Here is a 72,089-nt window from a genome sequence, read left to right as displayed (position 1 = left end):
CATGATGTACTCTGCATAGAAGTTAAATAAGCAGGGTGACAATATACAGCCTTGACGTACTCCTTTTCCTATTTGGAACCAGTCTGTTGTTCCATGTCCAGTTCTAACTGTTGCTTCCTGACCTGCATTCAGGTTTCTCAAGAGGCAGGTCAGGTGGTCTGGTATTCCCATCTCTCTCAGAATTTTCCACAGTTTCTTGTGATCCACACAGTCAAAGGCTTTGGCATAGCCAATAAAGCAGAAGCAGATGTTTTTCTGGTATTCTCTTGCTTTTTCCATGATCCAGCGGATGTTGGCAATTTGATCTCTGGTTCCTCTGCCTTTTCTAGAACCAGCTTAAACATCTGGAAGTTCACGGTTCACATATTGCTAAAGCCTGCCTTGGAGAATTTTGAACATTACTTTACTAGCATGTGAGATGAGTGCAATTATGCAGCAGTTTGAGCATTCTTTGGCATTGCCTTTCTTTGGGCTTGGAATGAAAACTGACCTTTTCCAGTCCTGTGGCCACTGTTGAGTTTTCCAAATTTGCTGGCATATTGAGTGCAGCACTTTCACAGCATCATCTTTCAGGATTTGAAATAGCTCAACTGGAATTCCATCACCTCTACTAGCTTTGTTCATACTGATGCTTTTTAAGGCCCATTTGACTTCACATTCCAGGATGTCTGGCTCTAGGTGAGGGATCACACCATCGTGATTATCTGGGTCGTGAAGATCTTTTTTTACAGGTCTTCTGTGTATTCTTGCCACCTCTTCTTAATATTTTTTGCTTCTGTTAGGTCCATACAATTTCTCTCCTTTATTGAGCCCATCTTTGCATGAAATGTTCCCTTGGTATCTTTATCTCAATAAAGAGGTAGACATATTTAAAAAAAAAAAGAACCAATTAAAAATTCTGCAGTTGGAAAATACTACTGCATAACAGAAATGAAAAATTCACTAGAGGGGCTCTAGAATAGATTTGAGCAGGCAAATTTAAGGTTTTCAAACTTGGAAATAGTTCCATTGAGTTATCCAGTCTGAAGAAGAGAAATAAAAAAGAATGAAGAAAGATGAAAAGATTCTTAGAGACCTCTGGACCACATCAGCAATTCAACAATAGTCAGAAATTTAACCCAGTTTCATTAATGTAAAACAACAAGACAGATTAACAAGGAAACAGAAGACTTCAACAACACTATAAACCAACTAGATCTAACAGACATCTACAGAATACTCCACTCAGCGACGTTAGACTACACATCATTCTCAAGTGTACATGGAACATTCTCCAGGATAGACCATATGTCAGACCATAAAATCAGTTCATTTCAGTTCAGTCGTTCAGTTGTGTCCGACTCTTTGCACCCCATGAACTGCAGCACACCAGGCCTCCCTGTCCATCACTGACTCCCACAGTTTACCCAAACTAATGTCCATTGAGTCAGTGATGCCATCTAACCATCTCATCCTCTGTCATCCCCTTCTCCTCCTGCCTTCAATCTTTCCCATAAAATAAGTCTTAATAAATTTAAATAGATAGAAATCATATAAAGTATTTTCCCTGACTAAAACAAACTGAAATTAGAAATCATTAACAGAAGGAAATTTGGGGAATTCACAAATATTTGGAAATTAAACAACACACCCCTAAATAGTCACCCGCTCAAGGAAATGTCACAAGGGAAATTAAAAAATACAGCTGACCCTAGAACAACACAGGATTAGGGGCACAGATCTTCCATGGAGTCAAAAATCTGTGTATAACTTTACAGTCAACCCTCCATATCCTAAGTTCTGCATTCATGGTTTCAGCAAACTGTAGATTGTACAGTCCTGTAGTATATATTTGTTGAAAAAATCCATATATAAGTGAACCTGTGCAGTTCAAACTGCGTGGTTAAGGGGTTAGCTGCACTTTGATGAAAATGAAAACACGGCATACCAAACCTCTTGGGATGCAATGAAAGCAGTCCTCAAATGCAAGTGTAGAGTTTAAATTGTTATATTTAAAAGAATAAAGTTTTCTTGACAACAACCTAACCTCCCATATTGAAAAACTAGTAAAAGAGAGCAATCTAAACCCAAAACAAACATAAAGATAGAAATAATAAAGCTTGAAAGTGAAAGTCACTCAGTTTTGTCCCAACTCTTTGCAACCCCATGGCCTGCCAGGCTCCTCTGTCATTGGAATTCTCCAGGCCAGAATACTGGAGTGGGTAGCCATTCCCTTCTCCAGCAGATCTTCCCAGCCCAGGGATTGAGCCCGGGTCTCCTGCATTGCATGTGGATTCTTTACCATCTGAGCCACCTGGTGAGCCCAAAAATACTAGAGTGGGTTGTCTATCTCTTTTGAACTGGGGTCTCCAGGTGGATTCTTTACCAGTTGAGCTACCAGGGAAGCCCCTGGTAAAATAATAAAGCTTAGACCTGAAATAAATGAAATAGAGAATAGAAAAATAATAGAGATATTCAATGAAACTAAAAGTTGGTTCTTTGAAAAGATCAACAAAATTGACAAAATATTAGCTAGACTGACCAAGAAAATATGAGGACACTCAAATTACTAAAATCAAGAATGAAAGACAGACAACACTAGTGCCTCACAGAAATAAAAAATGATTATAAAAATTGTTCTATGAATAATCATATGCCAAAAAATTAGGCACCTAGATAAGATGCACAAATTCCTAGAGAGACGCATATTATCAAACTGACTGAAGAAGAAATAGAAATTTTGAATAAACCTGTAACAAGTAAAGAGATTGAATTAATAATCAAAAACTTCCAACAAAGAAAATCCCAGAACCACATGGTTTTAGCAGTGAATTCTACCAAATATGTAAAGAAGAATTAACATCAGTCCTTTACAAACTGTTGCAAAAAATACAAGACGAAGGCATACTTTCCAACTCATTCTATGAAGCCATTGTTAACCTAATACCAAAACCAGACAAAGATTTTAAGAAAACTAAAGATCAGTATCCCTTAAGATCTTAGACACAAAAGTTCTCAATAAATACCAGAAAATTGAATCTTGCCACATGGAAGAAGGCTTATACACTATGACAGAATATGTTTTGGTTCAATGTAGAAAAATCAGTGTAACACATTATATTAATAGAATGAAGCACGGTACCATATGATCATATGATCATCTCAATAGATACCAGAACAAGCATCTCACAAATGTCAACACCCTTTCATAATAAAAAACACTAAAAAAAAAGTATAAATAGAAGAGAACTTCCTCAGTCTGATAAAAGGGCATCTACAAACCCCCCTCAGAAGACATACTCAATGGTGAAAGACTGAAAGCTTTTCTCCCTAAGATCAGGAACAAGACAAGGGTGTCTGCTGTCAACACTTCTAATCCACATGGTACTGGAGGTTCCAGCCAGCACAATTAAAAAAAAAAAAAAAGACACACAGATTGGGAAGGAAAAGGTGAAAATCTATGTCTATTTCTAGATGATATTATTTTGCATACAGTAAATCCTAAAACACAGACAAAATGTTAGCACTAATAAAATTTCAACAAGATTACAGGACACAAGATTTAAAAATCAGTTGTATTTCTACACACTAGTAATGGACAACTGAAAAATAAAATTAAGGAAACAATTCCATTTATGGTAGCATCAAAAAATACTTAGGACTGAATTTAACAAAAGAAGTGTGAGACTTCCTTACACAACAAAACTCAAAATGGATTAAAAACCTAAATGTAAGGCAGGATGCTATAAAACTCTTAGGGGAACATTTAGGCAGAACACTCTTTGACATAAACTGCAGCAAGGTCTTTTTTGACACACCTCTTATAGAGTAATGAATATTTTAAAAAAAGAACTAATTAAAAGCTTTTGTGCAGGAAATGAAACCATAAACAAGACAAGAAGACAACCCACAGAATAGGAGAAAATATCTGCAAATGAATCATCTGGCAAGGGACTAATCTCCAAAATATACAAACAGCACATGCATCTCAATGTAAAAAAAAAAACAAAAACAAAAACAAAAAAAAAACAGCCCAATTAAAAAACAGGCAGAAGACCTAAATAGATATTTATTTCTCCAAAGAAAACATACAGATGGCTAACAAACAAATGAAAAAAATGCTCAACATCACTAATTATTCAGTTCAGTTTAGTTCAGTCGCTCAGTCCTGTCTGACTCTTTGTGACCCCATGAACTGCAGCACGCCAGGCCTCCCTGTCCATCACCAACTCCTGGAGTTAACCTAAACTCATGTCCATTGAGTTGGTGATGCCATCCAACCATCTCATCCTCTGTCATCCCTTTCTCCTCTGGCCTTCAATCTTTCCCAGCATCAGGGTCTTTTCCAATGAGTCAGCTCTTCACATCAGGTGGCCAAAGTATTGGAGCTTCAGCTTCAACATCAGTCCTTCCAATGAATACCCAGGACTGAGCTCCTTTAGGATGGACTGGTTGGATCTCCTTGCATTCCAATGGACTCGCAAGAGTCTTCTCCAACACCACAGTTCAAAAGCATCAATTTTTCTGCAATCAGCTTTCTTCATAGTCCAAATCTCACATCCATATATGACTACTGGGAAAACCATAACTCTGACTTGACGGACTTCTGTTGACAAAGTAATGTCTCTGCTTTTTAATATGCTGTCAAAGTTGGTCATAACTTTCCTTTCAAGGAGTAAGTCTCTTTTAATTTCATGGCTGCAGTCACCATCTCCAGTGATTTTGGAGCCCCCCAAAATAAAGTCAGCCACTGTTTCCACATTTTCCCCATCTACTTACCATGAAGTGATGGGACCAGATGCCATGATCTTAGTTTTCTGAATGTTGAGCTTTAAGCCAACTTTTTCACTCTCCTCTTTCAATTTCATCAAGAGGCTATTTAGTTCTTCACTTTCGCCATAGGGTGCTGTCATCTGCATATCTGGGGATATTGATATTTCTCCCAGCTATCTTGATTCCAGCTTGTGCTTCATCCAGCCCAGCATTTCTCATGATGTACTCTGCATATAAGTTAAATAAGCAGGGTGACAATATACAGCCTTGGCATAATCCTTTTCCTATTTGGAACCAATCAGTTGTTCCACGTCCAGTTCTAACTGTTGCTTCCTGACCTGCATACAGGTTTCTCAAGAGGCAGGTCAGGCGGTCTGGTATTCCCATCTCTCTCAGAATTTTCCACAGTTTCTTGTGATCCACACAGTCAAAGGCTTTGGCATAGCCAATAAAGCAGAAGTAGATGTTTTTCCCGGAACTCTCTTGCTTTTCCGATGATCCACAACAAATTGCGGATGTTGGCAATTTATCTCTGGTTCTTCTGCCTTTCTAAAATCAGCTTGAACATCTGGAAGTTCATGGTTCACACATTGCTGAAGCCTGGCTTGGAGAATTTTGAGCATTACTTTGCTAGCGTGTGAGATGAATGCAGTTGTGTGATAGTTTGAGCATTCTTTGGCATTGCCTTTCTTTGGGATCGGAATGAAAACTGACCTTTTCCAGTCCTGTGGCCACTGCAGGTACAGGAGCAGCGGCTGCGCGGCACAGGTGTGGCCAAGAGGAGCTACCCCACGTCCAAGATCAGGGGCAGTGGCCATGAGGAGATACCCCCATATCCAAGGTAAGGAGCAGCAGCTGCACTTTGCTGGAGCAGCCAGGAAGAGATACTCCGATCCAAAGTAAGAGAAACCCCAGTATGACGGTAGGCGCTGAGAGAGGGCATCAGAGGGCAGACAGACTGAAACCACAATCACAGACAACTAGCCAATCTGATCACACGGATCACAGCCTTGTCTAACCCAATGAAACTAAGCCATGAGGTCTGACAAAATGTGGTCCACTGGAGAAGGCAACAGCAAACCACTTCAGTATTCTTGCCTTGAGAACCCCATGAATAGTATGAAAAGGCAAAATGATAGGATACTGAAAGAGAAACTCCCCAGGTCAGTAGGTGCCCAAGATGCTACTGGAGATCAGTGGAGAAATAACTCCAGAAAGAATGAAGCGATGGAGCCAAAGCAAAAACAACACCCCGTTGTGTGTGTGACTGGTGATAGAAACAAGGTCCGATGCTGTAAACAGCAATATTGCATAGGAACCTGGAATGTTAAGTCCATGAATCAAGGCAAATTGGAAGTGGTCAAACAAGAGATGGCAAGGGTGAATGTTGGCATTCTAGGAATCAGCAAACTAAGATGGACTGGAATGGGTGAATTTAACTCAGATGACCATTATATCTACTACTGTGGGCAGGAATCCCTTAGAAGAAATTGAGTGGCCATCGTGGTCAACAAGAGAGTCTGAAATGCAGTATTGGATGCATTCTCAAAAACGACAGAATGATCTCTGTTCATTTCCAAGGCAAACCATTCAATATCATGGTAATCCAATTCTATGTCCCAACCAGTGATGCTGAAGAAGCTGAAGTTGAATGGTTCTATGAAGACCTACAAGACCTTTTAGAACTAACACCCAAAAAAGATGCCACTTTCATTATAGGGGACTAGAATGCAAAAGTAAGAAGTCAAGAAACACCTGGAGTAACAGGCAAATTTGGCCTTGGAGTACAGAATGAAGCAGGACAAAGGCTAATAGTTTTGGCAAGAGAACGCACTGGTGATAGCAAACACCCTCTTCCAACAACGCAAGAGACGACTCTAGACATAGACATCACCAGATGGTCAATACCGAAATCAGATTGAATATATTCTTTGTAGTCAAAGATGGAGAAACTCTATACAGTCAGCAAAAACAAGACTGGGAGCCGACTGTGCCTCAGATCATGAACTCCTTATTGCCAGATTTCAGACTTAAACTGAAGAAAGTATGGAAGATCACTAGACCATTCAGGTATGACCTAAATCAAATCCCTTACGATTATACACTGTAAGTGACAAATAGATTCAAGGGATTAGATCTGATAGACAGAGTGCCTGAAGAACTATGGACGGAGGTTCATGACATTGTACAGGAGACAGCGATCAAGACCATCCGCAAGCAAAAGAAACGCAAAAAGGCTAAATGGCTGTCTGAGGAGGACTTACAAATAGCTGTGAAAAGAAGAGAAGTGAAAGGCAAAGGAGAAAAGGAAAGATATAGCCATTTGAATTCAGAGATCCAAAGAATAGCAAGGAGAGATAAGAAAGCCTTCCTCAGTGCAAAGAAATGGGGGAAAATAATAGAATTGGAAAGACTAGAGATCCCTTCAAGAAAATTAGAGATACCAAGGGAACATTTCATGCAATGATGGGCGCAATAAAGGACAGAAATGGTATGGGCCTAACAGAAGCAGAAGATATTAAGGAGAGGTGGCAAGAATACACAGAAGAACTGTACAAAAAGATCTTCATGACCCAGATAATCACGATGGTGTGATCACTGTCAAGTGGGTTTTAGGAAGCATCACTACGAACAAAGCTAGTGGAGGTGATGGAATTCCAATTGAGCTCTTTCAAATCCTAAAAGATGATGTTGTGAAAGTGCTGCACTCAATATGCCAGCAAATTTGGAAGACTCAACAGTGGCCACAGGACTGGAAAAGGTCCGTTTTCATTCCAATCCCAAAGAAAGGCAATGCCAAAGAATGCTCAAACTGCTGCACAATTGCACTCATCTCACACGCTAGTAAAGTAATGCTCAAAATTCTCCAAGCCAGGCTTCAGCAGGACGTGAACCATGAACTTCCAGATGTTCAAGTTGGTTTTAGAAAAGGCAGAGGAACCAGAGATCAAATTACCAACATCCGCTGGATCATAAAAAAAGTGAGAGAGTTCCAAAAAAAATCTACGTCTGCTTTATTGACTACACCAAAGCCTTTGACTACGTGGCTCACAACAAGCTGTGGAAAATTCTTAAAGAGATAGGAATACCAGACCACCTGACCTGCCTCCTGAGAAATCTGTGTGCACATCAAGACGCAACAGTTAGAACTAGACATGGAACAACAGACTGGTTCCAAATAGGAAAAGGAGTATGCCAAGGCTGTATATTATCACCCTGCTTATTTAACTTCTATGCAGAGTACATCATGAGTAATGCTGGGCTGGATGAAACACAGCTGGAATCAAGATAGCTGGGAGAAATATCAATATCCCCAGATATGCAGATGACAGCACCCTTATTGCAAAAGTGAAGAACTAAAGAGCCTGTCGATGAAAGCGAAAGAGGAGAGTGAAAAAGTTGGCTTAAAGCTCAACATTCAGAAAACTAAGATCATGGCATCTGGTCCCATCACTTCATGGGAAATAGATGGGGAAACAGTGACAGACTTTATTTTGGGAGGGGGCTCCAAAATCACTGGAGATGGTGACTGCAGCCATGAAATTAAAAGACACTTGCTCCTTGGAAGGAAAGTTATGACCAACCTAGACAGAATATTAAAAAGCAGAGACATTACTTTGTCAACAAATGTCCGTCTAGTCAAAGCTATGGTTTTTCTAGTAGACATGTATGGATGTGAGAATATGAAAAAAGCTGAACACTGAAAAATTGTGGTGTTGAAGAAGGCTCTTGAGAGTCCCTTGGACTACAAGGAGATCCAACCAGTCCATCCTATAGGAAATCAGTCCTGGGTGTTCACTGGAAGAACTGATGCTGAAGCTGAAACTCCAATACTTTGGCCACCTGATGTGAAGAGCTGACTCATTGGAAAAGACCCTGATGCTGGGAAAGATTGAGGGCAGGAGGAGAAGGGGATGACAGAAGATGAGATGGTTGGATGGCATCACCAATTCAATGGAGTTGAGTTTGAGTAAGCTCCTGGAGTTGTGATGGACAGGGAGGCCTGGCATGCTGCAGTCCATGGAGTTGCAAAGAGTCATACATGACTAAGCGACTGAACTGAACTGAATGTTTTAACCAAAATGACATATTACTAGATATACTTTTTTGAAGTCTTTTTTTTTCCAGTCGTCTTGACCTTTGTGTAAGTTTCATTTAATCTAGTACCCAATACAAATTCCAATTTCCCCATTTGTTTAAAAAATGTTCTTTACAATTGGTTCATCTGAATCAGTATCCAATCCAGGACCCTAGAGTACCTCTTGATTTTATGTCTCTTAAGTGTCTTTGAACACAGCACAGTCACTTTTTCCATGACACTGACTACTGAAGAGGCCAGATCAGTTGTCTTGTGGAACATCCTACCATCAGGATTTGTTTGGTTACTCCCTCGTGGTATTGTTCAACTTGTGCCTCCATCTCCTGTTTTCCATGCAAAATAAAACATATCTAAAGTATTTACTCAAGTGAGGTATATTTGAATAGAATGCATCATTGGTTATACTGTGTACTCAATATTAAGTCATATTATAGGACACATAGCACGTGGATGACCATCTCTTAGGAACACTAGGGCTGAGGCCAGGATGAGAGTGATGACAGTCTAACACCTTTGCTGTACCCGTTTTTCACCTTACCACTGGAAATCTCCTTGTAGTGTGTTGCTTTGGTGCTATACAGGTATCAGCTCTTCAGCATGATTCACCAGTCTTTTAAAATCAATTGACGCACCTTGCCTGAAAGAGTATTTTCATTCGAATTTCCCAACTATTGCTTTCCTTATTGTGTAATTCCTTCCGCATTTATTTGCTGGCACTCTTCTGTTATCGCTTTGCCTCATCGGCTAGGGCTCTTTGCTTACCCTGAAACAGTTCCTGCTGAAAAGGAAGGATAAACGCTTGAAAGTGAAAGTGTTAGTTGCTCAGCTATGTCTGACTCTTTGTGACCCCGTGGACTGTAGCCCACCAGGCTCCTCTGTCCATGAAATTCCCCAGGCAAGAATACTGGAGTGGGTTGTCATTTCCTCCTCTAGGGAATCTTCCTGACCCAGGGATTGAACCTAAGTCTTCTGCATTACATGCGGATTCCTTACCATTTGAGCCACCCGGGAAGCCCTTAGTTACAAATTTTGCCTTAGAGTTCACCAACCCCATCTTCCTTTCCTCTACTTTCTATACAGCTTCTTTTCAGCCTGAATATGTATTCAAGGTCTCTCTCCAGCCTAGTGTAGATCCGTTTGGCATTTCCTCTCAGCAACTCCATTAATTTCGCCCTTAACTTTCTAGAACTCAAAACACCCCCATGGAACACCCATTAGTTGTGGCCTTAGGCCTATAGAAATTGTCCAAGCATTCATTTCAACAAGAATAACAACCAGATAGAAGCTGGGATCCATTTGTATCTTCCATGCTAATTGTGCCTGAGTTTTATAGGGTAAGTCCTCGCCAGACTCACAGCAATTCTAACCATGTTCTGTTGAAATTATTTTGCCTAATCTCAGGCCTTTGGAAATGATTATTAAGATAAATAAACACACTGGCAAGGAATCATGGTATGGAAAGATGAGAACTGTATCATCAGCAGAGGCCAAATGTTTGAAGAGGAGAGAAAGTCCTGATGAAAGACCCTGAGCAGCAGCTTAAGCTGTGGTTCCAAAAGCCCCTTTCTTCTACAGGGAAGTTGTAAGTCTGAACAAGAAGGGCTCAAACCTGGAGAAGCAGTGGCTGACTTGTGATACTTTGTCCTCAGCTCATGCCAAGGCAGGATGCAAGCAAAGGGGAACAGGACCTCGCAGGCAGTCTCACAAGAGCTTGGAGAATGAGAACCTCTGCAGCCCCCAGGGTGTATGAACTGACTGATGTATAAACCAGAACACCAATGCAATGCGTTCATATACAAAGAGGACGCTCCTTGCCAAAGAGACCAGATGTTCATGCTGACTGGTCAGCGCATTCTCTCCTGTTGGAAAATCTACATGGAAAGCCAAATTATAATCAAGAGGTTGTTTGTGAGCATGAAATCAGAACAAAGGGAGGGAATTGGACGAGCTCTGTGGCATCCATAGGGATATAGAGTGGACTGCATATTTGTGTCAAATGGTCAGAAAACAACTCTTTCCCTTGACAGGGCTGGAGACATCATGACAAATGTTTGTTCCTTGGCTCCACTTTTCAGCACTCCCTACAGACCCCCTTCTGCTCACATATTCCTTTTTCAGCTGTTGAGGCCGTTGGTGAGGTTGCAGCTTTGCTCCACATCCCATCACGCCTTGATTAAATTTCCAGGACCTGCTGCGTCCTGTTTCTTAGGATGACATTTGCAGACATTTATTCACATTCATTTTGCGTGGATTTCACTAGTTCAACAATCAAATGCTAATATTATTTATCATTTTGGACGATACTTTACAACTGTGCCCTATATACGGATATATTAGACAGCAGAAAAAAAGGTTAAAAATGACCAGTGTGATAAAGGGGAAATTTTCCTATGGTTTGATCTCCCATGTGCCTTCATGAGCACTGTCAGAGAACTTCATTCCTTTGACAAATATTTATTGTGTGCCTACTATATGCCAGGCACCGTATCAGGCACTGGAAATATAAAGAACTATATTCCTGCCTTCAAGGAGCTGATAAGGTAGTGAAGGAGGCAGGCATGGAATCACCCATCACAGCACAGCATGGTAGACACACTGTGTCTACCGTGGAAGAGTTCCATGGAAGCATTTTGAAAAACCACTTTCCAGGGATTTCCTGGTGGTCTAGTGGTTAAGACTCCACGCTTCCAAAGCAGGGTGCCCAGGTTCAATCCCAGGTCAGGGATCTAGATCCTACATGCTACAACTAAGAGTTCCCATGTTACAACTAAAACAAAGAAAAATTATCCCACATGCTGCCACAATGATCCTGCATGTCACAACTAAGACCTGGCAGAGCCAAACAAATAAATTACAAAAGCACTTCCCAGTGTCTGAGATGAGGGTAGAAGTTAGCCAGGGAAGGCTGCCAGGAAGAGATGAATTTTATCCTAAAGGGAGAGTGAAGAGTGAAAATAGGATTTTCCAAACAGAAAGAATAGCCAGCACAAAGACTCAGGGGCAAGAGGCAACATGGCCCACTTGAAGCCATTCTATATGGTAAGAGATTGGGCTGAAATGGTAGGCAGAGAACAGAATTTCAAAGGTCTTATGTGTCATCTAAAGAATAAGATCTGGTCATAAGACTCTGGAAAATCACTGAAGTCTACTTGGTGTAAAATTAATATAGCCAGTCCAACCTGTTGTTTTATTTTCATTGTGATAAAGTATATATAACAGAAAGCTTACCATTTAAAACTTTTTAAAGTATATATTATATATATATATATATATTTAGCATATTTTGTTTATTCATCAGTTGATAGAGACTTGGGTTGTTTCTACCTTTTGGCTAAAGTGAATAATGCCAATATGAACATTGGTATACAAGTATCTGTTTAGGTCCCGTTTTCAACTCTTTCAGGTATATGCCTAGGAGTGGAATTGCTGAGTCATATGGTAATTCTATGTCTATGTTTTTGAAGAACCATCAACTATTTTTTCATAGACTTCCCCAGTGGCTTGGTGGTAAAGAATCCATCTGCAATGCAGGAGAAACAAGAGACGTGGGTTTGATCTCTGGGGTTGGGAAGATTCCCCTGGAGGAGGAAATGGCATCCCATTCCATTATTCTTGCCAGGGAAGATTCCATGGACAGGATTCTGGAGTGTTACAATCTATAGGGTCGCAAAAAGCTGGACACAACTGAACCACTGAATCCACACAAAGTATTTTTACATAGGAGATGCATCATTTTATCTTCCCACTAGCAATGCATAAGCATTCCAATCCACATCCTCACCAACACCTGTTTTCCATTTTTTAAATAATCTTAGCCTGGAAGGCTGCAGTCCATGGAGTCGCTGAGGGTCGGACACGACTGAGCGACTTCACTTTCACTTTCCACTTTCATGCATTGGAGAAGGAAATGGCAACCCACTCCAGTGTTCTTGCCTGGAGAATCCCAGGGACGGGGGAGCCTGGTAGGCTGCTGTCTATGGGGTCGCACAGAGTCAGACATGACTGAAGCGACTTAGCAGCAGCAGCAGCAGCCATCCTACTGGTTATCAAGCGGTACCTTATTTTAGTTTTAATTTACTTTTCTCTAATGACTAATGATGTTGAATATCTTTTCATTTTCTTACTGGTCATTTGAGTATTTTCTTTGCAGAAATGTTTATTTAAGTCTTTGCCCTTTCTAAATTTTGGTTGTTTCTTTCTTTTGTTGTTGCTGGTATTGATTTTTAAGAGTTCCTCATATATTCCAGATATTAATCTGTTATCAGATTCATGATTCTGATTACGCAACAATTTTTTTCCTGCGAATATTTTCTTCCTTTCTGTAGGTTATCTTTTCATTCCGTCTACAGTGTCCTTTAAAGTATAAATGTTTTATTCTCGATGAAGATCAATTAAGTATTTTTTCTTTTGTTGCCTGAGCTCTTGGCTCAGAAATCATCACCAAGTCCAATGTTATAAAGATTTCTCCCTATGTTTTCTAACAGTTTTATAGTTATGGCTCTTGTATTTAAATCTTTGATACATTTTGAGATAATTTTTGTATATGGTATAAGGTTTAACTTTGTTATTTTACATGCAAAATCCAGTTTTCCCAGCACCATTTAGAAATATTATATTAGAATATAGTTGATTTACAATGTTGGGTTAATTTTAGGTGTGCAGCAAAGTGATTCAGTTATAAATATATACATATCTATTCCTTTTCAGATTCTTTTCCCGTACAGGTTATTACAGAGTATTGAGTAGAGTTCCCTGCGCTACAAAGTAGATCCTTATGGGCTACATATATCTACTATATATATATATATATAATATATATCTCTTCTTTATATATAGTAATGTGTATGTTAACCCCATCCTCCTAATTTATCCCTCCCCACTACGGCACCATTTGTTGAACAGACTTTCCTTTCCCTAGTCCAGCTTTCCTTTGATCAGTGTTTACATGGTATAGTTTTTTCTATCCATTTACATTTAACCAATGAGTAGTTTTATATTTAAAGTATATTTCTTGTAGATAACAAATAGATGGTTTTCTTTAGTCAATATAACAGTCTTTACCATTTATTGATAATTGGGGTGTTTATAGCAGGGGTTTGTTTGCAAATGTTTTCGGCAAAGGGCCAGATAGTAAGTATTTTAGGTTTGAAAGTGATCCAGTCTCTGTTGCAAATGCTTGACTCTGCCATTATAGTGAGAAGGAAGCCAGGGGTAATGCATAAATTCATGGGCATGACTGTGTTCCAATGAAACTTATTTTACAAAAACAGGCAGCAGGCTAGGCTTGAGCAGAGGGCCATATTTACTGACTCCTGGTGTAGAATTATTTATATTTGTTTTAACTATTGGTATGCTTGGATTGGGCTTCCTGGATGGCTCAGTGGTAAAATAATACATCTGCAATGCAGGAGTCGCAGGAGACACAGGTTGGATCCCTGGATCGGGAAGATCCCCTGGATAAGGAAATGCCAACACATCCCAGTATTCTTGCCTAGGGAAGCCCATGGACAGAGGAGCGTGGTGGGCTTCAGTCCATAGGGTCACAGAGAGTTGGACATGACTGAAGCAACTTAACATGCATGCACACACACATGCTTGGATTGAAACCTAGTATCTTGCTCTTTGTATCCTATTTGTTCCATTTATTATTTGTTCTTTTTTTTCTGCCTTCTTTGGAGTAGCAGTATTTTTATTAATCCATTTAATCTCCATTATTGGCTTGTTATTTATGACTTTTTAAGTGCTTGCAATATACATCCTAAACTTATTATAGTCTGCCTTGAAATAACATACCACTCCACGTTTAGTTTAAGATCATTACAACAGCACATCGCAATTTCCTCTCCTAACTTTTGTGCCATTGTTATTATATATTTTAATTCCGTATGTTATAATTCCCATAATACCTTGTTACTATTTGTACTTTGTAAATTTTCTTTCAAATAGAATAAATATTTAAAAACATCTTTTATATTTATCCTCATTTTGTCATTTCCATTACTCTTCACTTATGTACGTCCAAATTTCCACTAGTATCATACTCTTTCTGCCAAAGAACTTTCTTTAACTTTTTGTGTAACACAGGTTTATTAGCAATAGGTTCGTTCAATTTTTGGTGTCTGCAAAAGTCTTTATCATCTTCATTTTCAGTAGATATTTATACTGAGCATAGAATTCTAGGTTGACTTTTTCCTTTCTGTGCTTAAAAATGTCTTCTGTTCTGTATAGTTACTGACAAGGAGTTTGCTGTATTATCTTTCCTCCTCTGTGTATAATTTTCCCCCCTTGGTTGCCTTTGAGATTTTCTTCCAAAAAAGAGAAATTTTTAGTTGTTAGCAAATTGACTGTGAGCATAAAGGCATTTTTCAGAGATATCATGGTTTCGATTCCAGACCACCACAATCAACTAGTCACATGCATTTTCTGGTTTCCCAGTGCATAAAAAAGTTATGCTTACACTATCCTGTAGACTGCTAACTGTACAACAGCAGTATGTCTAAAACCTATATATATGTGTACCTTAATTTTAAAATCCTGTATTGCTAAAAAAGGCTAACCATCATCTGAGCTTTTTACAAGTTGTAGTAGTAATATCGAAGATCAATGATCACAGATCATCATTAACAAATATAATTTGTTTGAAACAAGTTTGAAATATTGTGAGAATTGACAAAATGTGACACAGAAACATGAAGTAAATAAATGCTGTTGGAAAAATTGAAAATACACTTGTTCAATGTAAGGCTGCCGCAAAACTTTAGTTTGTAAAAATTGCAGTATTAGTAAAGCACATACAAAATGACATATGATCGTATCGGTAGATTTGACTTTGCTTTGGTTTGGTTGTATTTATGGGCCTCTTGGATCTGTGGTTTGTTGTATTTCATTAATTTTGGAAAATTCTTGGCCATTATATCTTTAAATATTTCTATTGCTCCATTCTCTACCTTCTCCTTGATATTGTCCCACAGTTTCATAGTTTTTTCTTTTTCTTTTTTTTTTTTTTGCCATTTTGGCCATTTTTTTGTGGGATTAGTTTCCTAACCAGGGACTGAACCCAGGCACTGGCAGTGAGAGCATTAAGTCCTAATCACTGGACTGCCAGGGGATTTCCTGTCCTACAGTTTTAAAATTCTCACTTCTGTACCCTCTTCCCCCACTTTCTTCTCCTTGTGTTTCATTTTGGATAATTTCTAATGTACTGTCTTCTAGTTATCTAGTCTGCTGATGATTCTATTACAAGAATTCTTGATCTTTGCTATTGTATTTTTTTATCTCTCACATTTACTTTTTAGAGTTTCCATCTAGCTACAAAATTTCCCATATGTTCATTCATGTTTTCTGCCTTTTCCACTAGATCTTTAATGTATTAGTCATAGACATTTAGAAGTTTCTATCTGATAGGCCCTTATTGCTGAGATCTGGTTCTGTTGATAGCTTTATCTCTTGATGATAAACCTTCTGCTCTTTCTCGCTCTCATTTTTTCCTTTTTGTATTGTCATAATTTGTTGTCAAATGCTGGACGTTATGTGCAGAAGCCAACGAAGATGGAAGCAAATAGTGTTTATGCCTGGAAAGAGTCATGTTTCTTCTGTTAGGCATTTATTATGGGGCTTGAGTTGAGCTGGGAAAGATTGAGGGCAGGGGGAGAAGGGGATGACAGAGGATAAGATGGTTAGATGGCATCACCAACTCAATGGACATGGGTTTGGGTGGACTCCGGGAGTTGGTGAGGCCTGGCATGCTGCGGTTCATGGGGTTGCAAAGAGTCGGACACTAATGAGAGACTGAACTAAACTGAGTTGATGTAGGCAGTAGTTGCTGCTGCTCCTGCTAAGTCATGTCAGTGGTGTCCGACTCTTAGCAACCCCACGGACTGCAGTCTCCCAGGCTCTTCTGTCCATGGGATTTTCTAGGCAAGAGTACTGGAGTGGGTCGCCTGTGCCCTCTCTGAGGCAGTAGTTGAGCTGGTTTGAATTTAGTTGTCACTATCATTACCCTTGGTGTCGCAGCAAGTGCCATTACCTTGTGCTTAGTGTGGAGTATGGATTGCTGGAGGATTTTCTCTCACAGTCTTGTCTCTACCTCAGCAACAGGCTGCTTGTTACCAGACCGTGTTGGAAGCAGGTGGTGGTCCCTGATTCTCCTGGTCCAGTCTCAGATAAGGCCTGTGCATCTGCGCCTGGGGAGTGGGACCTTCTTAATGTTCCTACCCTCCTTCCCCACACCTCCCATGATAGCCAAGCTCTGCCTTGTGTCTTTGGTGGGGTTTGAGCAGGAGAGAGGCATGTGTTTCTCTCCCAGTGGGTGTATACCTCTGTTTTATGTTGGTGTAGGTTCTTGGACCTGAGGTTTCCATGATTTCTCCCACCCTCCCTGGACTGCCCCAGGAACAAACAGCTTCTGTTTCTATACTTCCTCCTGAAGCAACAGATGGCCGCTCAGCTCCTGTGAATGAGAAATGATTTCCTGCCATCCCCCATCTGCAGATGGTCTTTGCTTCAACCCCTCTCCTGATGACTCTGGGGGCAGGAGGGTCTACTGCCTCTCCTCTTGTGGCTTAAAGCTTTTTTGCTTTAATAAAGAAGGGTCAGATGATACAGACCCTGGTGGTGGTTTGTGCCTATTCCCAGCAGCAGCCAGTTACCTCTACAAACCTATACCCCCAAGAGGGCTCCCTCAGATCTCCTGTCCTGCCCCCAGTCTTCCTTAGGAGCACCTATTAACCACCTACGGAGAAGATTTTGCAAGTGAACAGAAACTCTCCTTGTGTCTGGGACTCTGTGCTAGTCAGGGTTCTCTAGAGAAACAAAATCAGTATAAATACATACAGATACAAATGTATATTTATATATTTAAATATAAATAAGATTTATTTTCTCTCTCTCTCAGATATACATGGAGGCTGTCACAATTATGGAGGCTGGCAAGTCCAAAATCTGTTGGGTAGGCTGGCAGGCAAAAGCCCCAGAGGAGAGCTGATTCTATACCTCAAATCTAAAGGCCATCTGCTGACAAAATTCCCATTTCCTTCAGGGACCTTAGTCTTTTAAGATCTTCAACTGATTGGTTATGGCCCACCCACATATCAAGGGCAATCTGCTTTATTCAAAGCCTATTGATTTAAATTGCTATGTTCGTTAAAAAACAAAACCAAACCTCTTCAGAAACATCCAGAATAGTGTTTGGCCAAATATCTGGGTATCACGCCTAGTCAAATTGATGCATAAAATTAACAAACACAGGCTCCCAGTTATTCTAAACTGATCTGCTAGGCTAAACTCAGCCTTTAGGAATTAGCGAAGATTGTAGCTGATATTTTTTTTACTCACTTCTATGGCCATCACCTTTTCTCCAGTGGTCTGCTAAACACAAAGCAGTCTGTGTGTCCTTCCTCTCCACAGTAGAACTTGTCACTTCTTGAAATTTGGTTATTTGGCTACCTTGTGATCTCAGCTCTCTGAAGGATTTAAGAAAACATGATTTTGTAGATTATTCATTTTTTTCTTATTGTTAAGATGTGAGTGATGTCCTTTGCTGCTTCCTCCATCCTAAATAGAAGCAGGACTTCCACCAATGTTTGTTTTTACCTTGGGTATGATCTTGATTATTTAAAAACCAAGAAGCACAGGAATTATATTTACAGAGTCTAGCACAGGGGTTGTAAGTTAGTGGCCTGTAGATTTCAAATGAGAATCCAGGTTTCTAGATTATTTTGAGAAATGGGACCATATGACACACTTGAGCCACTTTTACTGGACTTTTATTGGGCACAAGCTCTCCAGCTGACCACTGTGCCCAGAGTGACACAGTTAACTCCCAACACTGACTTCTCCTCTATCACCTTGGGGCAGACCATTCTGGGACCCATGTTGGCTGCTGAGTCCACTTGGAACTGGGTCCATGGCAAAGCATTGTTATGCAAATCCCAGAAGCAAAACATGACATATGACAACTGAATGTCCTAGGTTCACAAGTGGTAGAGAAGGTCTTGTATCTCTCTGGGAGGAAACGCTATAGTGTAGTATATAGTGTAAGAGACTCATGTGGCTCTCAGAAGTGGCTGCAAAACTGTATATGTGGGAATGCCAATCCGATCAGGTAAGGAACCAGCATGCCAATTTTTTTTGTTTCACCAGTGAGCAGTATAGCCAAAGAAATTCTGGGAGGTAGGTATTACTCCCCTGGAAGGGGCTGCATGGATGCTGGAGGTCTTTGGGCCCAGATAAAGCAATTCAACTGTGTCCTAAGCTGGAGAAGGGCAAGGGTCAGCTCTCCAATCAGCGGTTAATGTGTTCTTTCCTCGGCACATTCCACCACCAGGTAGAACGACATCAAATTGTTACCAGAACTGTAGAGACCTCATCCCGGAGGAGGGGGGTGGGTGTGGGGGCAGCCTATGGATTGGTGGTTCACTGCCTCAGGGGCAGTTTCATTTCTGGGGGCTCAGGGAAGGAACCCAGGACTGGACTGGATTGGACAGAATTAGTTCCTTAACATCTGAAAGTGCACATCATTTAGGAAATGAAGGGAAATGAAGCCAAGGAAGGGAGGCAAGGCCCAGATCCCAGAAACACTGTCATGAGACAAGTCTGAGGGGAGGATGCTCGGCTCTGAGCAGGAAACTGGGCTGAGAGCTGGAGCTGGAGAGCAAGTTGGCATGAGATTGGAGGAGAGGATGGATTTGGCATAAAGGGGTCCAGAAGGTTTTAGCTCAGAGAGGGCCAGTCTACCTGATACCCAAACATCCATCTAGTTGTTGGGGAGAGGAGGCTGGGTAGAGGGGACTGACCAAGCACAGGAGTACCTAAGACATTAAATAGCCCTAAACCAGCAACACTTACCTACCTGGGGCTCACATCGATTCTGTAGAGACCAGAAGCTTTCTGGAACATATACAGGGTTAAAAAGAAGACATCCAACAAATGGAAGTTCACAAGAGCACTTCTAACTTCATGAAAAATAAGTTAATCAGTGAAAGTAGGAACTTTTAAAGAAAAGAATCAGAACTTCTTCTCTTACAAACAAAGCTTGAACCTCTTAGCAATCATGACTCTGATTGCAAGGATCTTACTCAAGTGCCTAGAGAGTCTTTTACTGCCAAGAACGGGAGAGATGTAGCTCTTCAGAGAGCAGAATTGCGTAGAATTCAGTTTAGCTCTAAATTGGCCCAGACAAAGACCAGAGACAATTTTCAGGCCGAAGTCAGAATCAAGTTTTTTGTTTCTTATGGACAGAATGGTTTTTATTAAGATATAAAATTAATTCACAGTCCCTGAAGCAGATTTGCAAAATGCACAAAGTGTAAAGAATAAAATAAATAACTGTATCCGATAATCTAGAGATGGTTTACATTTTAAATATTTTTTGCTCAGATTTTTTCGTGTATGTGAATACCTATGTTTTTCTCCACACAAATCAGGAGTCTATTAACTAAAAAATTGTTTCCAGCTCTTTCCACTTACTCTATCAGGAACAGTTAGCTCTCCATTGCCTTCATTATTCTCTGAAACATATTTTTTAATGGTTCCATAATATTACTCATTATGGATATGCCATTATTTATTTTAATCATTTTTAAACTAATGATCAATTAGGTTGTGTCAGTTTTTCATCATTTAAAATAAGATTCCAGTAAACATTTGTGGGTGTGATGTTTGTGCAACCCCCTGATTACTTCCTCAGGAAGAATTCTCCCCATATCAAAATTAGAGGGCTTTTTTGATACCCATTCTTGAATTACTTTTCACTTCTTTGTATTTGCACTCACAGTGTATGAGCATGCTTGTCTCACAAATCGTTAGCCAACACTTAGCATTTATCATTAAAAAAAGAGAAAAAAAAACTTTTTCTATTTGTTAGTCAAAAAACGGGATCTAATTATTTTTTCTTTCCCTACTAGTTGGATATTTCTTCACAGTTTATCAAATGCTTTTCTTTTATGAATTACTATGTTGTGTGATTTACCTACTTTCTATATTGCAGATAAGCACCTTGCTTTAATTTTGAAGCAGTTTTGCTATAGCAGGACCCAAAAGAAATCCTAAAGAGAAACTCATGATGTTAAAAACTTTTGATTTATAGCTTTAAGCTTTCCAAAAATTCCACTGAGGCAAAATGGAAGGAAATATTAATAGAAGGCTCTTCTAGTTTCTCAAGGTGTGGCCCTTGGACCCTGTGCATCAGACTCAGGGGTGGGAGTTGGGGAAGACACATTTAAATTACAGATTCCTACATTTCTACCCCAGACACAAAGAGTCAGCATCTCTGACAATTGGACCTGAGTAGCCACATTTCTGTAATATCTCTGATTGCTTTATATGCAGCCCAAATTTGACAACCACAATGACTGCTGAGGCAAAGAAACCTGATATTCCCATTCCCTCTGCAACAAAGGGGAGCCAACCATACAGACAGTCCAAACACTGATAAATGGAAGCTGAGCTTCCAACTTGGAGGACCTACTGGGTCTTGTACTTTCTGTTCTTTTGATTTCTTGACATCCATTGTACTTTAACTTGATTACTGTATTATCACTATTATCTATTCAGTCTCTGAGGTATAAAAATGATAATCATCCTTGATTCCTTCCTATCTCTTGCACTCCTTACCTCTTCTGTCTTTAAATCTCTTTTCCTCTTTCTCACAACCCCTTAGTTTAGTCCCTTATTATCTCCCTCTCTGCTTTCCTTTCTCCTGTTTATTCTACCCATAATCTCTATCACCACACCACCCCCACTCTGCACCAGGTAAACATCTTTCTAAGTTGTAATGTGTCCAGAAGCCTCTGCTTGCTATGCAAAAGATTCTAAATATCCTCCCACTTCCAATGCAGTCTCTAAACTCTTCCTTATTTTAGTGGAGGGGAGAAAAACTGGTAATTGCAAAGAGTGGAAGGATTGGAGAAAACAAGGAAGTTAAAACTCAGGAGGCATGAACGTGCAAGAAGACAGCCAGTTTAAGATCCTGGAGATCAAGCAGCTCTGAGTGACAATACGACTCAAGATTTGACCGGAAGGGTGGGTTGCTGAGGAGTCTGAAAGGACAAGGGCGTGTCACGCCATGTTGTTGAATGGGTCATCTGCCCAGACCCTGAAACAGCTCAGATGTATGCTATTATTCACAAGCAAAGAGCTAGCCAGTATGAACAGTTCAGGGTAACCTTTCTCCATTCCTGGAAAAACAACTTAAAGCAAAGGACAAAGGGTTACTGTGTTGTTCCCCCCATGTAAAAGGAAATAATAATTTTGATGGATTTGGTGGGACATTTTGGAGCCAAGTCAAACTGTGTGTGTGATTGTTTTGTAAAGGTGCTAGGACTTAATTTTCAGATCTGGAATAAGAACAGGTGGTGGCTGATGGCAGGAGTCACAATGGTTTCCATGACAACGGGACTGGGTCTTAGTCATCCTCCCATCCTCCACAAAACCTTCTGCAGCTTTTCTCATAAGGTGCTTATTAAATATTTGTTAAATGAATGAAGAATCACTGAATGATGTGTGTGCTTTGCAATTAAGGCTGCTGTTCTGTTGCTAGTTAAAAGCTTTTAAAGCAACAATAACGCCTGTATTTCCACGTGACATTTTGCACAATTTGCATATTAACTTAACCTGAAAATAAACTACAGATTCTCATCCCTGTGAACAACCATGTCCCATAACTATCCTCTATTGTGGAAGAAGTATCCAGATCTTTGGCTAAAACAGCCTTAAAGAGGCGCGACCCTGCGCGGTGTTTGTGCTTCCACCTTAGCTAGAAACACTTGGTTTTTCCACGCTTTCGAGCCCCTCCCCCCTCGAGCTCTCCGCAGCCGCCCACGCGCTGTCTGCAGCTTCCCCTCCCCCCGCGGCCCTCATCCCGCGCGGAGGCTGGAGTCTGCAGGCCCCGCCGAGAGCACAAAGAGCCTCGCCAGCCGGCGTCCCGCGTTGCCCTTGGCAACCATTGAGCACCGTCTCATTCTCCCTTGACCCTGCAATGAGAGAGTAAACAGGGCATCCATTGGCTGGTAGGAGAAAGCAGGCCAATCGGAGAAGAGGTTGTAGGGAGGCGGCTGAGCGGGGGTTGTGGGGGTAGGAAGCTAGGGTTAGAGGCTACCGGTGAGGCTAGAGAGCCGAGCGTGGTCGGTTGGAGCAAATATGTCTGTCCGGAGGCACATTGGGAATCCTGAGGTGAGGGCCAGGTCCGGATCGGAGAATCGGAGGGGGAGGGCGCACCGGAAAAGGCTCCACATGGGCGGGGAAGAGTAGCCAGCGACTTCCGCCGTCCGGAAGGCGGGAAGCGGCGGTGTGAGGAGGGGTCTGGAGGGGGAGGGAGGCGGGGCGGGTCGAGGGGGATGAAATGCCTGACCCCTATCCTGCGGCCACAGGCCACCATCCCGCACAGGCTCATTATGTTTGTCGCCATAAGAAGCGAAATGCATGAAGACACAATCCCTTCCCTCAGAGGGCTTACAGTCTAAGAATGGCAGCTAAAAAAATAAGCAGCTAAAAATAACATCAGGATGAAGCCCGAAACACTAAAGGAACCAAATTAAAGGAGCCATCATTTCTGATTATGGGGATACAGAAAGAGCAGGAATAAGCAGACGAAGCCAATTGGAAAGGATGCAAAATAGGACATAAATTTTACCCCCTCCTCGATTAAGATCTTTTACTTACTTGGCAGTTTCACAACCAGTTGCCCTCTGCATATAGGTTCATTTCACCGCAACAAATGTTTACTGGATTCCTACTGTGCAGGGGGTGCTAGAAATACAAAGAGAATCAGACAAGGCCTGTTTATTAAGTCTAGTGAGGAAGACTTGTAAACAATTTGAGTTCAATGTGGTTGGAGAATAAGATGTTAGGAGAGCAGAGAAGAAAGCTAGGGCTCACCTGAGGGAATGAGAGAAGCGGTCTGGAGATGATCTGAAGTCTCAGATTACTAGGCAGATGAAGAAACATCCCAGGCAGACAGGACAGCAGGAGCTAGAGAGGACAGCTGGAGCCAAGTTAAGGAGATGTGAAACACGCAGGTAGACAGCGCCTCGTAGAGAGGCGGGGCCCCTGTGCCTTGCCAGTGTAATAAACTGGAGTTGCAGCTTGTTTCCTCTCATGATGGATGTCTATGAGCTTTGTTGAGAAAGCTGTACCTTTGTTGAGTAAGGTTGGATTTCGGCTCTGCAGGGGAGTGCCATGATCCATTGTAATGTCTACCATGGATGTAGGGGAGGTAGGTGTGAAGAGTAACACTTTGACCAAGGCCTTTTGACTGCTGGTCAGAATTTGAAAAGCTTTGGGGTTTTAAGCAGCCCAGTGCCATGATCAGTTGTGCATTTTAGGTGATGGCTGTAACTACATTGCCGACAATGGATTTGAGGGGGCCAGGACTGGGGCTAGGGAGATTGGGGTTAGGTGGTTATTATGATACAGACCTCCAGTAAGGCTGTGGAACTAGGGTCAGAAAGAAATACTTAGGGGATAAAATAATCATGACTTAATGATTAACTTGAGAAATGAGAGTGTGATGGATGACTTTGAGCTTGGGCTACTCACTGGTGCTGATGCCATAATGAGATCAGAAATATGGGAGAAAGAGGATGAATAGTCTTAGGAGTGTAGGGGTAGAGGAGCAGGGATGCCCTTTATGGTTGCATATTTGTGCCCTGGATAAAGATGTTCAGCTTACTTTCTTGTTTTCATGGAGCACAACTGCATAAGAAATAAATATATTAAATTTATGTCTACAACATTAGGCATATCTAAAAATTTTATTTTACCTTCATGTTTATACGCCTGAGAGCTTAGTTAGGTATGGAATTCTTGGTTAGAAATCATCAATCTATTGGAAACATTGCACTGTGGTCTAATAGCACTCACTTTTTGTTGTGGAGACGTTCAAAACCATTCTGTTCCTTTGTATGCCACTTGAGTGTTCCTTTCTGGGAGCTCATAGAATCTTCTCTTTGTCACCAGCGTTATGATGTTTCACAAAGATATTTCTTGATAGATGTTTGTTCTCACTTTTTTGGGGGAGAGGCACCAGAAACTCATGACTTTCTATTCCGTAAACATTTTAAAAAATTGTTATTGACTCACATCCACCATTTTTCTCCATCCTCTCTTTCTTGAATTCATTATTATGTTGCTTCTATATGACTGGTTCCCTAATTTTCTTAAATTTTATCTCCTATTTTCTACATCTTTGGTTTTTTTTGTTCTCTTTGGAAGATGTAACTTTATCCTCCAGTCTTTGTACTGAGTTTTTAATTTCTGCCATCATGTTGTTAATTCTTAAAGAACTCTGATTTGGGCTCTAATGTCCTTTAAAAAAAACCTTTATTTTTAAATAAATTCACAGGAAGTTTCCAAAATAGTACAAAGTGACCCCATGTACCCTTTACCCAGTTTCCCTCAATGATTATATTTTATGTAAATATAATACAATATGAAAAGCAGAAATTTGACATTTGTACAACATGTGTGTAGTTTGGAGCTATCTTATCACATGTGTAGATTTAATATAATCAAGATTTGCATGAGTGTTGATTTACAATCAAGACAGAGAACTATTCCATGCCACAAATCTCTCCCTCAAGCTACTCGTTGCTAGTCATACCCACTTTCCTCCTCACCATCCTAACCCCTGGCAACCATTAATGTGGCCTCTTATTTCTGTAATTTTGAAAATGTTACATAAATGGAAATCGTATAGTTTGTGACCTTTTAAGACTGGCTTTTTTCACTCAAAATAGTATTATTAAGACGCATTCACGTTGTTGCCTGTAGCAATAGTTCATTCGTTTTTATTGCTGATTGGTATTCTGTAGTATGGATGTAAAGTAGTTTGTTTAACCATTAAACTATTGTAGGATATTTTGGTTGCTTTCTGTTTGGGCAACAAACAGAGATATGATCTTTGGGGTACAGTTCTTTGTGTGGATGTTAATTTTCATTTCTCTGGGATAGATGCTCAAGAGTGCAGTTGCTGGGTGGTATGGTAAGCTTATATTTAGGTGTGTTTCTTTTTTAAATATGTGGCTGTGCAAGGTCTTCATTGCAGCATGTGGAATGCAGGATCTTTTAGTTTCGGCATTCAAACTCCTAGTTGCAGTATGCGGAAACTAGTTCCCTGACCAAGGATCAAACCCTGCATTGGGAGCACGGAATCTTAGCCACTGAAGCACTGGAAGTTCCCGTATAGTAAGTTTTTTAAGAAACTGCCAAACCAGTTTTCCAGAGTGGGTGTAGCATTTTGCATTCCCAGCCCTAGTGTATGAGAAATCCAGTGTTTTTTTTACATTCTTGGCAACATTGAATATTACAAGCATTTTTTATTTTAGTTGTTTTAATAGGTGTGTAGTGATACCTCCTCATGGTCTTAATTTGCATTTTCCTAACTGATACTGGGGCTTCCCAGATGGCTGAGTGGTAAAGAAGTCACCTGCCAATGCAGGAGATGCAGGTTTAATCCCTGGGTGGGGAAGATACCCTGAAGTAGGAATTGGCAACCCTCTCCAGTATTCTTGCTTGGGAAATCCCATGGACAGAGGAGCCCGGCAGGCCATAGTCCATAGGGTCGGAAAAAGTTGGACACAAGTTAGCATCTAAACAACAACAGTATCTTCACAGAGTTCTGCAGTCATCACCGAAACCAATTTCAGAGCATTTTCATCACCCCCAAAGAAATTCTGTAACCTCTAGCTATCACTCCTTAATCCTCTCCTGTCTGTTTCTGTCTCTGTGGATTTGCCTGTTCTCTACATTTCATGTAAATTGAATTATGCAAAATGTCTTATGTGACTGGCATGTTTCATAATGTTTTAAAAGTTCATGAATGTTGTATTATGCTTTGATATTTCATTCCTTTTTATTACTGAGTAATATTCCTTTGCATGGATCTGCCACATTTTTTTCATGCATCCTTTTATTGATGGACATTTTCGTTGTTTCCATTTTCGGGCTATTATGAATGCTGCTACTATGTGTATTCATACAGGTGTATTTTGTTTTATTGCATTTAGCAGTTACTGCATTTTCAGAAATTGAAGGTTTGTGAAATTCTGTATCAAGCAAGTCTTTTGGCATCATTTTCCCAACAGCATTTGCTCACTTCATGTCTCTGTGTCACATTTTGGTAATTATCACAATTATTTCAAACTGTTTATTAATGTTTGTTATGATGATCTGTGATCTTTGAGTTACTACTACAACTTGCTTAAAGCTCAGATGATAGTTAGCATATTTTAGCAAAAAAGTATTTTTTAATTAAGATATATACATTTTTAAAGACATAATTCTTTTGTACACTTAATGTTGTTGTTCAGTTGTGTCCAGCTCTTTGCAACCCCATGGACTGTAGCCTTCCAGGCTCCTCTCTCCATGTAATTCTACAGGCAAGATTGCTAGAGTGGGTAGCCATTCTCTTTTCCAGGAGATCTTCCCAACCCAGGGATTGAACCTGGTTTTCCTCCATTGCAGACAGTTTCTTTACCATCTGAGCCACCAGGGAAGCCTGAGAGTAGAAGCCTAGTTGAGTTGCTGGAGACATTAAAGTTAGGGGCTAAATTTCAACATGAGTATGCACCAGTCACTTAATATCCCTATTTTCAGTAATGATAGCTTTTCCCTGTGTCTGGAAACTATCCCACCCCAAGTCCAGAAACCCTTTTCAAGAAATAACTCTGTGGATAGCTGCTGTGGTGGGGGAAGGGCAGTCACCCAGTGACACAGAGGGAGAAGGTTTTGTTGATCCAGTAGCTTCTCATTCAGATTTCAACCAATTTTGCTTATTTCAGCCCTTTTACTTCTGGAGGTGACTGGAGCTGTCAATTCCTGGGCCTTTTAAGAATTTTTCTTGGCTTTCCCTTCAATTTTCTTGAGTATATCAAGTAATTTTCACTTGCTGATGAGCTTCCTAGACTTCTGAAAACACATGTTATCATTTCTCCTATACTCGCTCTCTCTTTGGGGGGCTTTATGTCCTTAAAATAGTATCCTTTTAATGAGGTTTTTACTGAGGTTTTGGAAGGAAGTGGATTTGTTCAATATGCTATCTTCACCCAGTAGGTCATGATCTGTAATTATTTTATTTGCTTGTCTATTTCTGGCACATCTACAAGAAAAGATAGGGATCTTGTCTGTACTGTGCCACTGCCTGGCACACAATTGTTCTTTAAATATTTGTTAAATGAGTAAATGAATATATCTCAGCTAGGAGAAGAAGTCAAGGCTACTGCTGCTGCTGCTGCTGCTGCTGCTAAGTCACTTCAATCGTGTCCGACTCTGTGCAACCCCATTGATGGCAGCCCACTAGGCTCCTCCTTCCCTGGGATTCTCCAGGCAAGAACACTGGAGTGGGTTGCCATTTCCTTCTCCAGTACATGAAAGTGAAAAGTGAAAGTGAAGCCGCTCAGTCATGCCCGCCTCTTAGCCACCCCATGGACTACAGCCTACCTCCTCCGTCCATGGGATTTTCCAGGCAAGAGTACTGGAGTGGGTTGCCATTTCCTTCCCTGAGAAGTCAAGGCTAGAGTTCACTATTTGGGAATTAGAAGCATGTAAACAGAATTAAGGCTAAATGGCCCACAGAGAACTTATAGATTAAGAAGATAGAATCCTAGGGAGGACAGTATTTAAATGGCTAAGAGGAGGATCCATGAATCATTGGAGAATCAGGAGAGAGAGCTATTATTGAAGTCAAGTGAAAACTGAAGAAGGTAGGACTATATAACACTGTGCAGAAAGGTCCTGTCAGTTAGAGACTGAGAAGTAACCTTTATATTTAGCAGTTAGGGGAACTCTGAGATTGGCTGGCTCCTCCAGGAACCATAGTAGAATGATGCAGACAGTGGCCACCTTGCAACGGATGGAAGAGTAAGATGCAGTTGCTTAGTGTAGTGGTTCCCCCCACCCCTGCCACCCACAAGTAACATAGCTAGAGGGACTTCCCTGGCAGGCCAGTGGTTAAGATTCTGCACTTCCCCTGAAAGGTTCATTCCTGCGTTCTGCACAGGTTCAATCCCTGGCCAGGGAATTAAGATCCCACATGCTACATGGCACAGCCAAAATAAATAAATAAAACAAGGAGGTTAGCTAGAAAGTAAAAGGGGTGAGATGGCGTTCCAATTATGTGTTGGTTTGTCATGAGTTTTCTCAATATTTAGTGGCTTAGAACAACAACAAACTGAAGAAGGTAGGATCATGACCTACTGGGTGAAGACAGCATAGTGAACAAATGTACTTCCTTCCAAAACCTCAGTAAAAGCCTCATTAAAAGGGTACTATTTTAAGGATATAAAGCCCCCAAAAGAGAGGGAGTGTGTAGGAGATGTGATAAATTGACATTATTATTGGTCAAGTTCTAGAGGTTGACTAGGCTTAACTTGGTACTTGGGCTCTCTCTGATGTGTTTTTGCAGATAGATAGAAACTGGGTCTAAAGTTATCTTGAAGGCTTTTTTCACATCAGATTGCTGATGTAGACCTCAGCTGGTGCTGTCAGCCATGCCACCTACAAATGACCTTTTCCACGTGACTTGGCCTTCCCTGTAGTGTGAGCTGGGTCCCAAGAACAAGTGTCTCAAAAGAACCAGGTTGAAGCTGTATTGTCTTTTATGATCCTGCCTCAGAAGTCCTGTGGTATCACCTCCATCAGTCACATGCCCGTTCAGATTCAAGGGGAAAGAGCATAGACCCCCCACGCCTCATTGGGAGGAGTGTCAACATCACAGTGTAAGTGGGTTGGGAAATCCTGTTGTGGCCATCTTGAAAAATACAGTCTGCCACATGTGGTGGCTGCTGGCAGAGTAAGGGCTGCTGCACATGCAGCGTGGGTCAAGGCTGGTGTTTAAGATCAGCAGGATTGGACCAGATTAAAACTCCCATTAAAAAAAAAAATCTTTTAAAATTGATACCTAGTACCTTCATTTTATTGACTTTCTCTTTATGTAAATAAGTAGGGAAATTCTGAACAAAATATGTAATGGAATGTTGTTTCAGTCCTTAATTGTAAATCATACATTGTCATTTTAATGTGAACAACCTTGTGAATTTCATTTGAAAAGAAGTGGGAAGTCAGAAAAGCTTATTCGTTTTTGAGTGACCTGTGATTCAGACAATCTCCCTCCTTTTTTTTAGTGATTTTCCTGCAGAAAAACCCCACTGTTGACATCTCATTATTCTCCCTTCTTCTCCAACCTCCATGTATTCCCAAATACATGGTCTTACCTTGCATGTAATAGTGATCTGCCAAAATACTCCTTTGATTGTGTGACTCATATATCAGTGTTTCTGGTATCTTCCATCATCTTCAGGGCTAGTCCAGACCCTCAGACCTTGCTATTATAAATTCAGAGGTTTCCACCTGGTGCTTCTGTATCCATGTCCAACCTTACAGCATAGGATTCTATATACCTGTGACTCTTAACCATTTGGTGATAGACCCCTTTGAAAATTTGGTGAAAATCAAGGACCCTTCTCCTAGAAAAATGTACATACACTCAAAGTTTTTGCATACAGATTCATGGGACTCATGGACCTCCTAAGTTCCATCCATGGACCCCATATTCAGAACCGCTGCCTGAATGAGGCTGTGCAGTCGAGTAAGAGTTCAAGTTCTAGAGCCAGACTGTCCAGTTTAATTCCAGATTCTATCACTCTTACCAGCTAACCTCAGAAAGTCACTCCACCTCTTTATTCCCATTTCCTAATATGTAGAATAAGGCTAACACTAGTATCCATTTTATTGGTGGTTGTGAGGATTAAAGGAGATAATGCAGAGAAATGCTTAGCTGAGTGCCTGACAACACAGTTAAGTGCTCAGTAAATGTTAGCAGCGATTACCTTTATTGTTGTTGGGTCTTCTCCAGCAAATAGAACAGTTTGCTGTTCTTTCAACATGCTTTTGAGGCTTCCCAGGTGGTGCTAGTGGTAAAGAACCCACCTGCCAGTGCAGGAGACATAAGAGACTTGGGTTCGATCCCTGTGTCAGGAAGATCCCCTGGAGGACGGCATTGCAACCCACTCCAGTATTCTTGCCTGGAGAATCCCACAGACAGAGGTGCCTGGTGTGCTGCAGTCCATAGGGTTGCAAAGAATCGGACACGACTAAAGTGACTTAGCACTCATGCAAACATGCTTTTAAAAGTGTCCTTGCTATTATAATTTCTTCCACTTAGAATACTTTTTCCATCCCTTTTCCCCATCTTGTTATCCACAGAACTTCAGCCCTTGAAACCCAGCTCCAGGGCCATTTCTTCCATGCAGTCTCCCGTATCACCCCCAGTGTGAGAGCTCTCTCTGTTCCAGGTTCCTCCAGCCCTTGATGTCAGTGCTGCCCACAGGGCACTAGCACTCACACTGCGTGTGGCTCAGGTCTCAGAACCATCTCCATGCATCTGGCAGTACTTATTACTCTCATGCTGGTGCAAGGCCCTGTGCCGGGTACCGAGGTAGAGCCTCTGTCCCAAGTGCAGGCAGTGAGGGGTGTAAATGGTACACAGTGCTAGGACAGTCTAGGCAGGGAAGAGATTGCTATCTGGCTGCACTCCCCAGAGGAGGAATCTTCCTGGAAGATGTGCTTGTGCTGGGTCTTGAAAGCTGACTAGAAGTTAAAGAGCACAGTAGGCAGGTAGATGGGGAGGGTATTTTCTTTCAACCCTCCCTAAAGATGTAAGCCCTCAAAGGGCCTCTGACACTTTGGGTTGCTTTCAAAGAGCCTGTACTAATACCACAAACATGAAGTTTCTCAACTTTCTCCCTCCTCCCTCCTGTTGAACCTTCATCATGGCCACCTATCTTATTTCATTATTTATTGGCTGCACCACACAGCCTGTGGGATCCTTTTTCCCCCAACCAGGGAGCAAACCCACCCCCCTGCATTGAAAGCATGGAGTCTCAACCACTGGACCACCAGGCAAGTCCCCTTATTTCATTATCTTAAACATATTTCCAAAGCTGCACGTTCTGCCTGGGCTCTGGGCCTCATCTTCTCCTACTCCCTCGTTTTCATAACTGCTCGCCTCATTTTCAGCCTTTTATTCAGCCCATTTGCTTATAAACATCCTCGAACCTCTCCTTTCTTCAAACAACAAAAACTACTCTTTAGCAACTCTGAAGGAAAAAAAAAAAAAAAGACCCAGCTGGCTACTATCCTCCCTTCTCATACACTTAACTTGCTTTTTGCTTTTCTTGGTGTCAGTTTACTGTAATGGCATCCGTCAGGGTCATCAACCACTGTCGGTTTGTTCAGTCCAAACTCACTTTTCTGTTTTCTCTTTCTTGACCTGCATTCTTGTTTACTTGTTCATATTTGATCTGCTATTCTCTGACTTGACAGCATCAATCACTGTTGACCATTCCCTTCTTCCTGAAACTCTCCTTTAATTCTCATGACCCACTTTCTTGTGGCCTCTTGCAAGTTTCACCCACAGTGCTTTTCTCCACCTGACCATAAATGTTGGAGACTTTTTCCCTCAGCCTGTACATTCTCCAGTGGTGATTCTGTCATTCCCATGGCTTCCCCTGCTGCCTGCATGCCGACAACCCCCAAATCTTGTATTTTTCTAGTTCAGAAATCTCTCTTGATCTGCAGACCCCCTAGATAATCCAGCTTACCACTTCCATTTTGGAAAACCCACAGATACCTCATTTTCAAAATGCCCCAAACAGAATACATGATGTTTTCCAATATATGCTTCCTCCTTAAGTTCTTTTTTTGGGAATGCTATCACTGTCCTTTGGGCTTGCCAGATGGTGGAGTGGAAAGGAATCTGCCTGCCATTGCAGGAGATGCAAGAGACACAGGTTCAATCCCTGAGTCGGGAAGGTCCTTTCAGTTCAGTTCAGTCACTAAGTCATGCCCAATTCTTTGCGACCCTATGAACCGCAGCATGCCAGGCCTCCCTGTCCATCACCAACTCCCAGAAGAGTCTACCCAAACCCATGTCCATCAAGTTGGTGATGCCATCCAACCATCTCATCCTCTGTTGGCCCTTCTCATCCTGCCCTCAATCTTTGCCAGCATCAGGGTCTTTTCAAATGAGTCAGCTCTTCGCATCAGGTGGCCAAAATATTGGAGTTTCAGCTTCAACATCAGTCCTTCCAATGAACACCCAGGACTGATCTCCTTTAGGGTGGATTGGTTGGATCACCTTGTAGTCCAAGACAACCCATTCCAATATTCTTGCCTGGAAAATTCCATGGACAAAGGAGCCTGGTGGGCTACCATCCATGGGTCACGAGGAGTCAGACACAACTGAGCAACTGAATGACAATGACAATCACTGCCCTTCCCCTGTTATACCGGTCAATTTTAAAGATTTTATATCTTAAAGACTTTTTAAAACTGTCTGCCTCTCACCTTTACTGCCACTTTCTTAAGACCACAGATTCTCTGAGCATGACCTCTTACCTGATCTTTGTGCCTCCACTCTTGACTATGATCCTATTAGTTTTCCAGGGTGCTGCCAGAGTGATCTTCCTAAAATGGAAATAGGATCCCATCCCTTCTCCCTAAACCTTCTTCAGTTACTCCCATCATCAACACGAGGGTTCCTCAATTTAAGCACGATCGACATTTGGAGCCAGCTCATTCTTTCTGGGGGTTGGGAGGCTCCTCCTGTCATCATGCAGTTCCATAAACAGCATCCCTGGCCTCTACTTACTAGACGTTGGTAACTTACCCACCACCCAGTCCATACATTGACAAATATCCCTGTGAGTTGGGGGAGCAAAATGGCCCCTTTTGGTCTACAGGATCCACAGTGATCTACAGAATAAACTCTAGGTTTCTCAGCATGAGTACGAGGCCCTTTGTGCTCTGCTCCCGCCTGCTCCTCTAGCCCCACTTGACCCCATACTGCCCACATTCCTACAGGTCTGACAGTTACCAGGAACCCTGCAGCTCCCACCCTCTACTAGGTCAGCTTGACTAACTTCCCCAGCCCTCAGGTCTCAGCTCAGAAGTCACTCCTCAGGAAGTAGTTCCAATCTTAACACACCCACCCTGCTTCCCTCTGCTTGTTCATCGTGCGGTGTGACATCTGCTCGCTTGTCTCACGTCCCGGCATCAGTGAGAGCTGGATGGCAAGGACTGTGTTTTGTTACCTCTGTGTCCTCAGCGTGATGGCTTACTCCTAGTAGGCACCCAGTAAATGTCGACTGAATGAATGGTCGGTGCTCAATAAGCCTTTGTCGAACGAATGAATAGTCCTCCTTGAAACAGCTGCTTCCCTCAGCTCTTTCACTTTCCACCATTCCATCCTGTTTATGTAATTGAAAAAAAGAAGCTAGTTGGTCAGTAGGTCAAGAAACAGTCACCCTGAAAGCAAGGATTTTAAGGAAAAAAAAGTCTGGCAGTTCCATAAACTGTATTCTGCGTATGCTAGAACACAAGAGTTTTACGTTGTGGTTGGTACCAGAAAGTCAGGAACAAGAATTTGGACCAAAATGGGAAAATGGGCAAGAAACACTACATTTTTGTCCTGTCGCATATGGATTTCTCATTAGTCTATGTAAGGGAAAACCGGGGGCGGGAAGGGCTCAGCCGTTGCAGCTGTCCACACTCTCGTTCCCCATCATTCTGCCGCCACCGCACCTGGTCCCCAGAGACACCCTCACTTCTTAGCTATGTTGGCTGAGGTATGGACAAATCCCCCTGGTTCAGCAGAGACTAGCCTGGAATCTTTCAAAAGAAGCTTTGCTAGGAAACTAGTGGGAAAAACAAAAGTAAAAACAGGAAACAGTATATAGAAACTATAAAAATACAGAGTGTGAAGGAGAGAAAGAAAGGGAAAGACAGAAAAAAGAAAACCCCTTAGCCTGAGATAACTAAATTGGAGTTTTAGCTTTCCTTAATTTAACAGGCACATATTTTCCCTGGTTTTTTTTTGTTGTTTATTTTGTTTTGCCACAGTATCGTCTCCCTCTGGGGAACTCATCCTATAGTCCCTCTTTTCAGTCTCTGAATATTTTCCGTCTCTCACTGAAGAATCTTCTCTGTGTTCATCTTAGAGTCACTTTTTCTTACCGACAGTGGGGTTACTGATCAGATGGAGCTTACCAACCTGTCTCAGGATAAAGAAGCTCAGGGGTTCCACCTCTGAGTACCCATGCCAAGTGTCCATGACAAAGGTTTTATTTGCCTGGGGTGAAGTGAAAAACACAGAAATATCCATGAGTGTTTTAATAACACTATAGAGCTGATCTTTTTATTCTAGGATTTTTTTCTTTCTTTTTAATATTAAAATAGCAGATGGAAATTGTGAGGTTTTACTTTTTGTTTATGTCCTTGTCAAAATTAAATGTCGATAATTTTCTGTAGGTATCCCAATTTTAAAAACTTCTTTCTGGTTTCCAAAATAAAAAACTCTGACTAATAGATATTCTGTAAGACATATATATATACCCTATTTTTTTTAATGCTTTGTGAGTCATTTGAAAAAGTATTTTAATATGTAGATTTGTTTTTCAGTCCTCTCAACAGGGCATGCTGTAATTTAACTCTGTTTTCAAGGGCAAATGATACAGGTTTTAAAATCTAATGTTCTCTTCTAAGAAACTAAATAGTTGCTGTAATATAATCCTCACAATAAAGGACAAAAACTGTATGGACATAACAGAAGCAGAAGATATTAAGAAAAGGTAGCATAATTACACAGAAGAACTATACAAAAAAGATCTTAATGATCCAGATAACCACAACAGTGTGATCACTCACCTAGAGCCAGTCATCTTGGAGTGCAAAGTCAAGTGTGCCTTAGGAGGCATCACTGCAAACAAAGCTAGTGGAGGTGATAGAATTCCAACTGAGCTAAAAGATAATGCTGTGAAAGTGCTTCATTCAATATGCCAGCAAATTTGGAAAAGTCAGCAGTGGCCAGCCACAGGACTGGAAAAGGTCAGTTTTCATTCCAATCTCAAAGAAGGGCAATGCCAAAGAATGTTCAAACTATCGCATAGTTGCACTCATCTCACATGCTAGCAAAGCAATGCTCAAAATTCTCCAAGCTAGGCTTTAATAGTACATGAACCGTGAACTTCCAGATGTTCAAGCTGGATTTAGAAAAGGCAGAGGAACCATAGATCAAATTGCCAACATCCATTGGATCACTGAAAAGGCAAGAGAATACCAGAAAAACATCTACTTCTGCTTCATTGACTATGCTAAAGCCACTGACTATGTGGATCACAACAAACTGGAAAATTCTGAAAGAGATGGGAATACCAGACCACCTGACCTGCCTCCTGTGAAACCTGTATGCAGGTCAAGAAGCAACAGTTAGAACTGGATATGGAACAACATACTGGTTCCAAATTGGGAAAAGAGCACATCAAGGCTATATATTGTCACCCTGCTCATTTAATTTATATGCAGAGTACATTATGAGAAACATCAGGCTGGATGAAGCACAAGCTGGAATCAAGATTGCTGGGAGAAATATCAACAACCTCACATATGGAGATGACACCACCCATATGGCAGAAGGTGAAGAGGAACTAAAGAGCCTCTTGATGAAAGTAAAAGAGGAGAATGAAAAAGCTGGCTTAAAAGTCAGCATTCAAAAAATGAAGACCATGGCATCCAGTCTCATCCCTTCATGGCAAACAGATGGGGAAACAATGGAAACAGTGGCAGACTTTATTTTCTTGGGCTTCAAAATCAGTGCAGATGGTGATTGCAGCCATGAAATTAAAAGATACTTCCTCCTTGGAAGAAAAGCTATGACCAACCTAGACAGTGTATTAAAAGCAGAGACATTACTTTGCCAACAAAGGTTCATCCAGTCAAAGCTATGGTTTTTCCAGTAGTCATGTATGGATTTGAAATTTGGACCATAAAGAAGGCCAAGCACTAAAGAATTGCTATTTTTGAACTGTGGTGTTGTAGAAGACTCTTAAGAGTCCCTTGGACTGCAAGGAGTTCAACCAGTCAAACCTAAAGGAAATCAGTCCTGAATATTCATTGAAAGGACTGATGCTGGAGCTGAAGCACCAATACTTTGGCCACCTGATTCAAAGAGCTCACTCATTAGAAAAGACCCTGATGCTGGGGAAGATTGAAGGTAGGGGGAGAAGGGAATGATAAGAGGATGAGATGGTTGGATGGCATCACCAACTCGATGGACACGAGTTTGAGCAAGCTCCAGGAGATGGTGAAGGATAGGGAAGCCTGGTGTGCTGCAGTCCATGGGGTCAGAAAGAATCAGACACAACTGAGTGACTGAACAGCAAACCACAAAGTCCTCATTCTAGATATTTATTTACTGGTTGAATATCAGTAAATGTGTCCTCCATGTGCAAGGTCCTGGGTGAAAACAAATTTGAGGAAGTTATCATTCCTACTCTCAAGGAAATCCTAGACTAGAAAAGAAGGTCACGGTATAAACAATAGTGCAGGGTTCAATCCTCTAGGAACCAGAGAGAAAGTAGCTAATTTCACCCTGGACACCTTTATAGAGGAAGTGAAGTTTTACGCATGGACAGTTGACAATTTGCTAAGACTGGAAACCTGAGTGAACCTGGTACATTTGGAGAACATTTGGGCAACTTCAACCCAGGAACATGTGGGAGAGAACAGAAAATGAAGCTGGAGAGATATTACCCAGTTCTAATCTCAGATTCCACTGCTACCTGTCACTGAACATCTGCTTTTCATACTTGTAGGCCAGAAAAAAAGCCTGAGCAAGAAAGTTGTATTTTGTAATGTCTTTATTCATTAGCCTTCCCTCTCTTAATGGCTTTTGAAAATGCCACTGAAATTTAATATGGGTAAATGCCTTGTACTTGGATTCAGATTTACTACCAAAGCACAGGACAGGGGAGACCTGACAGCTTTTTACTGACCATAAACTTTCCCTGAGCCCGTGATACACCCCAGCTGCCGTGAGAGCAGATGCCATCACGGTGACATCTGTGAAGCTTCAACTCAAGGGGAGTTGCAGGAAAGACCTGCCAAACCGGGTCCTGACCTGGCAACATCTGGGCAGCGTGCTCAGGTCTGCGTGCCGTTTTTTAGGGGTTGCATAGATAAAATCTAGAGGGCATCCAGAGAAGACAGCCTTCAAATCATCATGTAAAGGAGAAAATTAAAAAGGAGAAAAGAGCTGCCTTTAGTTATCTTAATGGCTTGCTTGAGGCAGGGTGGAATGGTTCATTCTAGGTTGTATCAGTGGACTGGGTGGAAATTAGATCAATTTTGGCTCAGTGTCGGAAATCATTTTCAAGAGCTTTTTTCCTAATTGCATAGTGCTATGAGATTATTTTGACAAAATATGGAAATGTTTTGACAGAACATGATAACCGTCTTCACCTGTGGAGAAGCTGTAGTGAGGAGCCCTGTTGGACCTCTAGAGCTCCTTCCATCTTTAAATTCAATTAAATTTTAGAATTTGTTCTAATTGTTAAAGTATATTGTCCCTTTCCCAACATTAACCCAATTATTTGTGAATTTTCTTATTTTTTAGTATCTGACCAGAAGGATACCACAAAACCCAAGGTATCAGCATGTCAAGTCAAGACTAGACACTGGTGAGTAAAGATTAGCAAATTACAACTTAAAAAAAAAATCTTAATAGCTGATTATTGACAAAAAGCAGTATGTCATGCCTGATACAAATCATAGCTAAAAGTTTCTCACTGTCTTGTCTAATGTCTTTCTGAGTTCAGGACTTATGAAAGCTATTTTTCAGATTATCTTTAAAAACTCCATTCACATTATTGAGCTCACTATAAATTGCAAAACTGATTTTAAAAAATTGTTTAATAAGTTACAGGACTGAGGCTAATAAAAATATCAGGATGTCATCTCTATCTTGGAAGACCTTTAAGTATATTAAGCAATTTAAGTATATTGCTTAAAACTGGGAGTAATCGATTATACTTTGTGAATGTTTGTTCAACTCCCTATTTGCAGAGTGTAGCTACATGCAAGGTTCTGGGCTATGGGACACGTAAAGATGAGTGTGAACTGTTGATTATTGCAATCAAAGAGCTTAGATTCAAGTGGAGGCAGACAGACTTGAATGAGTAACTAAAATACCAGACAAAATTAAATTAGTGCTGCAATTCAGGTAAAATGAAATTTAAGAGTGTATTACTGCTTATTTCCATGCTGTTGACATTTTTCAGTGTCAGGATGAAAACCACTCCCCAAGCCCCTGGTGGATTTGCAGTCTTGTGAGATTTTGGTTGTTTGTTTAGTTTTTTTCAACCTTTTAAAGTCTGCTGTGGAAAATCCATCCTATTAAGATGGTTTTGCTAGTTGATTGGAGTGCCACATGCCTTTAGCAATACTGAATTTTCTACCACTCAAGACAACTAAGAAAATAAACTGAGATGTTGACTGTTTAAATCTCATTCATTTTCTTTCTCTTTCTCCTAGTCTTCTTCAAAATTATTGTCTTCTGTTATGCATTTTTCCCCATATAAAATGGACTTAAATGTTTTAAATGAGCCTGCTTTGCAGATACTTTCTTGGGACCGTTCTTTCAAACATTTTTGTGCTGTTCAGATATCTGTCCTTGCAAATATCCTGTTTTATGGGAGGAGGTAAAAAATGTTATCTCTGTCTTTGAGGAAGAGGAAGTCTTAGTCCAGAGATTACGTGATTTACTTAAAGTTCAATAAAGGAGACAGAACTAGGATTTGTGTGCAGGATAATAGAAGTCAACTTTGGAGACCTGGCCTGAGTTCCTGTGTACTGTGTCTTTGGCCACGCTGTCCCAGTTATTTCCTCCAGCCTCATTTCTTCTACCACCAATGCCCTCAGCTCCTGCATCTCTACCTTTCTCCCCATAATTGCAACTGTGACCCACCCTTCTGGAAAAAGTTATTCTGAGAGGCAAGTACTTTTTATTAAAAATACCATATTTTCTCTGAGAAGTACAGATAATGTTTTAAAGACTGCTTAATGCTTTCTTTTGGAGCCTTCTTAAAATTAAAATTTGTAAGAGCTGAAATGTTTTTCAGCTATATAGATTTATTTATAGCATCTTTTTTTTTCCTCCTGGAAATTGAATTGTGTTTTCTGAATGAAAACCCATTTCTTTCTCTTCAGTTCCTCAACTCATAACCAAAGTTTGACTCAATTATGATATCTGAAAATCATTCAGTTTTTTGGAAATTGAGATATTTGTATCTTCTTTTTACAATACAAAGTAATTGCCTATATCCTTTTATATTCTGAGATTTTTTAATCTAGTGTTTTTGTTAATTAAACTTGTTAGTGTTTATACATAGTGTTAGTCACTAAGTTGTATCCAACTCTTTGTGACCCCATGGACAGTAGCCCACCAGGCTCCTCTGTCCATTCTTGCCTGGAATTCTCCAGCAAGAATACTAGAGTGGGTTGCCCTTCCCTTCTCCAGGGGATCTTCCCAACCCAGGGGTTGAACCCAGGTCTCTTGCATTGCAGGTAGATTCTTCACCATCTGGGCTTTTGAGGTCATTGTAGAGTCACATGGAATGGTAAGAAATAAAACAGAGATTCCATATACTTTACCTAGTTTCCTATAGTAACATCTTGCAGAACGATACTGCACTACCCCAACCATGATATTGACATTGATAGAGAGTCTCGATGCAGAACTTTTCTTCCATGACCACAAGGATGCTTCATATCCACTTTCCACCCTCACCTGCTCCTTAACCCCTGGCTCCCACCAATCTGTTCTTCACTTCTATAATTTTGTCATTTCACAGCTTATATATAGATGGAATCATACAGTATATAACTTTGACTGGATTTTTTTCCTCAGGAAGTTCTCTGGAGATTTAGCCAGGTTGTTGCATGTATTAGTAGTTCATCCCTTTTTATTCCTGAGTGGTGGCGCAGATGGTAAAGAGCCTCCCTGCAGTGCAGGAGACCCAGGTTCTATCCCTGGGTTGGGAAGATCCTCTGGAGAAGGAAATGGCAACCCACTCCAGTATTCTTGCCTGGAAAATCCCATGGATGGAGGAGCCTGGCAGGTTACAGTCCGTGGGGTCGCAAAGAGTTGGACACGACTAAGCGACTTCACTTCTTAGGAATATTCCATAGTATGGATGCACCATGGGCTTCACAGGTGGCAGAGTGGTACAGAATCCGCCTGCCAGTGCATGCGATGCAGGAGACTCGGGTTCAATCTCCTGGAGGAGGAAATGACAACCCTCTCCAGTATTCTTGCCAGGGAAGTTCCATGGACAGAGGAGCCTGGTGGGCTACTATCCATGGGATTGCAGAGTCATGAGTTTAATCATTTTCCTAGTGAAGGACATTTGAATTATTTCCCCTTTTTGATTGTTACAAGTAAATGTGCTATAAACACTTGAATACAGATTTTTGTGTGAAAATAAGCCTTCATTTCTCTGGGATTAGTGCCCAGAAGTGCAGTTACTAGGTTGTTTGGCAGTTGCATTCGTAGCATTTTAAGAAACTGCCAAACTGTTTTCCAGAGTGACTGGGCCATTTTACACTCCCATGAGCAGTGTGATCCAGTTTCTCCATATCCTTAGCATTTGTTGGTGTTGCCATTTTTAATTTTAGCCATTCTGATAGATGTGTAGTAGCATATCATTGCCCTTGTGTTTTGCATTTCTCTAATGACTTATGTTGAATATCTCTTTGTGTGCTTATTTGCCGTCTATATATCTGTATTTCATCTTCACTGAAATGTTTGTCTTTTTTGCCTGTGTTCTAATTGTATTGCTTGCTTTTTAGTTGTTGAGTTTTGAGTGTTCTTTATATATCCTAGCTACTAGTCCTTTGTTGGATACATGGTTTGCAAATAGTTTCTGCCAGTCTGTAGCCTGTCGTTTTGATCTTCCTACAGGGTCTTTCAAACAGCAAAAGTTTTTAATGTGGGTAAAGTCCAGGATATCAGTATTTCCTTTTATGGATCCTGCTTTTGTTGTCAGGCCTAAGAATGCTTTGCCTAACCTAGATCCCAAGGATTTTCTATCATAATTTTTTCTATAAGTTATGTATTTTAGGTTTATATGTAAGTCCCTGATACATTTTGAGGTAATTTCTGTGTAAGATGTGCAACTTAGATTGAGATTAACTTTTGCTTGCAGATGTCCAATTACTCTACACCATTTGTTTAAAAGGTTGCATTTCTTCCATTGGATTGTATGTTCACCTTTGTCAAAAACCAGTGGGCATGTTTATGTGGATCTATTTCTTGTTTCTGTATTCTGTTCCATTGATTTTTTTAAAAAAAATTAAGTTATTCATTTTACTTTACAATATTATATTGGTTTTGCTATACAATGACTTGAATCCGCCATGGTGTACATGTGTTCCCCATCCTGAACCCCCCTCCCACCTCCTTCCCCATCCATCCCATCCCTCTGGGTCATCCCAGTGCACCAGCCCCAAGCACCTGTATCACGCATCGAACCTGGACTGGCGATTTGTTTCACATATGATAATTCACATGTTTCAATGCCATTCTCCCATATCATCCCGCCCTTGCCCTCTCCCACAGAGTCCAAAAGACTTAATACATCTGTGTCTCTTTTGCTGTCTTGCATACAGGGTTATTGTTACATCTTTCTAAATTCCATATATATGCATTGTATACTGTATTGGTGTTTTTCTTTCTGGCTTACTTCACTCTGTATAATAGGCTCCAGTTTCATCCACCTCACTAGAACTGATTCAAATGTATTCTTCCTAATGGCTGAGTAATACTCCATTGTGTGTATGTACCACAGCTGTCTTATCCATTCATCTGCTGATGGACATCTAGGTTGTTTCCATGTCCCATCGATTTGTGTGTCTATCCCTTTGCCAATAACACAGTCTTGATTACCATAGCTGTATATAGTAAATTGGATATTGGTTAGATGGATTATCCCCACTTTATTTTTCTTTATGAAATTACTTTACTACTCTAATTCCTTTGCCTTTTTCCATGTAAACTGTAGAATAATCTTATTTACACTTTAAAAATATTGATATACATTTGATAGGAATTTCATTCAACCTGTCTTATCAATTTGGGGAAAATTGACATGTTCCTATGTTGAGTCTTACATTCCATTAATATGCTATTTCTCTCCATATACTTGACTCTTTGTTTCTTTCATCAGCATTGTACAGTTTTCTGCATATAAATCCTATACATATTTTGTTGGATTTACAGATAAGTATTTCTCTTTTTCTGAGCAATTTTGAATGGCAATGAGCAATATAATTTTAAAATTATATTTTTAAATTTCTGTGTCCACGTTTTCATTGCTATCATATAGAAATACAGCTTAATTTTGTGTATTTAACTTGTATCCAGAGATGTTGCTAAAAGTACTTATTAGGTAACGGAGGAGTTTTTGGTAGATTCCTTGGGCTTTTCTATATAGACAATCATGTCATCTAAAAAAGGAAAGTTTTATTTCTTCTTTTCCAGTCTACATGTGTTTATTTCCTTTTATTACCTTATTGCACTGAAATGGCAACCCACTCCAGTGTTCTTGCCTAGAGAATCCCAGGGATGGGGGAGCCTGGTGGGCTGCCGTCTATGGGGTCGCACAGGGTCGGACACGACTGAAGCGACTTAGCCACACACACACACACACACACACACACACACACACACAGACGCGCGCGCGCGCGCGCGCGCGCGTCAGAATTGGCAGAACTATGTTAAATGAGTGATTGGAGCAAACATCCTTATCTTTACCCCAGACTTAGAGGGAAATCATTGTCTTTCATCATTAAGGATAATGTTAGCTGTATCCAGTTGAGGGAGTTTCCTCCTGTTCCTATTTTTCTAAGAGTTTTAATCCCGAATGACAATTGAATTTTATTGAATACTTTTTTACTACCTCAATTGATATAATCATATGTATTTTTTCTTTATCTTGATAATATAGTGGATTACTTTTATTGATTTTTAAATATTGTGCTAGTTTTGCATTCATTGAGTAAACCTCACTTAATCATGGTATAATAATTCTTATTATATATTACTGAATTCTATTTATTATTTCATTAAAGATTTTTGTGTCTGTATTCATGAGGGACATTGGTTTGTAGTTTTGGATTGTTTTTTGGATTGTCTTTGTCTGTTTTTAGTATTGTTGTAATACTGGTCTCATAAAATGAGTTGGGAAGTATTCCCTCCTGTTCTGTTCTTCTGGAAGAGATTGTGTATTATTAATGTCAATTCTTTCTTAAATATTTGGTAGAATTCTCCAATAAAACTGTTATGCCTGGAGACCTTTTTGAGTTTTTAAATTTTGAATTTAATTTTTAATAGGTAAGGGGATATTCAAATTGTTTGTTTCATAGTAGATGAGTTGTAGGTTTGTGTTTTTTGAGGAATTAGTACATTTCATCCAAGGTTTCAAATTTATGTGCATAAGAGTTGTTTGTAGCATTTCCTTGTTATCCTTCTGATATCTGTAATGTCTGAAGTGAAGCCTCTCTTTCATTACTGACATTGGTAATTTGTGTCTTTTTTTTCTTCACTACAGATTTATCCATTTTATTGATCTTTTCAAAGAACCAGCTTTTGGTTTCATCAATTTTCTCTGTGTTTTCTGTTTTAAATTTTATTGTTTTTTCTCTTTATGATTTCTTTTCTTCTGCTTGCTTTGGGTTTATTTTGCTCTTGTTTCTAGATTCTTGAGGTAAGCATTCAGATTATTGATTAAAGATTTTTTCTCTTTTTAATGCATATAGTTAGTAATACAAATTTCTCTCAGCACTGATTAATAGCTGTGTCTCAAAAATTTTTATATGTTGAATTTTCATTTTCATTCATTTCAATGTATCTTTTTACCTCTCTTAAAACTTCTTTGATCCATGGATTATTTAGAAGTATGTTATTTAGTTACAAGTATTTGGAGATTTTCCCGTTATCTTTCTGTTAATGACTTCTAGTTTAATACCACTGTGGTTAGAGAATGTACTCTGTATATATTATTTTTTTTAATGTATTGAAACATATACCAAGGGTATATGTTCCATGGGTACTTGAAAAGAGGCATAGTTTTGCTTAGTGAATTCTTTTTTTCATGATATTGTGAGATACCTTCTTTTATCTTTTCCTTTCTAAGTAGAGAGCTTCCTTTAACCATTCTTTAGGATAGGTCTACTGGTAACAAAGTCTCTTAGTTTTCCTTAATGAGAATGTCTTGATTTCTTTTCTTTCCTAAAGGGTATCTTCTCTTCTATATTTTCCTAAAGGGTATCTTCTCTTCTTTCCTAAAGGGCATCTTCTCTTCTATATTTTCCTAAAGGGTATCTTCTCTTCTATTCCAGTTGACAGTTCTTTTCTTCCAGCACTTGAAAAATATTGTGCCACTTTCTTCTGGACACCTGATTTTTTGATGAGAAATCTCCTGTTATTCAAACTGTTTTTCCCATATAGGTCAGGTGTCATTTTTCTGTTGCTGCTTTTGAGATTTCTTTCTTTAGTTTTCAGAAGTCTGACTATGATAACATCTTGCTGTGAATTTCTTTGGAGTAAACGCCAAACAGTATTTCCTTTTATTATAAATCTGAAGTTTATGTTACTTGCCAAATTTGATAGTGTTGGAAGTATTAGTCTTTCAGTCGTGTCTGACTCTGCAACCCCCTGGACTGTAGCCTCTGTCCATGGAATTCTCCAGGCAAGAATACTGCAGTAGATTGCCATTCCCTTCTCCAGATCTCCCCAACCCAGGCATCAAACCTGGGTCTCCCAAATTGCAGGCAGATTCTTTACCGTCTGAGCCACCAGGGACTGAAAACAAATTTGAAAAGGTTTCAGCAGTTATATCTTTGAGTGTGTTTTCAGCCTCTTTCTCCTCCTTTTTGGTACTCTGATAGCATCTCATCATAGCCCAACAAAGATGAAAATCAAGATTCCCCATCTGGCCTTTGTGGGCACGTAAGGGTAAGACATAGCTTTTTTGTGGAATGCAACTGGAATAAGGCAGTTATTATCTGATAGTTTTCTGTCTTGCTGTCCTTTTAGGAATTTTTTCATCTGTTGGTGTTTTTGGATTTCTGGCTTCTTCAGCTCCAAGTTGAGGGTAATGAGACAAAAACCAAACACACACACACCCAGGTAGCTCAACCATTATGTCATTGCTCAGGTCCCAAAGTCCCTAGCCAATCTGCCTTCCTTGCTCCACATATCAGAGTCTTTTTATGTTTGTTTTATATATAATGTCCAGTATTTTTTTTAATTTTAAGTATAGTTGATTTATAATGTCATGTTCATTTCTAGTGTATAGCAATGACTCAGTTTTATATATATATGTATGTATACATAAAACATATTTTCTTTTTCAGATTCTTTTCCATTATAGGTTATTATAAGCTATTGAATATAGTTGCCTGTGCTATACAGTAGGACCTTGTTTATCTATTTTATATATAGTAATATGTAGCTTCTAATCCCAAACTCTTAATTTACCCCATCCAGGATTTTCTTTTTCTACTCAGTCTTTTTTTCTAACTGGGTATGTTTTCTTAAATTCAGACATAATTTACATACCATAAAATTCAACCTTTACAAATGTACAATTCAGACATTTTTAGAACATTCACAAGGTTGTCAAACCATCAATACTATCTAACTGTAGAAGATTTCTTTGTGTGTGTGTGCATGCGTGCTCAGTCGTGTCCGACTCTTCACAGCCCCATGGAGCCTGCAACTGTAGCCTGCCAGGCTCCTCTGTTCATGAGATTTTCCAGGCAAGAATACTGGAGTGGGTTTCTGTTTCCTTCTCCAGGAGAATCTTCCCAACTCAGGGATCAAACCCGTATCTGTTGCATCTCCTGAATTTGCAGGTGGATTCTTTACCACTAGTGCCCCCCGGATATTTCTGTCATCCCATAAAGAAACCCCATACCCAAAGCAGTAATTTCCTATGCCTTACTTTTACCAGTTCCTGGGAATCACTAATCTATGTTTGGTATCTATGACTTTGCCTCTTCTGAATATTTCATAAAAATGCAATCATACAACATGTGACCTTTGTGTACAACTTCTTTCACTTAGCATAATGTTTTCAAGGTTCATCACTGTTCTAGCATGTGTCAATACTTTATTTTAATGCTAAACGATATTCTTTTATATAGCTATTCCTGATGTCTCAGATGGTAAAGAATCCACCTGCTGTGCGGGAGACCTGGGTTTGACCCCTGAGTTGGGAAGATTCCCTGGAGGAGGGCATGGCAGCCCACTCTGGTATTTTTGCCTGGAGAATCCCCATGGACAGAGGAGCCTGGTGCACTACAGTCCATGGGATCACAAAGAGCTGGACACAACTGAGCGACTAAGCACAGCACCGCAGTTGGTGTATCTTCTCATCATTTGATAGATGTTTGGTTTATTTATGTTTTTTGACCATAATGCTGCTAAAACATTAGCATACATGTTTTTGTGTGAACTTGTTTTCAGTTCTCTTGGTTATATATCTAGAAGTTGAATTCTTGGTCAGATGTTAAGTCTGTGGTCAGATGTTAATTTTTTGAGGAACTGCCAAACTGTGTTCCAAAGCAGCTGCACTTTGCATTCCCATCAGCAGTGTAGGAGGGCTCTTTTTTTCTCCACATCCTCAACAATACTTGTTGTTGTCCATCGTTTTGATTATAGTCATCTTTGTGGGTGTGAAGTGGTATTTTCATTGTGGTTTTGATTTGCATTTTCCTAATGAGTAATGATGTTGAGCACCTTTTAATGTGCTTATTGGCAATTATACATCTCCTGTGGAGAGATGGCTATTCATATCCTTGGCCTGTTTTCTTTTTTAAGTTGGGTTATTTTTCTTTTTATTGTTGAGTTACAAGAATTCTGTTATATACCCTGGATAGTAGACCCTTATCTGAAGGATAATTTGCAGATATTTCCTCCTATTTTGTGGGTCATCTGGGGATTTTCTTGTACTTAGCTGGAGGAGTAGAGAAAAGTACATCCTACCTCATCTTCCTGGAAGCAGAAGTCTAGTTTTATAATACCTTTGGAAGGGCCAAAGTATGCTTCATTGCCGGAAACCCAGTGTATTTTAAAGTCAGTATGGAAGAAATGTAATTCTAGTGTTCGATTTTTTGTTTCAGATTTTAAAAATTATGTTAAAGTCAGTTTAAGGGAAAGATTTTCATTTTTTCTATTCATTTTGTGTGTGTGTGACTTACCTTACTTACTGTATATTCAGTACAGCAGCCTGTGGGTTATGAGCCAGGATACGGATCTCTTTAGCCCTCTGGCTAGCCGTCAGGGCCTGAGACAGCCCAAACCTCGGTGTTGTGTCCAAATGTTATCACTTATGTGTGTCTGCCATAAGGTGAAAAGTGTGAGGAATCCTGGCTGTGAAAACACCAGACTGACTTTAAAGGTCAAGTAAGAGTAAGGAATTCCTGTCTGAGGTATGATTTTAAGCTCTGCAGTCAGAGCAGTAGAAATAGGCACAGGAACAAATGAGCATTTCTTATTTCTAGGCTAAATAGATGGGTCTTTAATCTTTTCTTACCAAACAGTGAGCAACTCAGAGTTAATCCCGAGAAATCAAGAATTTTGTGGCATCTCCAATCTTCACCCAAATCGCCTTCTACTGAGTTCTTCAAAGCCAGATATCTTCTTCCTGGGTAAAGATAATATTTTATTTCTGTCATTCTGGCGCTACGTCTCTTATAAATTCAAACACCATTGTATAGCCATGGCTAGAAATATCAGAATTATTTTGAACTTCAAATATTTCTTTTGTTCCATAGGTGCCTGAGTGTATCTTCCCAGCTCCCCAGCACTGCCAGACTGTGCCCGGAATGGATTATGCTTGCGATGAAATCCCTGCCGGCACTTTGTTCGGTCACCACCGCAGGGTCCTTGTGTATTCTCAAGCACCCTCTCTGGCTTCCTGCTCTGTAGCCCTGCAGGCTGATTAAGGGACAATTTCCAAACCACAGGGCTCTTCCTTTGTTAGCCTCCTGAACGCTTTCATTTCTGGCATTATTCTCTCATTTCAATCTATATTCAATCTAATTTCAAATTTCTTTAGCTCTCTAAAAGTCCATAGACTATCTCCACTCAGTCTTTTCTAGCTATTTTTAATTTTTTAAAAATTCATCTTACTTTTCTTATCTCCATACAAACTAGTCATTTTCTTTTTTTCTTCTTAGTCTTTACTTTTCCTGAATATCTGCTAATAGCCTTGATCCTAAGCACTGAAACTCATTACAGACTAGGTACTCTTCATCTTTACTTGGTATTTAATTCTGTTTCTTATGCCAAAGGAAGAAATGTATGTGAAAGCCTTTTACAAACCAGAAAGCACTATGCACTCGTGTAACTTATTGAGATTAACAAAGGACCTCTGTGCCTCTTTTCACGCTTTCTGCTCCTTCCGAGCCAAAAGAACTTCTCCATAGAGGAGGGAAATATTGAAGAAAAATAAAGCAGTGGAATTGTCTCTTAGCAACTGAGTTCCTGCCTTATAAATCTTAACCACTTTAGATTACTGCTGCTCAAAATCACTTGCTTTTCTTACTGGCTCAGTACAAATAAGGTTATTACATTATAGGAAAACAAAGGAAAAACTCTAATGAATGAACCCCTCAGTTCGTTGATTATGCTGTATCTTTGCTTAGCAATATCAATATAGTTGAGTTGTCTCTTTCTCTTGATTCCACTTGTAAAACCTTTTTATATATCTTTTTTTTGCAACTTAAATTATAAACTAAGTAGAGGCTAAATATCACCGTATACATTTCTATTACCTGAGTCCTGAAACAATATAGGTCATTTAAGTAGTATGTAACATATATGTACTGTATATAAATAAAGTTGTGTATAGCTTAGAGAAAATCAGGCATCCAAAAACTCAAAGCAAATTGGGGTATGATTATTTACATTATAATATGATCCATTATAAGGATTCTTCAGCCAGTAGATCTCATAGTATTTCTCATTTAGCAAGTATTTTTGAGTGCCTCCAACCCTAGACAGTGGAAAGGATGAAGATATTCTGTGCATGTGTGCATCTGTCTATGTGTGTGTAAATAGTTATTTGGGGCTTTCAGTATAATAAGATAGATAAGACTTACACACAAATAAGGCAGTACAATGATAAATGCCTTGTGAGTGGTAAGCTGAGTGCTGTAGAAGTTCAGAGGAGGGAAAGGTCACTTCCAGCTGGGTGAGCTATTATGATTATGTGGGCAAGGTGACATGTTAGAGAGCCAAAGACTCACAGAGAGTTTGTCAAGTTTAGTAATTAAGGCAAGATTGAAGAGGTAGGTAAGACGTTGGCGCCTTCAGTAGTACAGCAAGGAGTTTAAACTTCAGTCAGCAAGCAGTGGGGAGCCACTGACTTTCTTTTTTAATCAAAGTCTTGTCTAGGAAAATTTATCTGGCAGTAATGTGTAATTTCAATTAAAAAATTATTCTGTTGATAGTCTTTTAGCCTCCTTACTTTTGTATAAAATAAAAATGTGTTTATAGATAAGTCAATTATAGAATTGATTCATTTGTATTCTTTTTAAAAGGTAGTCAAAAAGCTGTTTTCAGATGAAATTAGATCCAGTAAGGTGAGCTGCTTAGTTAAGATACAAGCAGTACATGACGTGGGGTAAAAATACTACTTTTCATATTTTCTAAAATCATTTTTAGGGATTTCTTTTGTGTTGGTTAGTCATTTCTCCAGTTGAAGCAATGCAGAAATCTTCCATTTTCTTTTATTTCCCCCCTACAGAAGAGAATGAATAGCCATAATGAAAAAAGCTTCTTATCAATAGCACTCTTAGATTTATTCCTAATTTTGCCAAGTATTTGTACACCTCTGCAAAAGACTTTGCTTCTCTGTCTTCTCCTTTAGTGGAAAAAATAATCAGTAGGAATGAAAACATACCTCACAGGGTCATTGTGAGGCTCTGCTGGTACAAAGATGAAGTGCTGTGTAAATATTCTGAAAATGTTGTTAACTGACTGAGAAATGGATTTTAGACACATTGTTAGTAGAAACTGCTATAGACTGGAAATGCAGTGTTTTAATAATAGAGACTATATGATAAGGTTGGCTATTGTTTCCCATGCATAGCATGCCTCAGGGAATTTGAGAGCATGAAATGGTTCCCACCTGCTACTATGAAGAAAGTAACACTTCCTACATATTTACCTCACAGTGAAATCATGTTTTTAAAACAGCACAGCTAGAGAATCAGTGTGTCTCTACGAGCCATGTTAGAAACCAGGAGGTTGGGAATACTAATCTCGACTTAGTTACTAACTTGCTCTCTCCGGACAAGTCAGTGGACCTTTTGTACCTCAATTTTTCGACAATTCTGGAAGGAGACCTGAAGCTTCTCCAGCAAAAAGAAACTAACTGCCACATCAACAGCCTGGCACTGTAATGGGCCCAGGAACGTGCTCCTATAAAGTCGTTTAAGAATAAGACTGTGGGACAGTGAAGAGCATGCCATTTGCCCTGTCTTCTAACCTAAGTACTGACCAGTTGGGTTCCTGCCCAAGTGCGGACTTGCACAGGAGAGGCTGTGAATCTGGGAAGGATTCACGGTTTCCACTGTGGAGATCTGGTCAACATCTCAGGTTCATTCCAGCCTGAAGAACCTAGAAAAGATTATATTTGATTCCAGCCTTGGTCTTTGGTCCTTTCTGGATCTCTTCTGAGGTGTTCTCAGTGTCTGTCTTGAGAAGCCTCAGGCCTTCTGAGCAGCCCTACTACTGTCACGTCTCTCTGAGCTTTTGGAAGGATACAGTCTGGGTTCAGGACTACACTGAATCAGTCCTGCTCTTCGGTTCTGATCTGGGGACTGTGTGTTGTCAGATGAAAAAAGAATATTCTAACTCAGTGAAATTTTATTCCATGATGGTATAGATTTAGTAATAACAAGTGATGTAAGTTGTTTTTTGAAAATGTGCTTTGGGTTTCAGAGAAATAATTTTCTTTCTCTGCTTGTCACCTACACATGAAGAAAAGTTCAGAACAGTGCTTATACCATTAATCGGAAGCATTTCTTTTACCCAAAGTTTGTGACTGAAACTGACTAGTTGCTCTCAAGGCTTAAAAGTTAGGAGCACAGTTTTAGAAATGAAAAATTATTTTTAATGTTTTCCTTTTTTTTTTGCTATACATGTGAGGTGCCAGATAGAGCTTGCTGTGCTGAATTGAATCAAATTGAAGCATGCTCGGTAAAAAAATAATAGCCCCTGGCTTGAGAACCAGACTTTAGTTCATTCGGAAACCATAAGGATCCTGGCCCAGTTTTAATGCATGAAAACTCTCCAAACCACCTTGGCTAGAACCTAGTGTTATAGAACCAGGCCATAAAACATGAGGGTGGAGGACTCCCCACAGTGCTGAGGATCTGCTGTGATTTCTCAGCAAATCAAATCCATGGTGAATACTGGTATACAGACTGTGTGGTCTAGTTCAGACTGCAGTATCAGCATGAATAGTGGAAGACCAAGTTCAGGGAAGAGAAGGAAACCACAAAGATTCAGTGAAGAGGAAAGGGTTACTTGGCTGGGCACAGCAGCTCATTTTAGACATTCAGAGGTTGTTGTTTCTTTCTCTTCTTCTGCACACCTTCCCCACGAAAAAAGCTTATGGGGCAAATAAATGGAGGATGAAAGGCTTAACTCGGAAAGAAAAGAAATTACATAAAGTGATCATTTGTAGCGCCTGTGGGGACTTCTTAATGTTTATTGGGTGTGCACCTCAGCTTAACACATTTGACCAAAACATTTCCCTGGATTCCTTATCTTTTAATAATGCCGTATAATCCTAAAGACTATTTACTATGTCTGATCCATTTGTCTACTGCAGTTCTGTAAAAACAGGATGGGAAGGCTCAGACGTCATTTTCTTCCATTAAAAGCATATTTAAAATCCTTCTCTTTTTAGGTAACAGTATGACTAAGTACATTGAGAAGCTAGAAGAGATCAAAAAAAGTGAGTAACGCTATTTATGGTGTGGGGTAATGGAACCCTATAGTGGCTCTGTAAGTTGGTTATTAACAATCCTAACCATACTCTACAGGTGACTCGCATACAAAGCTATGGGAGTCAGGTGAGCATGGCAGATGCCTTGAAGGATGTGGGAAACACTGTACCATCGGGTCAGCTGCTGAGGTTGTGGTCTTTGGGTCTGAGTTCTGCCCGCCTTAAATCCCATGGGAGATAATAACGTTGGACTATGAAATAATCTCTAGTTAAGCAGTGAGAACCCCAGCTTCTAGCTTCATTGTACTGCAGTCTTTATAATCTGTATTCAAGGTACTTAATCTTTCCTATTTTCTTATTTTCTCTGTACCTGAGATAGGAGTAATAATATCTTATTTCATAGCATTCTTTTTAGTATAAATTCGACAGTATTCATGAAAGACTTAGAGGTGTGAGAAAGAGCTTATTCTTAAAGTGGTGTTATGCATTATAAATTCATTGCAGTCAGCTTTCTTTTAATTAAAAATCATATTTCATGCACATCCTTTTAAAAAACTAATCTTCGGCAAAGATATGCTTCTAGTCACTGAGTGCACTGCACTTGCACAAAATCATAATTTTTCAATCTGTGTCCAAAACAGATGTAAAATGTACACATCATGGCCAGAATCAGAGAAGCAGGGACATCTGTTTTCTAAGATGGATTTGCTCATAGCTTCAGTAGGAGAACCCAGTGTTAGGGCAGTATTGAGCTAATGGCGGCAGAGAGGCGCTCTGACTGGTAGCAGTTCAAGACCTGGCTCTGGTAGAATATACCTTCTGGGAAGAAAATATTACAAATCCAGAATTCACCAGAACTTTTGTTTTTGCATATCATTTTAATTTAAATGATAATGTTCCTGTTCCTTTTGAATTGCTGCAGTATTGAGAAACCCCAGACAATAGACGTGGACTCAGGAGCAGCTCCATGCTGAATCTCTTTTTCGCTACATTCAGCTATAACGACTGATGCTATAGACATTTGTTTTTTAATGTGTAATGTCACAGTATCCTTTTTTTCTTATATATTTTATACTTTATACATTTATGCTATATATTTAAAATGTTATATATCTGTAAAATATTCCACTTTACATACATACATATGTGTATATTAAATTTTTAAACTATGAAAAAAATCTTGTTTACTCACCTAAACTTTATTGTTGTCATCCTTAATTCATTCACTGTGAGCAAAATTCAACTGGCCTGCTTCTGTTCTGGTTTGTAGCCTTTTTCACCTCCTAAGCATAGGTAGCCGAGTGTAAACTGACCCATCCACACCAAAATTTGTCCCATATAAAAATTGTCCCATTCCACCCAGCTTGCTGAAACCCTGTTTAAAATATTCCTCATTAAAGCACAATGTGGTTTCTGGGATATATAAACTTTAAATGGAACTTATCTCCCAAAAGAAATACCTGTGGGTTAGAGTCCTTGAAAATGCGTACTTCACCTTCCCTCTTCAGAGGTTGTGGGCTTCCTTTTAGTAAGATAGGAGGTTCCACTCACCTTGTTTCACACACTTTGTGCTGATACTCCAGCTAGAATTACTTCAGGTTCTGGTTTGGGATCTACATCTTGGAAAATATTCCCTTTTCTTTTCCCATCTTCTGTTGTAGGTATTCTTTTGGGTCAGAAGGAGGAGAATGTTGCCTTGTTCTGTGACACCCTAAACCCATCTCTTTCCTCAGATTACCTTAGATGCCATGTCTTTCTGTGAAATCACAAACCTTGTCCTGTTACTTCCTTTGATTTGTCTTCCACTGTGAGCCCACTTCCCTTTGCTAATAACGCGATTTAACAGAACCCTGAAAACGCAGAATTCCTTTGTGATCTGAATATTCTTTCAACTCTGCCTGGGGAAAATAGACACCCTGTGTCTATTGACCATTCACAAAGCCCATTCTTGGCTTCTGGTGGTTAGATGACACTGGTTGGACCCGGTGTGAAGCGTCCTAGATAGTTAGGTCTCTGTCCTTCCAGTAACTCGAGAGAGACACACTTAGACTCCAGACTTACCGGAGAAGCAAAACTTGATAACATTTCTGAAACTAGGATTGTTTGTCTCCATTATAGAGTCCGGGAGAAGCTACAGTAGCAGAAGCTCCATTCTTAAAGCTCTGTTCGCCCTTGCAAGGACAGACTGACAGAGCTTTCCAAGTTATCCTTTTTATAAAATTTAAGACTTGCTGTAAAACGTCTAGCTTAATCTTTTATCTGAGTAATAATGTCAGAAAGTCCTCATGATGGCTGTCCTTCTAAACCAGAACCAGGTATGTAGAGTTCAGATTCAAATGTGCAGTGCAATTTCTAGTGCTTATGAGAGGATGCTGGAAATGCCGATCATTAGAAAACAGCAGTGGCTGTTTTCTTATTTAAGGTGATTTCTATTTAAAGAGGATTTTAATGTGTGTATTTTGTACATAGAATGTGAAGAACTAGAGTAGTATTTCCAACTATGTTAACTATACCAAAAGAATAGCAATGGATAAATGCCACAGTGCAAACTACTTTGAAAGCTATTGACTATTTTCTTTGGCTGACTTATTGCCATTTTGATTTACATAAATGACTTTGGGTGGGCAAGTTGGTGGCAACTGGGAGAAATACTATAGTTGAGTTGCACTTTCTAAAGCTTCTGCTCAGCTTATTCGGGTCTGCATCCTGATGTGTTTTAGAAGCTACTTTGCGTCTAGGTTTGTTATCTTGTATCTAGAAGAAACTGTTTTAAGAATTTCCTGGAAGAAAGATCAATTTTTAGCCAAATTGCTATCTTTAGGACATTTTAGAACAGAGAAGCTTTAGTTCCTCGTCAGAAAGAGTCTTGAGGTACTTAGAGAAGGCATGTTTTTAAGATAATATCATTTCCCAACTCTGAGCTTCAAGGTGTTTGGTAAATCATGCTCACATTATCCTCCAAAGTAGCTCTCTGGTCTGTGCTGGTTTTTTGAAAAATTCATGGGAATGATTAGTATAACCAAGTAAATAATATTAAGTACCTTTAATCCTTTCCTTGTTAGGATTCTTTGTTTATGAGACTAAAGTAATTATCCAGCTAACCTTTAGTAATTCTGAAATAATGAGGTAGTATTTAAGGAGTCAAGGATGTCAATATATAAACTAGAAGAGTGAAGAGTAGGGGTGGGCAGGAGTTCAATGCTGGAAACTCTTCAGAATTGGCAAGTCTTCTTCAGAAAAGTTTAGGGAGGCCAGCTTTTAACATGCCTCTATGGGACAAATAATAAAGTGAGATTGGCTGTATTTCTTAAAACTGTTTAATATGTGAAGAATTATTAACACAAACAAATGAAAAAGTTTGAGTTATGTCTCAGAATTGTAAAGATAGCACTGAGTAAATATTGATGTTTTCAGTTGATTTTTCTTTTTTTTCTAATTTTGCTTTTAAAAAAACCCACAATACAAGATTTACCATTATAAATCTTTCATTATAAACTTTTCAGTGTACAGTTCACTACTGCTAAGTATATTTACTTTGTTGTACAATAGATCTCCATAACTTTTTCCTGTTGCAAAACTGCAGTAAGTTGATTTTTACTGAAGTAAAGTTGAAGGAAAATTGATATAAGAGATTATCAGGACCAGTCATAAGTTTGTGCCCAGTATTGTACTCCAGGAAAAAAAGGTCGTCCTCTGTTTCTAGCATAATTATTCCTCAGGAATAATTATTCTCTTTCTAGGACAGAGATAAAATAGTAGGGTATAAATGTCTTACCAGCTCTTGACCTAGAGCACTTCAGCTTCTCTGGGTCTCTGTCCTCATTTGTAAAATTAAGATGTTTATCCCCTGCTTGTTCTGAGAAGGACTTACAAAAATGTATGCAATACAGTGGGGTCAAAGTAGAGACAGCATAGTAAGGATAACTGTAGACCAATAAAAATAAAGGGAAGAGGTCAAATCGCTGGACCCAAAAAGGTAGCTTAGAGTTTCAGCTGGAGGCTTCTCCTGGCCAGACAAAAATGATACAACACCTGCCACATTTAATTCTGAAGCTATCATGAGGATCAAATGAGGTAATGCAAGGAAATACATGCAAATAACTGGAAAAATATACCATTTTGGGGTACATTTCTTGATGAAGTTTCTTGATGACTAGAAAGAATTAATACCTCCAAGAAAGCAAAATAAACCTGGAAAAATATTTGTCCCGTTCTGCTTTGCAGATTATAGATACAAAAAAGATGAGCTTTTCAAGAGACTGAAAGTAACAACTTTTGCCCAGCTGGTAAGTTTAATGATCTTCCATTGGAATAAAGACTATCTAATTTGTGCTACTTTCTATATTTCTAAATTCAACTCTGAGTAATGTTTGCTGAGGGTTTTCATCTGCTTCTTTATATTTCACCTATGAGAGGGCTAATTGGTATGAAACTTTTTTCTTTGAAAAGAATTTTATACAGTAAAATATAAATTCTACTTTTTAATCATCAAATTTGTAGTTTAAGTTTTACTTTTCCTTGTCAATTTATCTTAATAATAAGAACCTAGAATTCTGGGTTCTTTATTGCTTGGACATATTTCTCTGTGGAAAGCAGGTAATATCCCATCTATGACTGTACTCTTTTTACAAGTCTTTCTGCCATGGGCTATTTTGTTACTTTAGTAAAGTCACTTTCTTCTTTCATTTGAAAATTATGGACAAAATGTCTCTCTGGCCCCCAAACAAGGGTTCCAGTGATGTACAACTCAAGATGGATGTTAGTCTAATGAGCTAAGTTGTGAAAAGTGATTTATTTATTTTTTAATTTGAATTCTACGTACTATTTTTTAAATGTTTATTGGAGTATAGTTGATTTATAATGTTGTGTTAGTTTCAGGTGTACAGCACAGTGAATCAGTTATTATATGTATATATATTCTTTTTCAGATTCTTTTCTCATATAAGTTATTATAGAATATTGAGTTCCCTGTGCTATACAGTAGGTCCTTGTTAATTATCTATTTTATATATAGTAGTATGTGCATATTAATTACAATCTCCTACTTTATCACTTCCCACAACACAAAAGTACTTTAAAAACGATGTATTGGGTGTACAACATTATAATCAATATAGCCATAATTACATTTATTTCTTCATTGAATAATTGCTAATACAATGCTGTTATGCATTTTTTAAGAAATAGCATGTTATATTGAAACTAGAATATACATGAAGGCAGTTTTAAACTCGTATTTATGTTTCTTGTCCAAAATTATCGTTTTGGTCTTTTAAGTTTATCATGTAATGTTTTAAACAAGTTTTTTCTTCTGGAATAAAGAAAATGTAATTACTGCCGTCAAAGTAAGAAGACCTGAGATTTAGTCTTCAACCTGGGACACTGACAGTTTCTTAAAACAGGAGATCTTTGATGTCTGATATTTCCTCGTCTTCTGTTAAAAACAGAATTGCCTCTGTTTAAAGACAAACATACACACATCTACACATTTCATTCTGTTTCCTATCAGGCCATCCAGGTTGCGTCCCTATCTGATCAAACACTGGAAGTGACAGCTGAGGAGATTCAAAGGCTAGAAGGTAATGAGAATTGAGGATTTGGGGAAAATGACAAATTGACCATTTGACTGTGGGATCCTGTGCTATTGTGTTCACAGGGACTTTGATGTATCTGTCTGTAATTAGATTGTGACTCTCTGAGAAATGCTATCTGGTGCTTTGCTAATTCTTATTTCTTTAAAAAAAAAAAAGCTGTCTGGTTTACTGGTTGTAACATTTTTAGCCTTAAATGTTTTAAATGTGTTTAATATACTAATTAATTTTTTAAACAAATATTTTTACTGCTCTCTGTATATGTACAGGCCACAGAGTTAGGTGCTATGAGACTACAAAGATGAAAAAGACACAGCTCTGCTTACATGGAGTCATATGAATTTCTGAAGTATGAGTAACCTGTCTTTCTGTTATTATTTTCCTCCCCAATACATGTGTGCACGTGCACACCGTGGCCTTCAGGGCGTGGAATCTCAACAGGTGCAAGTGAAGGGTGAGACTGTCTCAGGCTGAGGAGCAGCCTGAGCGAAGGCACGGAGAAGTCCAAGCGTGTTTGGGGAGTCACATGGCCCAGTCTGGCTGGGGTCTAAGGGAGGGTTATGAGATAAAGCTAGCAAGATAGGCACCAGATCTCCCTTCTTAAATACCAAGTTGAAAAGAAAGCCTCTTAGGTGTACTATCATGAAAAGAATCCACAGAGCCAAGGTCTTTATTCATCCTGAAGTCCTCAGCTGTCAATGTGCAGCTGCTTGTTGAAGGGGGATGTGTTTTGTTAAGGTTGATGGAGGCCAGGAATTTGACTTCTGATTTCAAGACAAGTTTCTCAGGAAGTCTGAACACCGGGTTTGTACAACTCAACTGTCATTTCCCTGGGCTTGTTTTTGTTAGGGAGGATAAAGAGAATCTAAAAAAGATAGGAATTTATCTTTTGACGGATGCCTCTCACACTGCAGAGAAATAAGGGCTCTTTGTAATAGAGATAATTGAGTCTCCTCATTCGAGTACTCCCAGTTTTAACCTGGTTATTATAAAGTACCTGGATTTTGTCCTTTAATTCATTGTCGAGATTGCAACACCAGGACATATGGGCACATGCAATTTTCTCTTCTGAGATAAATTTGCAGAGCAAAATAGGCTCTTGTAAAGTAGGACACCATAATGTGTGAGTAATATTAGTGTTTTTAGTGCTCTATACAGAATAATAACTCACTCAGGAATGCCTGTAGAACAGATTGTATCTGTATACACATTGGCTGTTTTTGAAGGGATAAAAAAAAACTCCTTTTATAATATTTCTTTTTTCCCTGCTTTAAAATATATTTCTAGAAAATCAGAAACCTGTTTAAAAATATATAAAAAAGAAAATTAAAATAACTAATAAACCCTATTAACATTTTGGTCTGTTTTCCCCACCCAAATCCGTACTGTTCTATATAGTTTTGTATTATGCTGTTTTCATTGAACATTTTATCATGAAAACTTTGCTAAGTCATTAAGTAGATTTCAAAAGCTCAATTTGTAAAGGCTGTGTTGTCATATAATGTCCACCCTTTAGATATGCCATGATTTATTTAATTATTCTCCTATTGTTGGCCATTAATGTTTTTCTGATTTTTCATTTTTATGAGAGAATGTTGTAATGTAAATACATAAATTTTTGTATGGTTCTGACTTATTTCCTGAAGATAAACTGCTGCAGATGGTCAAAGGGTGGAACCATTGTAAGATGCTCGGTGCTGATTCCACATTATCTCCAGAAAGATAATGTATTCCCACCAAACAAATAAGAGGACCCATTTCTCCCCATACCAGCCAGTGCTGAACAGTTCTCACTTTTGTGAATGTTTCCCAGTTTGATGGATGAAAAATGGTATATAGCAGTTTTATTTTTAATTTATCTGAAAACGAGATTGAGCCTTGGCATACATATCTGTGTTTGTTAGTCATAGATATTCCTTCTTTTGAGGGCATGTCTTTTCTTGCTTTTTTCTAATAGAATGTTCATCTTTTACTTACTGATTTGTAAAATCTTTAAATGATTATGATCTCTTTATTCATTGGAAACCAATATAGCCTTGAAAATAAATGAGAAAAACCTTTACTTGATATTATTAAGTTAAAAGAAAAAAGTAAACAATAAACCATAGTGTAGAGCAGTATGAATAGCATCTTTCTGGATATGTAAGAAGGGGGGAAATAAGTATATATAAAATATGTAGTTGTTTCATTTTTGGAAGGAGACAAATATTTAAAGGTAGTTCGCTTGGGTGAAGGGGCCTGACGGCCTGCAGTTCTGGAGTGCAAAGAAGGCTTCCTTTCCATGTTAACAGTTTTATCTTGATTACATTTTTATTTTGTGCATACACTCTTTTTTCTACTAAAGAACTAGTTTTAAAATATTAATGAACTAAGTATATTAACCTTTTCTCACTTACGTATGTCATGGATTTTTTCCCCTAATTTGTGATTTTTGATTTTCTTTGTGTTGACTTTTGACATATTTGAGGTTTGCATTTTTTCATGATTAAATCTATTAGCCTGTTGTATTTTCATTTTAGTGCTTTAGAGTCATAAAATCCAAAATAAGAAGAGGTTATCTAAGTTTGCTTTTTTTAAAATAGTTGACAGATTATCCCAGCACTCTTTATTTAATAGTTCTCCCTTTACCTACTGGTTTTTGTGCCTTTAATATACATTAGATTTATTTACACATATATCTCCTAGGATTTGTTTCTGTGTTCTTTGTAATTTTCCATTGTGCTACTGCACTGTTTTGATCCTTTACCTTTTCAGTATATGTGACTTACTTGAAAAGGCAGGTTCTCCAAATTACGTATACATATATCTTTTTTCTTCTCATCTTTAAAATCCTTTTAAGCTTTTTAAAAAAAAAAAAAAAGTCCATTGGGATTTGTTTTAAGGCTGAAAATTAAATAGGAAAGGATTAACATCATTTCACTTTAATCGCTAAGTCAGGAATATGCACAATATGTCACTCTCTCTTCATCCAGGTCTTCTTTAATGTCCCTAAGTAAAATTTTTATAAGACCTGTAAAGCACTTATCAGTTTTCATAGGGCCTTTACATTCTTTAATAGGTTAATTTTCTAAGAGGGTATATTTTGTAACTAGCTGTTATCATAAATGAGATGTTCTTCATGTTATTTTCTTATTGGTATATAGAAAAAATATTTTGATTGTCAGTATTTATTTATTTTATAAATAGCTTATTTTTTAAATTAACCTTACAATCTATATTAATTTTAAAATCTAACATATTTATGAATATTTTCCTTATTTTCATAGGATTCTCTTAAATTTTCTAGGTATATCATACGCAAATTAAAATTTGATATTCTCTTTAATAACTACACTTCTTATTTCTATTTATTTTCTCATTATACTGGTTAGAACAGCAAATTCTCACACCTTAATTTTTGACGACCTCAAAGAGTTTTGGTTTTTGTGAATTATGTCTATTAATACTTGAGATATTAAAAATTTAAATAGAATTTTAAGAATATTTATTTGCTATTTACCTTAAAAATAATAATACTAAACCCATTGCAAACCTAAATAATGTATTTTTATGCAAAATAGCTGTGTCACCAAAACAAAATAATATGAAGCATAACATTGTTTCACACTCTTTGTAAGTCTTGTTAATGTCTGATTCAACAGAAGACAGCTAATATCTCATGCCTTCTGCATTCAGTCTGTTGCAATATGCTCTTTGGGCTGAAGTAACCTGAAGAAACTCTGGCCTCACCCAGATCTGTAATTGAAAAAAGGAAGAACATTTTAATAGCCCTTTCATCTAATATGGATTTTTTTTTTTTTTTGACACTACATCAAAACTTGATAGCTGGTACCTTCTTAAAGGTTGGTTGTAGTATGGAATCTGAAACCATATCAATGAACTTTTCATACCCTGTTACATTGAACCCATCGGTCTGTTTTGAACTCTGAATGTATTTTTTACTCATACGTAATTTTATAACATCATTCATTGGTCATTTGGAAAATACTGATGAGGGCTTCCCTGATATCTCAGTTGGTAAAGAATTCGCCTGCAATGCAGGAGACCCCTGTTTGATTCTTGGGTCAGGAAGATCCCCTGGAGAAGGGATAGGCTACCCACTCCAGTATTCTTGGGCTTCCCTTGTGGCTCAGCTGGTAAAAAATCCACCTGCAATGCAGGAGACCTGGGTTCAGTCCCTGGGTTGGGAAGATCCCCTGGTAAGGGAAAGGCTACCCACTCTAGTATTCTAGACCATGAGGTCGCAAAGAGTTGGACACGACTGAGCGACTTTCATTTTCACTGCTTTCACTGAGTTAAGAGTTATCTTCCAAATGTTGACAAATTTCACTATACAATATCAAAAAGTCACATTTATTGACCTCAACACCCACCTTATCAAAAAGTCATTAAGATGGTAAAGAAGTCAAGCTCTTGGTGGCAAATAGTTTCCAAAATTCTATTTTTGTTTAAAATTTAATCATTGCAACAAATACCATTGGTTGTTTTCCTTGAAATGAGAAATCCACGTAGATCATCTTTTAGAAAATATATGCCAAATGCACAAGCCTAAATAACTATAGTTTTCATGTCAGTTTTTCTTCCACATAAAAGTGGAGTTCAAGGCAAAAGCAGCACAAATCCCACGCATACTTTCCCTTGAAGCACCAATGGGATGTTGGTATGTAGCAACTTTGTTGTGTGTGGATTCCCCCATTTCATCACACAGAATATTTTAAAGGTGTGTTATTTAAGGAGGACATTTAATAAAAATGATGATTACTACTTTATCTTACTGCCATGTTTACCCTCAATGCAAATATCAGCATGATAAAAAAGACAAATAGATTCATGGGGTCGTGAAGAGTCGGACACGACTGAGCTACTGAACTGAACTGAACTGAACTGAACTGAACATCGTAGTATTATGAAAATAGTTTTCACCTTTCAGATCCCCTGAAAAAGGGTCTTTGAGACTCCTGGGTCCACAGACTACGGTTTGAGAATCTGTATGTTAGAACTTAGAGAACAATTTAATAATGATCATATGAGTTCCTTTTCTCCACCTACTTTCAGTGGAAATACCTAACAAGTAAATACAAATTCTGAGGTTAAATTTATTTATTTATTCATTTGCAAATTTTAGACAATGATTCTGCAACTTCAGAGCCTGATGCTGAAATCACTGCCAAGACCAACGGAAATGGGAGCCCTGGGGAGCAGTCGCCAAGCCCCGTACAGTTCATCAACAGTGAGGGAGCCGGGGACTTTAGCCGCTCGACTCTTCAGAGGTGCTCTTATCAGATTCATGTTTTCACTGCATTTTACCTTCATTAATCTATGTACCATGTCAGTGACTTAATTACCTTAGAAACAGGTTGGCGTCGTGAAATCCCACATTTTCATCCCAGCCATTTGATTTTCTCTATATATAAATGCCACCTCCTGAATCTTTTCACAGCATTCTTAGTTAATATTGATAGGAGAGCATTAATTTTCATTCCTCAACCCCTTTCTTCTGAGCTTTCATATATGCAAGTTTGCTATTAGGACTCAGTTTTACAACCACTATCTTTTGACTCAGAGAGTATGATTTCCCCCCCTCTCCTTTTCTGTCTGCTGCAGCTTATAATTACCCTGTCTAGAATCAGAAGAAAAATAGAGTGCCACACATAGTGCTCTGATATTAAATAGGTGCAAAGGAGAGTGAAAGCAGCCTTGATGTCAACTCTCAAATGCATGTGGCAGTTTCACGATGCAGTACTTCCTCACCTATATTCACTGTTGGTTATAAGATGGTACTAATTTTCTGCATATATCCATCCCTTCTACTGGTAAAACAGTTCTACCAGACAGGCTAGTTCTACTGGAGACAGTATTGCTATTGTCAATTGCACTACTATTATTTTCATAACTACTTCTGTTCCAGGAACTCTAAAATTGCATTCAAAACAAGATAGATGAACAAGGCTTCCATGAGGATGTAGTTTCATATGACATAGGTTTTTTCTTCTTTGGTTAAATAAAATATGCACCACATGGCATACAGTTATAGCTTTTCTTTGGATTTAAAGGCAGAATTTGGCTTGCTGTGATGGGAGAGGAGCTGTTGCCACAGACTAACCAACCTGTGGTTTGGCATGTGTGTCTTCATATTACCAGAAAAGTGATCATCTTCTTATCCCAATGCAGATATTTCACTGCTTGCCATTTTGCTCATAACGCATGTTTTCTCCGACTCATGTTTATGCCACATTTTGCCTATATTAACCTGGCAAGCAATTTTGGTAATTCTGTGACTTCAGAAACGGGTCAGAAACAGACCTTCCTCATTTTAATCGCAGTTTTTCCACCATCTTATCATATGCCACAGAATTTAAAAGCCTCTTCAACCTCAACGTCGTAAGCTATAAAAATTTAAGTGACTACAGATAACTATTAAAGACACTGAGTATAAGACATACTGGATAAGTCACAGTATATGAAATATATTAAAACACCATTGTTACTTTATGTTACATATAATATACATAGAAATGTCTTCAGTTTTCCTGTCCTGTCAACCTTATTCTTTCCTTTTGCTCTGCTTTCTTACACTCATCAAAATTCCATTGGATTAACTGTTCACCTCTTTCTTTCTCTGAATGCTGCCCTTGTTGCTGGAGGCAGCATGTGCCCTACAGTTTCTACCCCCTCTGCCATGCTAATGACCTAACATGAACTCTCTGAAGGTGAGTATGGACAGTGGATCCCTTCCTTGGTGTCCAGGGTGATAGAATAAGGATCCATCCATAGTACCTTGCATTCAGAGACAGAACTGAGACACCATATCCATTTTCCTGTTTCTTTGAAGTGTTTTTTGAAAAGACATTGAGCACTCTTGTCGCCATTCTGAAGAAACGCATTTGACCTTTAAGCCACCCACCCCTGACTAGTGTCTGCCGACCTACTTTTGCACTTGCAGCGTCATCAGTGGTGTTGGGGAACTGGATCTAGACAAAGGGCTTGTGAAGAAAACAGAGCCCAATACCAAAGACAAACCTTATCCCGACTGCCCTTTCCTGCTGCTAGATGTACGAGATAGAGACTCTTACCAGCAGTGCCACATTGTTGGAGGTAAGAGAGAAAGGCTGTTCAGTGTCTCACTCCCAAGAACAGAGCCCGGTCCTGAGCCCAGGCAGGCTCGACCCACACCCCGTGGTCAGCACAGTGCTAGCCAGATGGGTTCTGGGAACCTGTGAGTTGGCTCCACCGCATGTTCTAAGAGAGGCTGGGGAAATTCTCAGAGGGATCAGGGGCCCAGGGCTAAATGTCAGAAACAGTGAAGCAGTGCTTCCTGTCATTCACTGTGTCCTGTTCTCTTCTCTTTCACAGAAGTATTTAGGTTTATCACTAGTGAGTTTGAAAATATGTTTAACTCTTAGATGTTAAACCAGCTAGGGATTGGGGCCAAGTTGTACTGAGAACTACAAACTTCCTAAGCTTTTTCTTCTCTTTGCAGCTTACAGTTACCCAATTGCAACTCTGTCTAGAACAATGAACCCTTACTCAAATGATATTCTTGAGTATGTATCCTTTGTTGCACTTTAAGGAGTTGGGTGGTATAAGGGTTGTAAGAATCAAATTGACTGATACTAATTAGCTAACTTAGCATATTTTAGAATTTGGATCCTTAGCTACTGCTGAGGCTGCTTTCTAGTCCGTCCTGCAGTTGGACAAGAAACGTTAGATTAACATTAGGATCTATTGACACTTAGTCCTAAGACATTTTTTTCCCCCAGAAACCTTTTTTTTTTCTTCCATTTTCCCCAAGTAAAATATAAGGAGTGAATTTTTTCCTTCTATTTTAATTTTTTTCTTCTTAAAATTTTCATTTGCTTTGCTCATAAAAATTGTACAAATAGAAAATTTAAATACTGAAATATATAAAAAAGAAAATTGAAGTCTCCGATAACCACACAACTGAATAACAAACTCTTACGGTATCTTTTGTGTATTTTATTCCAGGTGGTCTTCTATGTAGTCTTTTTAACAAAGTGAAAGTCATACTTATATATATAATTTAGTGTTTAGTTGCTTCCCCCACTTCCTATTACAGTGAATTTCCCCACACTAACACAAGCTCTTTATAAACTCTGTTTTTGATGCAGTAAAATATCTCATCTTTAGATTTACTATAGTTTACTAAATCATTCCTCTCTGGAGGACTGGACTTTTAGGTGATTACCGCTTTTTTACTGTTCTAACTAAGGCTGCAGTGGACACTGGGCACAAAAGTTTTTATGTTTCCTCATCTATAAATGGAGGTTATAATAATTGCTCTCCAGGACTGTACAGATGAAAGGGCCAAAGAGTATACAGTATGTAACTAGTGCCATCTTGGAGATATATATATATATATATATATATGTATATATACACACACACACACACACACACACACACACACACACACACGGAAAGGATACCAGCTTGTGCTGGTTTTCAGCACAGGAAAAAAAATCCAGGATGCCCTGAAGAGGGGTCATCCCGTGCTCCCTGAACTCAAGATAGGCAAACCTTGACTGCTTTCCTTCCTTCGGCATTTCTTATAGTCTAGGAGCATTAGCTCAGTGTGGTCAAACCTTAACTCATGTGACTGTTAGAAAAATGCCCATGGCAAGATCATCATCCTGTATGACGACGACGAGAGGCTGGCCAGCCAGGCGGCCACCACCATGTGCGAGAGGGGATTTGAGAACCTCTTCATGCTTTCCGGAGGTGAGGGGCTATGTTCTGCTTAGGACTTAAAAGGCAGATACTTAGACTCACACTCCTTCAGCTTCACTCCTAGAGCTTCCCCCCTCCCCTCCCCTGCAGAGCTCAGAATTCAGTATTCTGGAAAGAGAAAAAAAACATGCTGGCGGAAGGGAGTCAGGATATGTGAAACTTCCCTTAGCTCAATCAGCACATGTTTCTAATTCCTGAAAGAATGATGTTGCTTTATGGTTCTGTAAGAAAGCCTTCGTGCTGAAGACTTGAGCAAAGCAATTTATGGTGGAATTCTCAGAATCCCACATAACAACGGACATTTTCTGGTGTAATTTACTTAATGGTGAAGCAATTAAGAAAGATTTCCCGTCCTTGTGTTGAGGAGACATGTGGGCTCCTTTCCAGGTTTGCCTTGGCCTCACCATGCTAACAGTGCTTTTTCTGATGATCTTCCATACCTAGGTCTAAAAGTCTTAGCTCAGAAATTCCCAGAAGGACTGATTACAGGTTCCCTGCCAGCATCTTGCCAGCAGGCCCTTCCTCCTGGTTCTGCCCGGAAACGATCCAGTCCCAAAGTGCCACCCCTACCAGCTGAGAATAAATGGAGATTTACCCCGGAAGACCTAAAGAAGATAGAATATTACCTGGAAGAGGACCAGGGTCCTGCAGACAATCCTAGTAAGATATTTTGACCTTTGGAAATAATGTTTCTGTAGAACTTGAGATTTACAGCTTTGAACATCAACCTCATTATATGAGAAGCTTGATCTCTTATATTCAGATTCTTAAAATATTTGCAGGGGGGGAGGGAAATATGCAGGTGCTCTGTGAGGAGAGGGAAAATGAGTGAGTGGAGGTGTTCCCAGATGATGGCAAGAATTAGGCATTGCACACAGACAACTGAAAGAGAAGTTTTCAGTCAAATAAAGTGGGTATCTTAGGCGGAGTTGAGAGGCAAACCTAAAGCATTCAGATTCCTTCTTGGAATACAAAGCATTCCATCTTTCCCCTCATTATTACCATTGTTTTTGTTGTCTAGTCGCTAAGTCGTGTCTGACTCTTTTGCCTTCCCAGGGACTGTAGCCTGACAGGCTCCTCTGTCCATGGGATTTTCCAAGCAAGAATACTGGAGTGGGTTGCCATTCCCTTCTCCAAGAAGGTCTTCCCAACCCAGGGATTGAACCCAGGTCTCCGCATTGGCCAGTGGATTCTTTACCACTGAGCCACCAGGGAAGCCCTTGATTCCTTCTTGGAAAACTTTGCTTCCTTCTGCTGCTGCTTCTTACACTTCCAGCCTTTCATTTGGCCCAGTGCTTTCTCTTTCTCCTGTATCATTCCTGTTCCCTTCTCTACTGACGAAAGGCGAGGTTGGTTGGGATAATGGAGAGAAAGGAAAGAACAATCTGGGTTTCCTTTCATCCCTACCCTCTTCCCCACCTTCTAATTGATCTCAAGGCTCAAGAGTAGGTTTTAACCTAAAGTAGATGCTGAATAGAACTTCATTAGCTTAAAAGTGGTTTGTAGCATAAGACTTCATTAGTTTAAAAGTATACTTGGCAGATTGTCTCTGCAATCATTTTTGCAGCTCTGCTCCCTGCTTTCTTGCTTCCTCCAGGCCGGCTGAGCCAAGCTAACACTTCTGGAAGAGATGCCAAGGTTCCAGGCACCCGCAGCGGTCAGAACCTGCCTGTCGGGGGTCCTGCCAGCCACCAGAATCCCCGCTCACTGGGCAGTGGCCACCTGCAAGGCAAACCCTGGAAGTAAAAGACTTTGTCTGCCTTAGTCAAATAAATGTTTTCTCTCCTTTTGGAGCCCCGAGCAGCCCCCAAGTTGGTCATTTCAGAAACTGCTGCAAAGACCTCAGCATGTGTGTCAGGTCCTCTTCCTGTCTCTAGCTCCTTTCCCACATCCAACTTGGGAAGAATTTTTACAAAAACCAGAGGCATGACAGGCTCTAGTGTCCTCCCTGTTGTTTACAGGATATTTAAGTCTCTGAAACTGAGTAGCAAAAAACAGTCTTAATTTTTTTAGGCTTTCATTTTTAAAAAAATAAGGTCGAGTTTGTTTTGGTCTGTATCCTGCATTGTTTTGTAACTACTTCAGGCACATCTGTGTGTCCTTCCCAGCCAGTTCTTTTTCACTCAGTGTTCTTGGTTTCACGAAGGTTCTCTAGGTAGGCTTTGCAGCCTGAGAAGCTGCCCCTGGGGGTGCGGATGATTCATAGCCGCCACCAGGGTCCCCATCAGGTGTGGACCCGCTTGGCTGAGGAGCTTTTGCCCAGCACCCACCCGATACAGGTTCTGTCTTGAGTTTGGAAGCCGATACCTATAAGCATTACTCAGTTAAGATTTAGTAGCCGCTGTCATGTGTGTGCAAAGCTCCCCCTCACAAGATGTTCTGGGGCCAGCACAGGTGATGCTGTGTGCTCAGCCACCCTCATGGGAAAGCCCTATCCACAGTACAGGGCTGGGTTGAAAGCCATTCATTGAAGCCCCCTGGAGTCACCCCTCATTTTTGGTTGGCGTATTAGTTGTAAATTTCCATTATCCAGCTCAGGCATATCCATATTAGATGGGTAGAAATCATGGCCCCTTGAAAACACTGGCTTTGGTTGGGTCACTACCAGCACACAAGGTGAGGACGACTCCACAGCCCTTTGTCAGAGCTGACAACCCCTTAAATCCTTGCTTAAAAATACAGTATTAGTCTAATTGAGTAATTAGTGCAATTTCCTGCTTACTTTTCATTCTCATGACTGAGCTGTGATTAGGAGGTTGTGATTATAGATTCTTGTTTGGCCAGAATTTTGAATCGGCATTAATTGAATTGCTAGATGACTGACATTCATTCCATTTAATTGGGGGAACAAAAGACCTCAGGTAAGGATGAGGAACTCTGAAATCATCAGGAAAAGGAAAAAGAGGCTTGTTAATTTTTATGGTCTGTGATCTGTAGTTGTGATAAGGGACTGAGGAATAAATTGTGCTCTTTGTCATGGCAACCAGCCTCTGAAAAGCCAGCTGAAAATTGCCTATCCTTAGGTGGTTATTGCTGCTGGGTAAGATTTGTCTTAACAGGACTATTTTTCTCACCACCAAAAAAAAGGTATCACAGTATTTCCAGCATGGAAAGCTGTATTTGTAGGAAAATAAAGGTAATAAATATCTTATAGAGACATATGGAAAAATAACTTTCAGATTCAGCCCAGTTCTATTTTAGTGTGTTTATTCTTCTCTACTTGATTTCCAAAGTGCAACATTTTCCGATGCTTTAGAAATCAAACAAACCAGGGACATTGTTCAGATGTCAAGCCGTGCCCAATTTTCCATAAGATTCAAGAATCTTGTATAAAATTCAGCCAACGTACACAAAGCTTTAATGAGGAGCCTGTCATGTTTCCCCATAAATTTATTGCCTGAGAACTAAGTGCAGCCTTTTGCTAATGCCAAAATGCTCTGGCTTTTTATTTTCTTTACAGCATAGATTTTTTTAAATGCAGATTTTTCCACATTCAACTTTCCCCTAGCGTGGACAAGATTTTCAGCCATTTTGGACACATATACATTTTTAAGAAAAAAATTTTTTTTTCCCTGTGACAGAGTTCTGTTTATTCCATTTTCAAGTTGACTAGCCAGGAGTCTAGAGTTCCCCCACTGGATTCAGTTTTACAAGTAAGTGGTAGCCCCTTTTGCTCCTGTTCTGCATTCCCATCACCACACAACACCAGAGTGTTTGAAATGACTGTGTATGTGCGCACAGCCAGCATAGCCGAATCTATTAGAATTGCTGTGCATTTACTGGAGAGATCTGGCAGGTTGGCTATATTGATGTGTGTTTCTCCATAATGCTTTGCCTGTTGGTAAGGGTTTTAAATAACTACTCCTCAAAGACCTGTTCTCATTCTGTACTCTGTGTGTGAAATGTCACTCGCAGACAGTTTTTACATGCTCACGGTATTGCTCTGAATGTTCTACATTACTAGTTTCTTCATTAGATTAACTGACATGTATTATTTAAGTGATCTGTGATACTCTGTGCAATTATGAATGTTGACGATTAAAATACATAGTTGCTAATTTGTTGTTGCTATTAATATGCTGAAGGCTGCCAACTTCGTTGTCCCTCTCTGTTGAGATTATCTGCGGGGCGTCACATGAGACTGGGGTGATTGGAAAGTGTACTTCTTTTTGCTGTATCTCCCAGGAACGCAGATTTTCTTTGTATAAATGAATCAGGAAGTCATTCCAGTTAGGGCAGGAGACCTTAGCTCTCTAGTCAGAAGGTCTGGGTTTCTCTCCATGCCCGGCAGGGACTGATGGCCACCTTAAACACAATACCATGGGACTCTCGTCAGTGTGGCAGAGGCTGGCGAGCTGCTCTTGCCTGGGAACTTAGGACCCCCTAGATGGAAAATGCTTCCTCGAGGTACAACTACTCCTCTCTCTGAACAACAGTGATGGTCAAAGTCTAATGAATACGTTCAGTACTCTAAACGGATGTGTATTTAAGAAAGAAAGGAGGGGAGGAAGGAGGGAAGCATGAAAGCAAGAAGTGGAGAGGGAGGAGAAGGCAACATTACTCATTCGAGAACAAAAAGAACATCTCGGGCTGTCATGTCAGGGTTAGTCTACTGAAAGACATAGAATGATTTAAATGGCCTAAAAGTAATTTTATTTTTCGCCTTTAGTAGAAAGTCAGAACTAGCACAATCATATTGGACTAGGGTGTAAGTCAGAGTTAAAAGAGAACAAATAGTGTTCATTAGTTGCTGAGGGATTTTTCCCGTGGTGCTATTGAGATTATACAAAAATTCATAAGACTTTAGGCTACTCACCAAGAACACAGAACAAAACAAAACCTTCTTTTCTCTAATTCCCTTGTGGAATATAAGTGAAATCAGAGTCCTGGGCTAGAAAGAAATATGTAGGCAATTTTTCTTGTGTTGGTTTTGGTTTCTGTCATGTTATATATTCGTTGTAGATTCTGTCTTTTATGTTCTCTGACTTTTTTAGGGGGGATAATTAATTTCTGTCCACCTGGATTTAAATCCATGACTCCCTTCCT

The 72,089-nt window shown here is 39.5% G+C and overlaps 1 protein-coding gene and 1 long non-coding RNA gene across 7 annotated transcripts; one reads left to right on the top strand and one right to left on the bottom strand.

Annotated features, from left to right (window-relative positions):
- Nucleotides 1–18,598: 18,598 nt before the first annotated feature.
- On the bottom strand, nt 18,599–23,854 carry LOC105608853 (uncharacterized). Its single transcript, XR_001040057.3, has 3 exons — nt 23,726–23,854; nt 23,510–23,596; nt 18,599–22,821 (listed from the first exon to the last, which is right to left on the bottom strand). It is a non-coding gene; the product is annotated as an uncharacterized LOC105608853 (long non-coding RNA).
- On the top strand, nt 22,924–71,101 carry CEP41 (centrosomal protein 41). Of its 6 annotated transcripts, XM_060415130.1 has the most exons (12): nt 23,945–24,062; nt 38,295–38,358; nt 48,284–48,391; nt 48,518–52,713; nt 56,929–56,990; nt 58,214–58,283; nt 63,421–63,565; nt 65,239–65,390; nt 65,776–65,843; nt 66,920–67,034; nt 67,488–67,703; nt 68,611–71,101. In XM_060415130.1, exons 4-12 carry the CDS (start codon nt 52,674–52,676, stop codon nt 68,787–68,789), a joined length of 1,047 nt encoding a protein of 348 aa, XP_060271113.1. In that variant the 5' UTR covers nt 23,945–24,062; nt 38,295–38,358; nt 48,284–48,391; nt 48,518–52,673; the 3' UTR covers nt 68,790–71,101. The 6 variants fall into 6 exon arrangements, with proteins under 6 accessions (XP_004008117.2, XP_042104766.1, XP_060271112.1 ...); XM_004008068.5 differs by lacking the exons at nt 23,945–24,062; nt 48,284–48,391 and adding an exon at nt 22,924–23,020 and having other exon boundaries at nt 52,666–52,713; nt 68,641–71,101; XM_042248832.1 differs by lacking the exons at nt 23,945–24,062; nt 48,284–48,391 and adding an exon at nt 22,924–23,020 and having other exon boundaries at nt 52,666–52,713.
- Nucleotides 71,102–72,089: the final 988 nt, after the last annotated feature.

Source organism: Ovis aries, chromosome 4, assembly GCF_016772045.2.
Source record: "Ovis aries strain OAR_USU_Benz2616 breed Rambouillet chromosome 4, ARS-UI_Ramb_v3.0, whole genome shotgun sequence".
NCBI lineage: Eukaryota > Metazoa > Chordata > Mammalia > Artiodactyla > Bovidae > Ovis > Ovis aries.
Note: the sequence above shows the minus strand (reverse complement) of the source record. Positions and strands in the feature narration are given on the sequence as shown.

What these genes read in the sequence shown, in the direction of transcription:
- CEP41 (XM_042248832.1), top strand. Translation starts at nt 22,988, where the DNA reads ATGTCTGTCCGGAGGCACATTGGGAATCCTGAG. An exon ending in GGAGATTCAAAGGCTAGAAG is followed by an intron (nt 58,284 to 63,420) that starts GTAATGAGAATT and finishes TGCAAATTTTAG; the next exon opens with ACAATGATTCTGCAACTTCA. An exon ending in CAAATGATATTCTTGAGTAT is followed by an intron (nt 65,844 to 66,919) that starts GTATCCTTTGTT and finishes TGTGACTGTTAG; the next exon opens with AAAAATGCCCATGGCAAGAT.